This window comes from Budorcas taxicolor, chromosome 9 (assembly GCF_023091745.1).
Source record: "Budorcas taxicolor isolate Tak-1 chromosome 9, Takin1.1, whole genome shotgun sequence".
Taxonomy (NCBI): Eukaryota; Metazoa; Chordata; class Mammalia; order Artiodactyla; family Bovidae; genus Budorcas; species Budorcas taxicolor.
The window spans coordinates 87,049,901-87,121,989 of NC_068918.1; the positions used below are offsets into that span (position 1 = coordinate 87,049,901).

The following is a 72,089-nucleotide window of genomic DNA, read 5'->3' on the forward strand; positions in this document are numbered from 1 at the left end:
TTCCATGGACTGTATAGTACATGGGGTCGCAAAGAGTCGGACACGACTGAGCAATTATCACTTTCACTTAGAGACTAAACAGCAACAACCATGACAGCTGTAGCATTCTACCTAAGAGAATTGGCGGACTGCACGGATAGCTACAAACCAACCGGGACTCAGGGTGAAAATCACTTGCAGCCTCACCTACCGGACAAAGAGGAAGAAATCATCAAACTAGACCAACCTGGAATTGGAATTAAGTCTGGGAAGAGCCCCCAGGACTCTTCAATCCAACAGAAGTAGGAGTCCTCATAATCAAGGCCGAGAGGCAGGAATGGAAACCTGGAGGCCAGTCCTTGCCCAAAACTTCAGCCACACGCTGGCAACTTACATGCATTAATTACCTACCTATGCTGTGAATTTGACATTGAGCATCTCATCCTCCCCACGTGAAGAAAGGTTATCGGGGTCCCCATTTTGGAGATGAGGAAGCAGAGCCTCAGAGAGCAGCCTGTGGTGACTTCACTCACAGGAGATGAAATCCAGATGAGGCCAAGGCACCCTGACTGTAGAACTCAGTGCTTTTATTCCACTTTTTCCAGTTTTACTGAAGCATAGTTGACAAATAAATTGGATATATTTAAGATGTCTAACAAGGATGTTTGGCAGAAAACAACAAAATTCTGTAGAGCAATTATCCTTCAATTAAAAAAAAAATTTTTTTTTAAAGATGTCCAACATGATTATATATATGTGTGTATGTGTGTGTGTGTGTGTGTACACACATACACACTGTGAAATGATTACTCCAATCAAGTTACAATCCATCACCTCACATAGTTACCAGTTTAAAAGTTACAGCTTCATATATTGGCTCCCTTAAGGAAGTCCCATGGATGAGACAAAAGAAATAGAATTAGATGGGGCAAACTCAGCGCCCTGCCATACAGACACCAGGTAGACTCCGAGGGTACAGGTACAGGATGGCAGTCACCCAGTTCCTCTCAGTGCCTGCGGCTGGTTGTCTTTAGCTGTTTGTAGTCCAATTCATTTCATTTCTTCTTTGGCCCTTGAATTACCCATCTCCTTTACTCTTCTCAGTCAAGCAAATCTTTGACAAATCCAAAGCTACTTTCGACGGGTCCTTGCCCTTCAGAGTGTGGAAGTGTGTGATCCTTCCACTCCTTCACGTGAACAGACCCTCCGCCCCCCCAGAATTCTCCCTCACTTGATCCAGGACCCTCCTTCTGTGAGCTCCAACCACATGGATTGACTTCATGAAGATGGTCAAGGTCCAAATACCCCTAAAACTTATTATGAAAAACTGTCGTTCAGCTTGATCTTCAGTTGGTGTTTGTTCAGAGAAAACAGCAAGAGTCATCTGTGTCTTCTTTGAAGGAATATGCTGCTGCTGCTACTGCTGCTAAGTTGCTTCAGTGTCCGACTCCGTGCGACCCCACAGACGGCAGCCCACCAGGCTCCTCTGTCCCTGGGATTCTCCAGGCAAGAACACTGGAGTGGGTTGTCATTTCCTTCTCCAATGCATGAAAGTGAAAAGTGAAAGTGAAGCTGCTCAGCCGTGTCCGACTCTTCAAAACCCCAAGGACCTCAGCCTACCAAGCTCCTCCGCCCATGGGATTTTCCAGGCAAGAGTACTGGAGTGGGTTGCCATTCCCTTCTCCGTTGAAGGAGTATGAACCATCACCAAAGCCCATTTGAGGCCTTGAGTATAGTCAGAGCTAAGGAATCTTTGTGTGCCCAGCTGAGGACTAGGGTAACACCTCTGCCTACTGTTGGATCACCAGATTCCCACTTTTGCTCCTATTGTCAACTTTCCAAGTTTGCATAAATAATCTTTATTATTCTACTTACTGTAAACTCCTTCAGAAAAGATGTCTGTTTTCCATAGTGCCTCATACACATCTCTGCCAATAGTATAAAATGAATAAATTTAATAAAATACATTAGCAAACTGTCAGTACAGTCAGATTTGAGGAATAGTAATTTTACAAAATTACATTTGTAACAAAGGTACACAGTCCAACTTCAACTAACAACTGCAGTTGAGTTTTCAGTTCAGTCACTCAGTTGTGTCTGACTCTTTGCGACCCCATGAATCGCAGCACGCCAGGCCTCCCTGTCCATCACCAACTCCCAGAGTTCACTCAGACTCACGTCCATCGAGCCGGTGATGCCATCCAGCCATCTCATCCTGGGTCATCCCCTTCTCCTCCCGCCCCCAATCCCTCCCAGCATCAGAGTTTTTTCCAATGAGTCAACTCTTCGCATGAGGTAGCCAAAGTGCTGGAGTTTCAGCTTCAGCATCATTCCCTCCAAAGAAATCCCAGGGTTGATCTCCTTCAAAATGGACTGGTTGGATCTCCTTGCAGTCCAAGGGACTCTCAAGAGTCTTCTCCAGCACCACAGTTCAAAAGCATCAATTCTTCGGCACCCAGCTTTCTTCACAGTCCAACTCTCACATCCATACATGACCACTGGAAAAACCATAGCCTTGACTAGACAGACCTTTGTTGGCAAAGTAATGTCTCTGCTTTTCAATATGCTGTCTAGGTTGGTCATAACTTTTCTTCCAAGGAGTAAGAGTTTTTTAATTTCATGGCTGCAGTCACCATCTGCAGTGATTTTGGAGCCCCCCCCAAAATAAAGTCTGACATTGGTTCCACTGTTTCCCCATCTATTTCCCATGAAGTGATGGGACCAGATGCCATGATCTTCATTTTCTGAATGTTGAGCTTTAAGCCAACTTTTTCACTCTCCTCTTTCACTTTCATCAAGAGGCTTTTTAGTTCCTCTTCACTTTCTGCCATAAGGGTGGTGTCATCTGCATATCTGAGGTTATTGATATTTCTCCTGACAATCTTGATTCTAACTTGTGCTTCTTCCAGCCCAGCATTTCTCATGATGTACTCTGCATAGAAGTTAAATAAGCAGGGTGACAATATACAGCCTTGACATACTCCTTTTCCTATTTGGAACCAGTCTGTTGTTCCATGTCCAGTTCTAACTGTTGCTTCCTGACCTGCATATAGGTTTCTCAAGAGGCAGATCAGGTGGTCTGGTATTCCCATCTCTTTCAGAATTTTCCACAGTTTATTGTGATCCACACAGTCAAAGGCTTTGGCATAGTCAATAAAGCAGAAATAGATGTTTACCATGGCACTAAAACAGACCTCAGTTTCCCCATTTGCTAGTTGTTGTGCCCTTTGTGTTGATGAGCCTCCAGCCTCTGCGGCTAACTTGCTGCAGTCATGTCTGACTCTGTGCGACCCCATAGACTCTAACCCACCAGGCTCCTCTGTCCATGGGATTCTCCAGGCAAGAATACTGGAGTAGGCTGCCATTTCCTTCTCGGGGAGATCCTCCCCACCCAGGGGTCGAACCCAGGTCTCTTGTGTCTACCTGCATTGACAGACAGATTCTCCCTAGGAAGCCCAATCTCTAGCCAGAAGATATTTAGAACATTCCTCAAAAAATGTTTGATTAATTTTAAGAACTTGAGCTAAGTCAGTACTGGAACCTGATTATACACATCAGTCTCCACAGAGATTGAGAGGTACCTCCCAGGGGCCATTAGCCTCTCCTTCACAAGAAGAACCCCAGTTTTCAGTTGGGACCATTGGTTCTCCAGCCTTTCCAGCAGCTAAAGGTAGGCATGTGACTAAGCTTCAGCCAATGACGGATGATCAGAAATATATGCCGCTCCTGAAAAGTGCCTTTGGAGGGAAGGAGCTGGCCCCTCTCCCTCCTCCTTCCTGCCATCTGGAAAGAAAAGCTGGTGGCTGGACCTGATGATACAGAATCAAGACTTCATCTTGGAAATGAAATTCACACATAGGAAAACAATATCGAAGGCAGACTGAGTGCTAAGGCCAGGGGACCGCCCACCAGCTCCAACCCTGCCCACGACTGCCCACCTCTAGACTTCTGCATGCTGCTGCTGCTAAGTCACTTCAGTCGTGTCCGACTCTGTGACCCCACAGATGGCAGCCCACCAGGCTCCCCCGTCCCTGGGATTCTCCAGGCAAGAACACTGGAGTGGGTTGCCAATTCCTTCTCCAAGGCATGAAAGTGAGAAGTGAAAGTGAAGTCGCTCAGTCGTGTCCGACTCTTAGCGACCACATGGACTGCAGCCTACCAGGCTCCTCCGTCCATGGGATTTTCCAGGCAAGAGTGCTGGACTGGGGTGCCATCACCTTCTCTGTCTTCTGCATGAGACAGAGAAAAAACATTTAACTTCTCCTGGAGAGAGGGCTTCTCCGTTGCTCCCAGGCAAATCTAATTCAAGCCAGACTCAACCTGACATAGCAAGCCCTCCAGCCTTGCAGGTGTGTTTTTTAAGTTGGTGAAAATGCAGTGATGCAGATTATTCTTAATGAGTCCAGCAGTTAAAAGAGAATTCAGGTTCACAGGGTCTAGCCCCAGGTAGCAGTTTCTAGCACGCTTTACAATGTACAGCATAAACTGACTGGGTTCGGTCCTGAACTCTCTCCCATATCAAAACTCCCCTCCCCTTTAGGAGAAGCTCACATTCCTTTTGATCTGGGTGAAATTCCTACAGCTGCCCTCCAGCCCTGCCCATTTTCCAAGTGGGGCAATGAGGGAGGCCCTGAAAACAACCTGTCAATCATAGTTTCTGTATGAGACCAGCTCCGTTCCCAGAGCCTTCCCAGGGAATTGCCCCTGCCTGTCCTGCTTTCTGAAACATCATGACCCTCATAAATGAAGTTGCCTGGAGGAGGAAAGGGGCGTCCCAGTTGGTGCTGGTGGTAAAGAACCCACCTCCCAATGCAGGGGCTTAAAGAGACACGGGTTCAATCCCCGGGTCAGGAAGATCTCCTGGAAAAGGGAATGGCAACCTGCTCCAGTATTCTTGCCTGGGGAGTCCCATGGACAGAGGAGCCTGGCAGGCTACCATCCATAGGGTCATAAACAGTCAGATACAACTGAAGCAACTCAGCATACATATCATGCAAGCATGAAGGGAGGAAAATCAGCATTTTGTAACCAAATTTCCAACAGTCACAAGGCCCAGATTAATCCTTTGCTGAGATTATTGAGAGGGGAAAGCTGAATGTGAATCCCTGATATTCACAGGGTATCCAGGTTTATGCCCTTCAGAATACACACTTGGGGCTCCCTGGAGTCAAACATTTCTGTCTGAAACACATCGGGGCCCATTTATTAGCTGCAGCATAGCTCCTAATTTCTTCTTTATAAACAGAGGATCAGAACTCCACTCAGCATGATTCCCACCTTTATCAAGCCACTCAGGCACTCGCCAGCCAGTTTCTGAGTCACATGGTGCCCTTCAGGTTACTAAACCACTGTCTGATGATTTATAGACAAATATTTTTAGAATACTGTGTAGCTGTTACGGGGCTTTTAAACTCTCTGCAGACCCTGAGCCTCTTCCCAGAAACAAGAAAACTCGATATCAGTTAGACAAGCTTTTCTCCTAAACAATGCCCACCTTGAATCTCTGCACCCTTCAAAACCTCCTAAGCATCTGCCCTTCTCCTCTCTCCAAGTGTTTAGGGCCCATGGACCCAGGATTTACATTTTCTTCTCCCTCCTCCTAAAGTTCCCACCCAGGGCCTGACACCTGAAAGGATGGGCTGGCTTGGATGGGGCTGGGGGTTCTCATCCCTCCTTTGCTGGAATGACCCCTCCCTTTTCTAGTCTCTCCAGCTGCCTTCTGCTCTATTTTCCTCCTTTACAGAGAAACTCTCATCCTTTTCCTCCCCTCCCTGCATTAGGAACTGGCTTCTCTTCAGCCCCGCTCCCTGGGGCTTCCATGTCATTTTTCTCAGGCAGGTCTCTGATTGCAGATCCAGGAGCCGCCTGCTCTTCCCGCCTCCCCCTCCTCTGAGCATTACTGGGACGTCTTTCTAGAAGATGTGGTTATATGCCGCAGACTGTGTCGAGGAAATAGGAAGATCTCACTTTTATTGAACATTTACTATCTGCACATAGTATATATATTTTTTGCCCCTAGTATGTTTTCTCATTTAATACTCACAGTGAATCAAGGTGGTTTGTCTCTATATTCCCATTTTTTAGATAAGAAAAACCAAAGCTTTGAATGGATAGAAAACTTTTCCAGGGTCATAGCATGTGCTAAATTCTGCACTCAAATCCAAGGTTGTATGACTTTACAGCCCATCTTGGTGCAGAGGTTAAAGCGTCTGCCTGCAATGTGGGAGACCTGGGTTCGATCCCTGGGTCGGGAAGATCCCCTGGAGAAGGAAATGGCAACCCACTCCAGTATTCTTGCCTGGAGAATCCCATGGACGGAGGAGCTTGGTGGGCTACAGTCCACGGGTCGCAAAGAGTCGGACACGACTGAGCGGCTTCACTTTCACTTTCACTTCACTTTCAAAAATGAATAAATAAATAAAGGGACTTCCCGGGTGGTCCAGTGGTGAAGACTCCGTGCTCCCAAGGATGGGGCACAAGTTCTATCCCTAGTTGGGGAACTAAGATACTGCAAGCCACGTAGCCTGTCCAGATTATTACATTAGCATGGACTAAGAATTAATTAATTAAAATGGGACATCTCTGACAAATATATTAGAAATTATTATTATTTACCAGTTACCTGAAAATGCAATTCAATTATTTTACTCTGAATCCTGGAATTAAGGCAGTAAGAAAACACCTTGTCTAATTTGGATAAAAATAGTTGGATTTTTGAATTTTTTTTTTTAATTTGAAGTCCCTTAAGATAGTAGCATGCCAATTTCAGGACCAAGCTAGGAAAGAAGCACTTAAATTCTAATTTCATTTTAAAAGAATTAAGAGTTTTATTAAGGTCAAAAATAGAGCTTAAAACACAGAGTCCAAAGTTTAACTATCCTGAATTTAGGCAGGAACAATACAACCAAAAAAGAGAATTTACGTAATAATCTGGACAATTTGGGGAAATATTTTGTAAATGTAATATATAAAATAAAGTTTGGTCACGGAAAGTCCCCACTTCACATTTATGATGCCAGCAGCAACTCAGCTACATCCATTTAAACTCATGCTTTAGTTTCTAGAATTGCCAACTTCTTTTAATGCCAATACTTCAGAGAAAAGAAAGGAATATTTGCTTTTGAGTATATGCCTGCTTTGTTTCAAGGGAAGGAAAGAAGGAGGGTTAGCCTAGGTGAACATCTCTGAGATTCTTATTACATATGTGGAAAATGGGCTGAAATCGTCAAGAAACTGACTTCTGTAAGACTGGGCGGTCTCCAGGCAGGAGTGATTGTGGATTTATTCTCAGCAGTTGAAGTCACTGGTTTATCCTTTTTATTAAATTTTTCATCTTCAGCTTTCAGTGCTGTTGCCAAGTTCCATGAGAAGATGCTTAAAGACATGTTACTGGGAGCAAAGGGCCCCTCTGCTGTATGAAAGTAATCTCCCTGGTCCCCCCCTCCTATCCCCCAAGGCCTTCAACAGACACATAAAATACATAAATTCCATTTCCGTATGTGGCCTGGAATGCTAGTTGTCATCACGCTATTGTGTCTGCTGTAAATATTTGTGTTCTAGGAAGGCAGCTGATTAGAGCTCTGCAGGAGGGATGAAGGACCCACGGCCTTTACTCTCTTCCCATTTGTATCATTGCTTCCATTTCCTTCTCTTCTGAGAAGCTGTAGGTCTGCTCCCCTGTAACAGGGAAAATTCAGGTCCCGCCCTAAGACCCAGAAATGGGAATCAGCTGGGTAGCACCTAGAGCTCAGACTTCACCTCCTCACCATTTGGGGCTGCAGCCCACCCACATCCCACAGGAGGGAGGCAGAGAAGGAAGGTTAGGGAGATCTTTATTGGGAGTGGGTGGGGCCAGAGTACCATTAGTCTTAAGGCTCCAAAAACTTAATTATGCCCAGCCTTCCTGCCTGCCAGGCTCCAAAATACTGTTGGCTGTTTCACAGCACAGGGCCTTTGTCCCACATGTTCTCAAGTCAATAAAGATCAGCTCTGTCCTGGAGTATTTTAAACATACAGAAAAGCAGAAAGAACGATGTAACCAACACCTGTTCCCATCACCCAGATTCTTAAAGCACTGAGAGCACAGAGATATCCAGGCCGGTGGACATTCCAGACCAGCTTTACCAGTCGACGCCACCCCTGATCCACCGCCCTGTGTTGGGACCCCCAGGGGTTTGCATCTCATGTATCAGCTAAGATGTGTAAACAGCACATCTAATTCCCTGAGCTGATGAAAGGTGCTGTGTAATCACAGTACGTGCTCCACCAACAGAGCTCACATCTGCCTTCGCACCCAGAATATACCTGCAGCATCCCGGGCTGGAGGCCCTGAGGAAGGACCACCTATGCATAGGTACATCATAAATTGTGCTGAGTTCACTAGTCACAATTATCCTAATTTGAAGCTGAAAGAACTCCCAGGGCACATCCAATGAAACTCTTATTTTACAGATGGCAAAAAAATTGATTCTCCTTTTTCCATACATACAGATGACCAACAGGCACATGAAAATAGGTTCAACATCACTAACTATTAACATTAGTGTTAGTTGCTCAGTTGTATCGACTTTATGATCCCATGGACAGTAGCACACCAGGCTCCTCTGTTCGTGGGATTCTCCAGGCAAGAATACTGAAGTGGATTGCCATTCCCTTCTCCAGGGCATCTTCTCAACCCAGGGATTGAACCCGGGTCTCCTGCATTGTGGGCAGATTCTTTACCATCTGAGCCACCTAATTAATAGAAAAATGCAAATCAAAATCACAGCAAGATATTACCTCACACCTGTCAGAATGGCTATCATCAAAAAGACAAAGAAAATAACAAATGTGGTCAAGGATGTGGAGAAAAGGGAACCCTTGTGCACTGTTGATAAGAATGTAAATTGGTGCAGCCACTACGGAAAACAGTACGGGATTCCTCAAAAAAATTGAGAATGGAACTACTATACAATCCAGCTATCCCACTTCTGCATTTTATCCAAAGATATGAAAACGGTAATCCAAAAAGATACACGCACCCTTATCTATGTTTATCGCAGCCCTGCTTACAACAGCCGAGATACTGGAGCAACCTAAGCAAACTAGGTGCCTATCAACAAATGAATGGAAGAAGAGAAGTATATTATGCAAAGGAATACTACTTAGCCATAGGAAAGGTGAAATCTTGCCATTTGGACAACATGGTTGGACCTTGAAGGTATTATGCTAAAGGAAATAAGCAGTGTCCCCAAGGTCACACTGGATGGAATCTGGGCTAGAAACTCTGGCACCACTCAGTCTAATGCTTTTTCCATCATCACACCATATTGCTTTCGTGAAGAGTAAAGTGGAATCCATGCGCTCTCGCTTTGACCATCAACGAGGAGAATGCAGGGAGCAAAGGTGGTGTTGGATGCATCGCCTCCTTTTGCAACATTGGCTTCATTTGGGGCAGGTTTCATCCCAACTTCCCAGCACCTTCTGCGGCTCCCCATCTGGGCTCACCTCACTGAGCCCTTTAGCAACACCCCAGTCCCGTTCCCTCTGCCCTTCGCTGTGCCAGGCCACTCGGAGCAAGGAGTGATCCCAACAGACACTACACAGCTGGGTAACTGCCCACTGGTGGCCCTCAGCTCACAGTGCCCCACAGACTCCCTGACCCTGAACCTCTTTCTGCTGTCATTGACAGGGAGCAGTGCACTGAGCCTTCTCCGATTCTCTTTCCCTCCACTATCAGAAAATCCAAGTGCAATATCCAAAATGCAAAAACACGAGGAGAGAAATAATATACAGGAAGAGAAAAGGAAGAGACGTGGATCCACCAACTAAAAAAAATATATATAACAAACCTAACACTGGAAAATAAAGAACGGGCTATAATTCTGTCTTCTCATGAACATATTTCCAAGTGACTAAATCTCCCAAGTATTTGGATGAAGCAGTGAAATCAATCTGGAGACACCAAGAAAGCTTACATGCCCACACTTTCACGTCAGGGAGAAAGAGGCGTCTGAACTTCTAGTCACCTGGGGTTTGGATACAAAACACAAATCCAGACCCTGGTCCCCAGCTGCCTCCCTGACAGGTCCTGGCTCTGCTCTCATCTACACAATGTCACCTCAGGACAGTGACAGGGTCTGACTCCACACAGCCTGGATGACAGCAAGGAGCCCTGAGTCCGGGCCCAGAAAGAGGCCTGCACACGGCACTCAGAGCTCCTCCATCACCGCCCCGGAGCTCCGAGAGATCTGATCTCCTGCCATCTCCAAGTCTGGCCTTAGGTCATGGGTTTCAGATGGAATCAAGGGTTAGAGTCAGTCAGGTCAGTCGCTCAGTCTTGTCCGACTCTTGGCAACCCCATGAACCACAGCACTCCAGGCCTCCCTGTCCATCATCAACTCCTGGAGTCCACCCAAACCCATGTCCCTTGAGTTGGTGATGCCATCCAACCATCTCATCCTCTGTCATGCCCTTCTCCTCCTGCCCTCAATCTTTCGCAGTATCAGGGTCTTTTCAAATGAGTCAACTCTTCGCATCAGGTGGCCAAAGTATTGGAGTTTCAGCTTCAAAAGCAATCCTACCAATGAACACCCAGGACTGATCTCCTTTAGGATGGACAGGTTGGATCTCCTTTCAGTCCAAGGAAGTCTCAAGAGTCTTCTCCAACACCGCAGTGCAGAAGCATCAATTCTTTGGCACTCAGCTTTGTTTATAGTCCAACTCTCACATCCATACATGACCACTGGAAAAACCAGAGCCTTGACTAGACGGACCTTTGTTGACAAAGTTAGAGTAGCAGAATGCAAATATCCCTTTTACTTTAAAGCCCTAAGACCCTATGAATCCAGGGTTACTTTTCTGCAGGGCTGGGGATCCTGACATTCCCAGAGGCATTTCCCCAAGTTGGGCCCTGTGGGCCCTAGAGAAGCCCTCCTTGATCTGAAGAACCCCTCTTTCTTCTCCTCACCTTGGTTCCCAAGTCCTGGCAGTCGGGCAAGAGAGGAGAAAACATGCATGTGTTTGTGAGGAAACCTCATGAAACTGACCACCACTGACTAGGGCAGACTGGGAACCAGGCTGCGGACCACCCTCTCTGCATGCCATGGACACAGACACACAGCAGCTTCATCACCACCTCACAATACACTCCAGAGAGGCAGGCTTAGATCTTATGCTGCCTCCAGAACCGTCCAAGCTTGTGCATCCAGGCAAGTTACTTAACCTCTTCAAGACTCAATGTCCACCTCTAAAACAAGGAGGATAGCTTAACTTCACTCACAGGGAAAGGAAATCAGTCCTGACTATTCACTGGAGGGACTGATGCTGAAGCTCCAATACTTTGGCCACCTGATGTGAAGAGCTGACCCTTTGGAAAAGATCCTGATGCTGGGTGAGACTGCAGACAGAAGAAGAGGATGACAGAGGGTGAGATGCTTGGTTGGCATCACCAAATCAGTGAACATGAACTTGGGCAAACTCCGGGAGGCAGTGAAGAACAGGGAAGCCTGGCGTGTTGCAGCCCATGGGGTCGCAAAGAGCTGGACACAACTGAGCAACTAAAAACAACAACAAAATGAGGAAATACACAGAAGTGTCGTAGCACAGCGGCTGGTGCATAGTAAAGAAACAATATCATCCACCAGCAGGTCTCACAGGAGCTGAGAACTAAATAATCTTGGAAATATTATTAGATGGGTCCACCCATCTAATACAGGAGAAAACGGGCCTAGAAAGAGAAATTACTCTCCCAAGTTCATGCCTCTTGTTGGCACAGAGTACTGATCGGAATTTGTGTCCACTGGGCCACATCTGTGTGCTCCTGACCCCTCACCACCTGAAGACTGTTCTCTGTCTCAGCTTAGCCCTTTTCCTAATAACCACAAGCTGTCTTTAATATTTGCTTGGTGTTTTCTCTGTTAAGCTGAAAATACCACCTTCTCAAGTGCCATTCGGCCTGATTCCCTTCTCAGAGAGGCCCTTGGACTCAGGAAAGTCATGACATTTCATCCAGTATCTCCGTAAACTTGGCATCAGGCATCCATCCTCCTTTTCCCTTCCTGCTTTTCTATTTTGAGCCCTTTGGATACTCACAGTCTCAACTGCAACCAAGTTTGGAAATCCAAACGCTTCTAATGGCTCACGTCAAAGCTCTCTTCTCACCTTCTGTCATGAACCTCAGCCTCCCGACTGACCTCTCATGTGTCCTTGAGGGTCGAGGGCTGGGTCTATACATCATCTCGGGTACAGAAGCTACCGCTGGGCCATGTCATCTGGCCCTAGGGACAGGGACACAACTCCCACGGCAAACATTTTGCAGCTGCGCTGAAGAAATGTGGCTTCTGCTCTGCAAGTGAACTTCAGAAATGGGTTTTCTTACTAAGATTCTCACCAGCTACCCTGACACTGTTTGTCATAAGACACTTGTTCAGTATCCATTGATCCGAAGTCAACTAAATTCAAAGCTGACTCACTGGGTGACAAACATACTTAGAGGCAGTGCCACAATTTATGAAATAGAAATTCTACTTTCAAAATCATTTCAACTCAACACATATTTATGGGGCACCCTGTGTGCAGGGCTCAAAACAGGCATTTTTATGTACTTTATTTGTTTAATCCTCATACTCCCCAACTCGTAGGTTTTCTTCTGTTTCAGTGAGTATTTCGTGAAGGCAAAAGTGAACAGTAGTACAGCCCAGGGCCAGAGGCAAGAAATTATATATACATCCTTGTCGTCAATTCAGTATAGTATTCATACATTTCTCAGGGCTTCCCTGGTGGTTCAGATGATAAAGACTCTGCTTGCATTTCTCTACTTATGTGTTCTATGAAAAACATGCTTCATTAGTGGAATTAATAGCCATATTGTTTTACATTAAAAGGATCGATTAAAGTGGTTTTATTCTGAGCAGAAAAATTTGTGATAAGCCCTTAGTTACTATTTTATTATTATTTAGTTACTGTTGCATTATCTTTTGGGAAGCCAGATGGGTGATAGAAACTCAGAGAGCTCCTGTGCTTCATGAGGATTTTCAGATTTTAGCAGTTTGCTCGGTGTGACCAAGATTACAGGAGGGCCCAGGAGCGGGTATTACTGGAGTGACTGTTAACATGACTGAAAGCAGGACACACGTGAATCCCTCCACCCCTCGAGGGGGTCTGTGTGGAGGCCGACTGTGACCCTGGGGTGTCGATCTCACGTGGCGACACCAAATTGTGAAATCCTAGATAGACCCGGTATGGGTAGACAGCTGCTGCCAATTAAAACCAGCCCAAAGAAATGATCATTCTTATTACTGGGTAATTTATAGCATTCTCTCTGATCTTCTGCCCTGGGAACCATGTGCTTTAAGACATCTTGCGCAGGGATGAGAACACCCAGCTACAATAAAGCCTTATTTAGGTTACTGTTTATTGAGATGACTAGAGGCCTCCCACCAGCCCGAGTTGGTAGATTTCAGCAGGATTTTGTCACTGCTGGAAAGCTGGCTCTCAGGCCTTCCCATGTAAATAGAGAGGTATTTCTGTACCATCCGGTGGTGGATTAGCCCCTTGGTAAATTGTCGACATTCAGTCGAACTCTTGGGGATTCAGAATCCATCGCTGGCTCCTCCCCCCTCCACCCAACAACATCCTCGTTTATTATTCATCTCTTTTATTGAGCTTGTGCATCCACATACTGCTTATGCTAATTTTTGATATTAAGCTAAATAAAGCATCAACAGAAGGCAAATATCCTGGTCCAGATGGACCAAAAGAAAGAAAATCATTTCTGTCTTTTGCAGAGATTATTCCACTGCTTCCTGCCAACAGTGCTGTGGTGGAAATCTGCCTGAGAATAAGCATGTATGTTTCAACTTAGCTGGGATGTTACTTTCCACATGTGGACGCAGCAGGGCCCGTGGCCTTTGGAGGAGGTGTCCAGGAGTGCATCCTCCTCGGTGGCTGCTGAAGGCAGAGGAAGGCAGTATGTCCTGACTCTGTGCACATCTGGCAACCTCTTGCTTCCCAGTGGGTTCTTCTGCATATTCGCCAGCAGGAGAAAATGGCAAAATTTTTCTCACTGTGGATTGTAGCTTCAATTCCCTGATCTCTAATCTGCCGCTTAGAGTGTAGTCAGGGAGAGCTGACTCCACTTAGGTGATCAACTCTGTGATTCTTTTGATGCCTTAACCTCAGACCGCAGATAACCCTTATTTCCTGGCCCTGGAGGTCAAGCCTTTGACTGTGTGGATCACAATAAACTGTGGAAAATTCTGAAAGAGATGGGAATACCAGACCACCTAACCTGCCTCTTGAGAAATCTGTATGCAGGTCAGGAAGCAACAGTGAGAACTGGACATGGAACAACAGACTGATTCCAAATAGGAAAAGGAGTACGGCAAGGCTGTATATTGTCACCATGCTTATTTAACTTGTATGCAGAGTACATCATGAGAAACGCTGGACTGGAAGAAACACAAGCTGGAATCAAGATTGCCGGGAGAAATATCAATAACCTGAGATATGCAGATGACACCACCCTTATGGCAGAAAGTGAAGAGGAGCTAAAAAGCCTCTTGATGAAAGTGAAAGAGGAGAGCGAAAAAGTTGGCTTAAAGCTCAACATTCAGAAAACGAAGATCATGGCATCCAGTCTCATCACTTCATGGGAAATAGATGGGGAAACAGTAGAAACAGTGTCAGACTTTATTTTGGGGGAGGCTCCAAAATCACTGCAGATGGTGATTGCAGCCATGAAATTAAAAGACGCTTACTCCTTCGAAGAAAAGTTATGACCAACTTAGACAGTATGTTCAAAAGCAGAGACATTACTTTGTTGACTAAGGTCCGACTAGTCAAGGCTATGGTTTTTCCTGTGGTCATGTATGTGTGAGAGTTGCACTGTGAAGAAGGCTGAGTGCCAAAGAATTGATGCTTTTGAACTGTGGTGTTGGAGAAGACTCTTGGGAGTCCCTTGGACTGCAAGGAGATCCAACCAGTCCACTCTGAAGGAGATCAGCCCTGGGATTTCTTTGAAGGGAATGATGCTAAAGCTGAAACTCCAGTACTTTGGCCACTTCATGCAAAGAGTTGACTCATTGGAAAAGACCCTGATGCTGGGAGGGATTGGGGGCAGGAGGAGAAGGGGATGACCGAGGATGAGATGGCTGGGTGGCATCACGGACTCGATGGACGTGAGTCTGAGTGAACTTCGGTAGTTGGTCATGGACAGGGAGGCCTGGCGTGCTGCGATTCATGGGGTCGCAAAGAGTCGGACACAACTGAGTGACTGAACTGAACTGGAGGTCCTGTCTAAGCTGTAGGTCAGTATCTTAAGGTCTGGTGGCCTGGCATCAAGGTCTGAGTCAGCTTGAAGCAACCACCATCTCCCATACAGGCCTGGGCTAGTCCAGCAGCCCAGACAGCGCATGTGGGCAACCAGCACACTGTCTGCTCCCTGCCCCCCAATAGAGGGAGACCTCTCAACTATCCTTCCTTCTTGCAGCTCCTATTCAAATCATCCAGTAGATAAGGCACATGACAATTGACTGAGTTCTTTATTAATCACAACTTCAGTGCTGTTGTAGATCACTCATTCACTTTGATCAGACTCTGATAATCCCAAATCTCTCAGCTACACATTTATAAATTATTGGGAAAGAATTTTTTTTTTTTTTTGGCCATGCTGCATAACATGCAGAATCATAGTTCCCAACTAGGGATCAAATCTATGGGCCCTGCAGGGGAAGCACAGAGTCCTAACCACTGGACTGCCAGAGAAGTCCCAGGAAGGTATTTTGAGAAAGCACTTATTTGCCTTAAATGTATTTCAATTAATAAGAGGTAAGGGGAATCAGGAATACTAGAGGTGGGATGTAAGCTGGGATTTTAAAGAGGATGAAAAGTGCAGACCTTATGAGAAGGTAATATCTGAGCAAAGATCGCATTTCACTGTACAAGGTATTGCAAGATAACCAAGGTGAATCAGACACAGCATCTGAGCCCAAGTAGTTTGTCTCTAGTGAAAGAAAATTTTCAAGACACACACCAAACTGAAGTCATAAAAGACAGAAGAAAAGGTGTACGTAAATAGCAGCGAAAGAAAGAATATTTTAATTCTAATGAGATATGTGTAAGTAAATAGCTTTTATCCTGGAATGAAGACAGGGAGAAAAAGGTAATTACCTGGTCTAGTAGCTTGACGAGGAAGGAAGAGGTGAGCATGTGTGAAGCTTGGAGGAGATGGGAGGAGGGTCAGTGGGTGGTGATGAAACATACAGCGTGGTGACTGTAACGAATGTGTGTGCATGCCTGCGTGCTCAGTGGTGTCTGACTGTGAATCCACGGATTGCAGCCCACCAGGGTCCTCTGTCCACGGCATTCTCCAGGCAAGGATACTAGAGTGGGTTGCCATTTCCTTCTCCAGGGGATCTTCCCAATTAGGGATTGAACTTGTGTCTCCTACATCCTCCTGCATTGGCAAGCGGATTCTTTACCACTAAGCGACCTGGGAAGCCCTAATTAATTATTACTTAATAACAATTAATAATACTGTGTTGCATATCTGAAAGTTGCTAACGGAACAGGGTGTAAAAGTTCTCATCACAAGAAAAAAGTTCTGTAACTTTGTATGGTGATAGATATTATCTAGACTTATCATGGTGATCATTTCACAATATACACCAATATTGAATCATTATGTTGTATGTCAATTATATCTTGAGAAAATAAAATAATCATAATCATAAAACAGTCGATGGCGAGAAAGCAACTAGAAGGTATGACAGATGTTTGTCTTTCAGGCAAGAATGGTCTAACCATGTTTCTTACATGAAACACTAGGGATTCCCCCAGATAATACTTTTAAGGTGATTCATTTATGTGTGGGATGGACATGTGCAGATTGCTATATTCAGGGTGGATAACCAACAAGGTTCTACTGTGTAACACAGGGAACTCTGTTCAATGTTATGTGGCAGCCTGGATGGGAGGGGAGTTTGGGAGAGATTTGATACATGCATATGTATGGCTGAGTCTCTTTGCTGTCCATCTGAAACTATCATGATATTGTTAATCAGCTACACTCCAATATAAAATTAAAAGTTCAATTTAAAATATTTAAAAAAAAACAAACAAACTCTTCTCTGTATTTGGGCAAAGGAACCACATTAGCCAGTATGTCATTGCCAATGACCATCAAAGGGTTCTGTCCAGGCTGTGTGGTGAGGCAAGCAAGGTCAGAGAAGGAACTGTGAACTGTGAGGTTTAGGGTCATCTGACGGCCGGGTAAAGAGAGTAAGGATGAGGAGCAGTCGCCGTGGGAGGGGAGGAGGGAGAATACAGGAAAGAAGAAGGGTCAGAGAGAATGCAGGAAAGGAAAGCCCAAGCTGACCTCGAGCGCAGACCCTGATGCTAAGGGCTCCAGTGTGAATGGGAGAGCTGACCTGGACCCCAGGTGAAGGTCATCTGGGACTGGGAGGCTGCCTTGCTGTGGGTCTGTTTTTCCTTCTCCAACCCATCCTTCTAGAAATCTCCAGAGTACTCTTTCCAATAGCAAAATCTGAACTGAACTGCATGCTTGAGAAAGGCCACTGATTCCAACTGATGAACACTTGCACATCCTCGAGCCTCTGCTCAGGTGTTACCTTCCTTGAGAAGCCTGCCTGGGCTCTCAGGTGGAGTCTGCCATCTGCTCCTCCACAGTCTCCCAGCACTGCTCATAAGTGTCATTAGCACATATTGCTGTGTGTTGCAGAGTCAACATACTCAATTCTCTAAAACCGAAGATCTTAAGGGCGAGAGTCAGACTTCTTTATATCTGTGCCCCAGGCCTACACAAAGACTGGCATGCTATTTGTGCTCAACTAATGAAGCTTTAAGGGTAGGGGTTTTTAACAGGTGTGAATGGTTGGACCTCTTGGGAAATTTTTTCAAAATGCAGAGACCTTGGCCCTTCCCAGGGCTAATGGATCCAATCTCTGGGGCTGCATTTGGGTGACTGTGTTTTGGAGAAGCTTCTTCGGATGAGTCAGATGCTGTTCATGATGAAAAGCCTCTGCTCCAGAGATGCGGCTCCAAATTCTATGCACGCTACTGACATCACTCGTGGGGTCTGGAAGCAGGAAGCCCCTGTGAAGAACCAAGGTTTCAGAGCCAGAAGGGTCTGGATTCAATCTGTAGTCTCAGCCTGTGAATCCATCACCAGCCAACCGTGGGAACTTGGGCAAATTCCTATACCTCTCTGAGCCTTGACTCAGAGGTCGCAAAAATTAAATGAGACCATAATACAGAGTAGACACTCAAGCTGGTGCTGATTTTGTCTGTAACAAGTCAAAGTTTCAGGCATGCTCTTTCCACTCACTCCTGTCTATCAGAATAATGATGATCTTTTGTATATTTTCAAAACTTATTCTTCTCACAAAATGTTCTTGCCTTTGACATCATTCAAACCTTTTAGTGACTCTGAGAATAGGGGCAGAAAATGTCTTGTCTAGTCATTTTATACGTGAGGGAATGTCATTTCCCTGGAAATGTAAAGATTAGCTGTGAGCACAGCCAAGTGTCCAGTTGGGAACAGACACCATCCTGCTCTTCTCACTGGGGCCACCAGCTCATCAGCACACACCTGCCCTCTCCCCCAGGTAGTTGCAGGCATGCTGGGAGCTGGAGAGAAGCCCCATGTTGACAGCCATGAGTAAGTCATAATCTGCCCAGGATAAGAGGAAAGCAGCCTGTCAGAAGTGAGACTTTCACCTAGAAAGAGAAAACTCCAGGCAAAGAGAATGTCACGCACTACTGTGGAGAGCAAGAGAAAGAGACTGGTGTGTGTGAAGGATAAATTCATGGCTGATTCTGATGAGTAAGAGAATGTGCTAGAAGGGGCATCCTGGCCTGATCACGAAGAACCCTGAATGACATTCACTCTTTGTTTCCTTGGCAATGCAGAGCCACTGAAGATTTTAGCAGGAAAATTGATAGCCTCAACTTTCTGACCCTGGCTTTCTGAATGGATTAAAATCATAATAATAACAGAAGCTAAACTCACACTAGGCACTGCCCTAAGGGCTTTACAAAAGTTAACTCAGTTAATCCTCGTACCCACCTTTTGGACAGGTCTTATCATTTATTTTCCTCATTTTATAGACGAGGAAACTGGGATGAAGGGATGTTAAAGAACTTACCACCGTCACTCAGCTGGTAAGTGGCAGAGCTCAGGTTTGCTAGTGGTCTGGCTTAAAGGGTGATGCTTCTAATTACCCCAAGAGTGGTACCTCACAAGAAACCTAAAAGCAGACAAAGCAATTAAGAGATGGTAGCGGTTTAGGAGAATGAAAAGGGAGAGAAAGAAGACTTGGTTATGGATAAATCAACGTAGACTTCTAAACACTATTATTTAGTATATGCGGAAACATACTGGCCAGAAAATTGAAAGACAATTTTTTCACTAAGCATTTTTATAAGGAGAAGGATGGTTGGTAAGAATGATTTGTTTTCACCTCCATCCTTGTTTTGCAAGTAAGGAAATGTTCACAGGTGTTCTAAGGATGCTCCTTCTATCTGTCAAGCCTATTCTTTGCTCTGATGGGACTGATATCTCACACTTCGTATAGAGGATAAGTCGTGGCTCAAACAGAATGATCACAGGAAGGACAGCATCCGGTCTGTGCTTGCGCTCAGCCTCCTTCATCTTCTGAAGCCACGCCTTCTAAGAAGATGGTGGTGGTGGTTTAGTCATGACCAACTCTTGCAACGCCATGGTCTGTAGCCCGCCAGGATCCTCTGTCCATGGAATTTCCCAGTCAAGAATACCAGAGTGGGCTTCCATTTCCTTCTCCAGGGGATCTTCCTGACCCAAGGATCGAACCCGTATCTCCTACATTACAGGCAGGTTCTTTACTGCTGAGCTACCAGGGATTTCAGGCTTTCATTGTGGCTCAGTTGGTAAAGAATCTGCCTGCAGTGTGGAAGACCTGGGTTCGATCCCTTGGTTGGGAAGATTCCCTGGAGAAGGGAAAGTATCCTGGCCTGGAGAATTCCGTGGACTGTATAGTCCATGGAATGGTTAGATGGCATCACTGACTCAATGGACATGAGTTTGGGTAAACTCCAGGAGTTGGTGATGGACAGGGAGGCCTGGCATGCTGCTGGTTCGTGGGGTTGCAAAGAATCGGACATGACTGAGTGACTGAGCTGAACTGAAGAGACTTTCACTTCACTAGCAGGGATTTCCCTTTTAAAATATACTTGGCAATAAAAGATAGAAGGATATAAAGATTGGGAGGGTTAAGGAGAGGGATCAAGAGTAAAAACAGAACTGAAATACTTCAGCTCTTTTTGAAAATGACCAGAAATCTCAAAGCATAAAACACTTTCAAAGTTGCAACTGAAATGGAGAGAAAAGAACAGTGTGAAATGAAAGTGGGCCCAAAGCATTGCCTCAGCTGTCCCGGTGTCCTCCCGAAACGGCACTGAAAGTCAACATCTGTATGCTTCAGAGGCGTCCCTGCTGACCTCATGCCCTTTCACTGAGCTCATCTTGGTTGGCTTCATGGACAGGCAAATCGTGTTTCATGTGCGGCTTTTAATATCTGTCCTTCTTTTCTGGCTTCTCTTTGCAGAACCTCCAGAATGATGTCAACTCCACACTTTCCTGAAAGACTGTTTCCAAGGAGCTCCCATTTTGCCATTCTGAGCAGTTAACAGTAGCCTCTTCAGAAGCCATCTCTTTGGTGGGTTTTGCCATACCCTGTTCCTTACAAACAGACGTGATGGACACTAGCTGGCTGCTCTCCCAGCTGAGTGTCATTCCCTCCTGGGCATCCAGCTACTCCATTTCCCAGCATTAGGGGCACCCATGTGCCTGGGTTCTAGGCAAAGAAGGTGGCCAGAATGATGGACACTATTTTCATTCTGGCCCCTGAAACCCTCCCACATGCCATGTGAGCTCTGCTTCAGTCCTGTTGAGTTTGACATGCCAGTGAGACATCCAGAGCTGTGCGTTTAGAGAAACTTCTGAACTCGAGATGCAATCACTGGTACAGATGTGATTGTCCAGAGGCTGGAGAATGAGGACAGATCCGTGAAGACCACCTGCCCTTCACAAGGAAGGCTACCTGAAGAAGCTGGCAATGCATTCTGACAAGGAAATAGAAAAAGAAAAGCAGGGTGAACTTTTTCATGAACATGGAGGAAGGAGAGTGTTCCCAGGAGGCCGTAACCAATAGAGACAACAGTCACTGCAAGTTCAATAAAAAGAGGAAAGAATAAGGGTCTGTCAGATTTGCCAGTGCCAAGGTCTTTGACAGCATTTGCCAACATCTGGTGGGGATGGGGAGCGGGATTTGCTGGTGCAGGACTGTGTCTTCAAGAATGTGAGGACTGAAGGAGGACTTGATGTTTACGAGGGAAAGGAAGATGGAAGGAAACAGCACCAAGATAGAAGGAATATATTAACAACATGAAGAAAAGCATTTTAATGGGAAGACAAAGTAAATGAGAAAATTAATCTTTGTAATCATCCCAATTTTGTGTATATGGGGGGAGGGTAGATAAAGAGAGTGAGAAGGAACACACGTACCAAAAAATTCAAAATATAATACACAAAAATGATAAAGGTCGTTATCCTCTAATAGTAAGTGGATTTGGGGGTTTTATTTTCCTTCTTCAGACTTTTCTGGATTTTCCAAGTTTTTGACGGTGACTACTGTATTACACTGGTATCAGTAACAGGTTTTCGTTTTGAGACTCAAGCATGATTAAAAGCTAAGACCTAAGAGAAAGTGGGAACAATGAGAAGCGGGGAGAAGTGTGTAAAATACAATTCTGAGGTGGAGTGGGGAGGGAAGCAGCAACTCAGCTTAGTGGAGAACATTCTCCTCTGACACTTTATTTTCTCAAGGCTGCGACTGAGGAAGAAGCCACAGGCATGGGCTGAAGAGTTCAGAACCAGGAATTGACAAGAACATGGAAACTCGTGGTCAACACTCCACCACACACCTACCCACCCCCGAGAACCAGTGCCCTCCTGCAGCAGCTTCCTGTCGAGATTGTCCTCCATTGTCTCCAGGACTGACTTCTTGGGGCAAAAAGAGAGCTGTCTTCCTTCCTTCCTTCTACCCAAAATTAGTTTTCCTGTTCATCCTATGTGGCCTTCCTCCAAGCTGACAACATTACCTAGCAGCCCATGAATTAACTCACCGTGTGAAGCTGACAGTGAATAACAAATATCCCTTAACATTCCTTCCTACTGGTGAGAAGTTGCATTTTAATAGAAGACCTTTAGAGCTGTGTTTTAATCAAGAGATGGACATTTCCACCTCTGTGGTGCTTGAGAGGGCCTTTTTATTTTTTCAGTAGAAGGGGAATAGTGGTTTCAATTTTCTCTACATTCACCATCGAGATAAAGGTATACCTTGCTTCCATTAAAGGACAACAATGCTGATAGATGGGTTTTAAATCCTCTTCTGTTACAGAACACTTTAATGGAAAGACTAATAGTTGCATAAGAAAATATTGTATACATCACATGTGTCCTTCCAGGACCAGGATAAAATAAAGATCTTTTAAGAAAAACAAAAACTGAGAGAGTTTGCTAGCAGCAAACCCTTACTAAAGGAAATCCTTAAGCATTTATTTCAGGAAAAAAGGATATTATCCCAGATGGAAAGAATGAGATACAGAAAGAAAAACAAAGAAAGGGGGAAATATGTGGGTAAATATGGAAAAACATTGATACATAAAATAAGAAGAATAAGCTAATAATAATAATAATGTTCTTAGGGAGCAATTTAAAAATAGAAATAAAATACACAGTAATAATACCACAGTGTTAGAAGGAACAACTGAAATTGAAGTATTTTAAGGACATCATGTTACTTGGAAAGAGGGTTTACTGTTGATAATGTAACAATTTGATAAACTATGTATATTAAATTTCTATAATAGCCACAAAAATAATTGAATGCATAACTCTTAAACCACCATAGGAAAAAATAAAATGAGAAAAACTGAACAATCAATCCAAAATAAGATAAGAAAGGAGAGAGAATGGAACATAGAAATGGTGGAACAAGGAGAAACTACAATTATTTTAATTAAAAATACTAAAATTACAACAATGTATTGCTGCTGTTTAGTCGCTCAGTTGTGTCCAACTCTTGTGACCCCCATGGACTGCAGCAAGCCAGGCTTCCCTGTCTTTCATTATCTCCTGGAGTTTGCTCACATTCATGTCCGTTGAGTCCATGATGCCATCCATCCATCTCACCCTCCCTTTCTCCTCCTGTCCTTAATCTTTCCCAGAATCAGGGTCTTTTCCAATGAGTTGGCTGTTGGCATCAGGTGGCCAAAGAATTGGGGCTTCAGCTTCAGCACCAGTCCTTCCAATGAATATTCAGGGACAAGTTCCTTTAGGACGGACTGGTTTGATCTCCTTGCAGTCCATGGGACTCCCAAGAGTCTTCTCCAGCACACAATTCAGAAGCATAAATTTTTCGATGCTCAGCCTTCTTTATGGTCCAACTCGCACATCCATACCTGACTACTGGAAAAACCATAGCTTTGACTAGATGGTCCTTTGTTGGCAAAATGATGTCTCTGCTTTTTAACACACTGTCTAAGTTGGTCATTACTTCTCTTCCAAGGAGCAAGCATCCTTTAAGAGTCCAGAAGACTGGACACTTTCAGTCAGTTTTCCTTTAAATACCAAAGAAGGGCAATGACAAAGAATGTTCAAACTACTGCACAATTGCACTTATTTCACTTGCTAGCAAGGTAATTGGAGAAGGCAATGACACCCCACTCCAGTACTCTTGCCTGGAAAATCCCATGGATGGAGGAGCCTGGAAGGATGTAGTCCATAGGGTTGCTGAGGGTCGGACACAACTGAGCGACTTCACTTTCACTTTTCACTTTCATGCATTGGAGAAGGAAATGGCAACCCACTTCAGTGTTCTTGCCTGGAGAATCCCAGGGACAGGGGAGCTTGGTGGGCTGCCATCTCTGGGGTCACACAGAGTCGGACACAACTGAAGTGACTTACCAGGAGCAAGGTAATGCTCAAAATCCATCAAATTAGGCTTCAACAGGATGTGAACCGAGAGCTTCCAGATGAACAAGCTGGGTTTAGAAAAGGCAGAGAAACCAGAGATCAAATTGCCAACATCCATTGGATTATAGAAAAAGCAAGTGAATTTCAGAAAAAACATCTTCTACTTCATTAACTTCCAAAAGGCCTTTGACTGTGTGGATCACAACAAACTGGAAAATTCTTCAAGAGATGGGAATACCAGACCACCTGACCTGCCTCCTGAGATACCTATATGCAGGTCAAGAAACAACAGTTAGAACCAGACACGGATCAGCAAACTGATTCAAAATTAAGTAAATACATCAAGCCTGTGTATTGTCACCCTGCTTATTTAACTTCTATGCAAAGTACATGTGAAATGCTGGGGTGGATGACACGCAAGCTGGAATCAAGATTGCCAGGAGAAATATCAATAACGTCAGATATATGGATGACATCACTTTAATGGCAGAAAGTGAAGAGAAACTAAAAAGCCTCCTGATGAAGGTGAGAGGAGAGTGAAAAAGCTGGCTTAAAACTCAACATTCAGAAAACGAAGATCATGGCATCCAGTCCCATCACTTCATGGAAAATAGATGAGGAAACAATGGAAACAGTGACAGACTTTATTTTCTTGGACTCCAAAATCACTGCGAATGGTGATTGCAGCCATGAAATTAAAAGACCTTTGCTCCTTGGAAGAAAAGCTATGACAGAATAATATAATAAACACAAAATGTCAGTAATTATAATAAATGAAAACAGATTAATTTCTCCAGTTAAAGACAATAATTAACAAACGATTTTTAACAGAAACACATTAAAAACAATTGGATACAAAAGCATTAAAAGGAAAGGGTAAAAATATATATGTGGATGAATACTAGTCAAAGGAAAACCATTGTGGTTATAGAAATTTTAGGGAAAAAAGTGGACTTTAAAGCAAAAGGCATTGCTATAGGTATGGAGAGTCACTACTTAATGATAAAAGATTCAGTTTGGTAGTAAATTAAAGTAATTCTAAACTATTATGCACCTAATCACAAGGCCTCAAAATAAAGCCTCAAAATAAATCAAGCAAAAACTGACAGATGATATAAAATCAATAATTTCACCACCATTGCGGGCTTCCCAGGTGGCACTAGTGGTAAAGAGCCTGCCTGCCAATGCAGGAGAGGTAAGAGATGTGGGTTGAGTCCCCGGGTGGGGAAGATGCCCTGGAGGAGGGCATGGCAACCCACTCCAGTATTCTTGCCTGGAGAATCCCAAGGACAGAGGAGCCTGGCGGGCTGCAGTCCATAGCATCACAGAGTTGGACACAACTGAAGTGACTTAGCACTCAGCACACCACCATTGCAATAGATTTTCAAATAAAACCCGCAGAAATTATGAGTCTAAGCATTCAAAAAAATCACCAGAGACATAGAAGATTTGAAAATAAAAGAATTAAAAAGTTTGACCTAATAAACAGATAGAATATTATACCTAAGAGCTACTCAGAGTATTTGTAAAAACTGACTATACAAAGTGCCATTACACACGTTTCAACACATTTGAAAGAGTTGGCATCATCCAGAACACATTTTATTACAATGCTGTCAATAGATATTATAAAATATAGCAAGGAGCCACTAAAACTGCCATATATTTGAAATTAAGAATCACTTTTAAGTAATTTACAGATCAAAAATAATCCAAATGAAAATTGAAAAAAAATTTAACCGAATGCTAATGAAAATACTATGTATCAAAGCTTTCAAGATGCAGCTAAAGCAGAACTTAAATGGAAATTCATGGCTTTAAAAATTTAGATTAGTGACGAAGAAAAGCCAAAAATAATTGCTACAAGCATACATCTACAGAACCTAGAAAAAGAATTGCAAAATAAGTTCCATTTCAGTAGACAGAAGAAAACAAAGGTAAGAAGGAAATTTTATGATACTAAAAAGAAACATAAAAGAGAACAAAGTAAGTCCTTTGGAAAGACTAAAAAATAGCAAACAATTGATAAAGAAAAAAGAGAAATAACAAATACAATTAAGACAAAGCTTCAAGTATTGCCGATGTTAAGAATCAACACAATATTAAGAAAAATGTTTAGGAAAAATTTTGTGCAAAAAAATTTACAACATAACTGAAAGAGCCAAACTCCTAGAAAAATACAACTTACCAAAACTGAGTTAAGAAAAAATGAAAAGCCTTAATAGTCTAACAAGCATTAATGAAATTGAATCAATAGATCTTTCAGAGAACACACTTTTGCACAAACTATCCTAGGATTCAGAAAAGAAAGGAACACCTCCCAAGTCATTCAGTGAGGTCAGTATAACACATAGATGAAAGAGCGAGGGAGACAGAAAGAGAGAGAGAAGATAAAAAATGTAGTGTGTGATTAAGAATAAGGTGTCTGTCACACACAGAGAACAAGCTGGTGGTTGCCAGTAGAGACGGGGAGGGAAAGGGGCAACCTAGGGGTAGGGGACTAAGAGGTACCAAGTACTAGGTATAAAATAAACTATAAGGGAGACCTCCCTGGGGGTTCAGTGGTTAAGACTCCATGCTCTGAATGCGGGAGGCCCAGGTTCAATCCCTGGTCAGGGAACTAGATTCTGCAACTAAGACTTGATGAGGCCAAATAAATATCTTTAAAAAAATAAACAAAATAAGCTACAAGGATATGTTGTACCACACAAAGCATATAGCCAATATTTTATAATAACTATAAATGATTTATAATCTTTAAAACTTGGGACTCACTATATTGTACACCTGTAACTTATATAATACTGTATACCAACTATACTTCAAAGAAAGAGAGAGAGAAAGTTCAGGAATAGAGAGCCTTTATAAACTGTGCTTACTGAACAAACCAAAGAAGTATTTGAAAGTGTTGCTGTCTGTATAGTCTTCCCTCAGCGGGGATTTCAGCAAGAGTGACTCTGACAATTTCAGACTCTCAAAGAGGTGTAAATCTATGCAATTCCAAGGAGGGACTAGAAAGTGGGAGGGTCCTCTATTATCCACAAGCTGACCACTAAGAAACTGGTTCTCTTCTACATATGGCCCTTGACTCTTGAGTGCCACATTTGGGACACAGTCATTTTTTTTTTAAACAAGTTTCAGAATGTATGCCTTCTCTCATGCCAAGACCATGCCTTTCTGGGGTCCCTCCATCTTCCCAGGATGCTATCAGGACCTTAAAGATCTCTGCTGGCTTATATTCCAAGGTAATGTCTACTCCTGTTTCTCCAAAATTAATGACTTCTTTGTTCAACCCCTTTCCTCTCTCTTGTTCTTGTTGCAGTAGATATTTACAGCCTGCTACATCCAGCCTCTTAATCAATCCTACCAAAAATGCAAGTTGCCTTAACTTCAAGAGCAAAGAGCATTTAATTTTTTACATCCCTGGTGGCTCAGATGGTAGAGTCCGCCTGCAGTGCAGGAGACCCAGGTTCGATCCCTGGGTTGGGAAGTTTCCCTGGAGAAGGGCATGCCAACCCACTCCAGTATTTTTGTCTGGGAAATCCCATGGACAGAGGAACTACAGTCCACGGGGTCACATGAGGCTGTAGAGTTGGACGTGACTGAGCAACTAACACACAGGGAGGAGAAGAGAAATATTTGTGCTCCATCCTTCTAAGGCATCAAGGATGAAGAGAAAAATAAAACGGTTTCATTTCCTACTGACCCAGTCTGAATATTCACTTGCTGTCACACTTTGATGACAAATATGTACTGGAATCAGCAGCATGGGAGCCACAGGGCAGCTATGCCCTTCTGCTGTTTGTGATGGGCGACTGGGGAGGGTGTGCTGGCTGAATGCTTGAGGTGGGAACACCTCCATCCTGTTGCTGTGAAGGAAGACAAGTGGACAAAGGATGTATTCCACCAAAACCACACTAAACGGAGTTTTGTAAACTTTTTTCCACTTAAAATGCATTGCTGACATTCTCTCATCTTTAAAGAATCTTCAACATTACTAAAAGTAATGGTGGCTTGAACATCTGTACATGTACATAACCTAGTTTTGATACAGCACTCCCTTGCTGTTAGGTGTTTGCATTGTGTCTCATTTCTGGTTATTGTATGTTATGCTTCAGTGACCGTCCTTGTAGAGAAATATGGCTTGCACCCTTGATATTCCATCTGGATGCATTCCTAGAAGTTAAAGTGCTGGGCCAAAGGACGTAAGCCTTTTCTTAAAAAAAAAAAAAAAAAAATGAAAACCATGATCAAAATGCCCTCCCAAAGTCTTGTGCCAATTTACATTCCCACAGTCACTAGAGCATGTTAGACTGAAATCCTCAAAGGGGGAATGTCTTTGAGCTCACAAACTCCAACCTCAGTCTAACAAGATTTTCCTTGCAAGCATCTCTTAGTTGGCTTTTACCACGGCCTTGCATGCTTTCAAATGCCAATCGCTTCTTCTTTTTCAGATTGAAATACTCTGGATAAACAACGTCTGGTGGCTTAGTGGTGAAGAATCAGCCTGCCAGTGCAAGAGACACAGGGGACTTAGGTTTGATCCCTGGGTCAGGAAGATCCCTTGGAGGAGGGACTTGCAATCCACTCCAGTATTCTTGCCTGGAGAATCCCATGGACAGAGGAGCCTGATGCACTGCAGTCCATGGGGTTGCAGAGTCAGACACAACTGACCAACTGATCGTGCACAAACAACTTCTCAATGTGATAAATGGTAGTAAGCTGATATTTAGTATGCATTTTCATTCATATGAATAATAAAAGCTAAGCTGTAGGCATCAAACACTTCATACCAGGCCTTTATGTGTGGATATACAAATCAATAATTCAGTCAAGTAGGTGAGGCTGTTTTTTGCAGAGGAGGCATCTGAGAAGACACAAACTATAAAATCTGACCACACATACACACACACACACACCAAGATTTTTGTATTCTAACTCATAGTAAACCACTCAACATACCTGACAGTCAAAGCTCCTTCTGTGCTCCACATAAGTCGATCTCTTCCCGAGCGTGGGCTGTGATCTCCTACTGCCAACTGACCTCCCTCCTCTAGGTGCCCATCCCCAACCATTGCCTTGGCCGCAGGTCACTGGCCCCTCACAGTGGTGATGCACTGGAGACTGCGCTGTGCAGAGTCGGGGTGGAGGTCGCTCACTGCCCTTAGCCTGAGATCATGTCCTCGTCCGTGTCATCTTGGTGTTGGCAGCTGTGAATTTTTTTCATTCAACTGGAGCTTTTCCTCTTTCTTGGTTATTGTTCAGTTGCTCAGTCATGTCCGACTCTTTGTGACCCCATGGACTGCAGCACGCCGGGCTCCCCTGTCCGTCACTGTCTCCCAGAGCTTGTTCAAAATCATGTCCATTGAGTCGGTGATGCCATCCAACCATCTCATCCTCTGTCACCCCTTCTCCTCCTGCCTTCAATCTTTCCCAGCATCAGGATCTTTTCCAATGAGTAAGCTCTTTGCATCAGGTGGCCAAAGTATTGGAGCTCCAGCTTCAGCATCAGTCCATCAGTTTCTTGGTCAGATAAGTGATTTTCTACTGTGTCCTGGAGACTGGGTGTCACTGAGGGCATGAGGTCCTGGAAACGCCTGCAGGCACTGAGCAGTGCCCATGCCACACTCCCCATGGAAGACACGTTCAGATGTCACTGATTCACCACTGCTCTCATGGGGACAGATCTAGTCATCTTCTCATGAGATTTTCAAAACTGAACGATCACACAATAAGGATAATTTGTTCTTTCCCTCCAATGGGCATCAATCATCATAAGGGGAAGAAAAAAAAAAAAACCCTGAAAAACTAACTTTAAATTCTCCCAAGATTCTCAAGTTTGAAACACATTTCTCAAAGGAGGGAAAGCCTCCTGTTTCTTGTTTCCATACCTCCAACCCATAAAGCAGGGAAAAGACAAGAGTCTGCCAGGCCTTTTGCAAAGAGCTATTTATTATGACAAAGCCCGTTGTCACTGTCATGAGGATGAAGTCATCTCGGCCTGAGCATGTTAGGCGCCTGGTTTAGAAAGCCGTGTCATTCCTTGAGCTATGGAATATTGTTTTGGCAAAAAGCAACTGACTGTATGCTCTCACCCTTAGGAAACCATCCAATGCCTCCCCTCGTCCAGCTCATCATAAGCACGCCTTCCCCTTAGACTCACTCCCCTTGCCCTGGACATGCTGTGCAGAAACACTTTCTGCTGGGAGGGGAGGGGTGCTTCCTGATGGAATAGAAAGGTGTCAAGGTGATTGGCCCCTGGTGAAGAAGCCCCTGTCTCTGCAGCAAGAAGCTGTAGGGTCTACAGCCCCAGCTGGCATCCTCAGAAGAGCTGTTGGTGAAAGGGATGAACAGAGGGTGTTCTCAGTGGGGACTAGGACCCCAAAGCCTTCCCCAAGCAGAAGGGCCTATCTGTGCCCTGCCAGCTCATACTTTTTCAGCTGATTCTACTTTAGAGCAACCTTGCCAGAGAAAATGGAAAAACACATCTTAGAGATAAATCAACACCAGTTCCAAGTTCCTGTTTCAGTTGTTTTGCTTCGCGGTCTGCCCTTGCTCGAGATTATATTGCAATGACCTACCACTGTTCTCCTGGGTCCAAGGATGAGATCTGCCCCAGAGAGTTAACTTTTCACCTGGGTGGTCTGTCGTAAAGCAGGTCCCCTTTCAGAGAACCATAGAATTTTAGAGCTGGAAGGAATCTTCCAGATAATTACTCCAATACATTGCTTCTACTGAGGAAACAAGAGACCCAGAGAGGTTATATTCACTAGCACACATTTACACAGCAATCTAGTTGCAGAGACAGGAATGGTGCAGGGTCTCCAGAAACTGCAGGATCCCCTTTCTACCTCAACATGGTAGACCCCTAGACTCTCTACAATTTTCCAATTTGATTCCAAATGTTTTCATTTTAAATGGAAATACCGACTTCCCTGGTGGCTCAGACAGTAAAGCGTCTGTCTACAATGTGGGTAGACCTAGGTTCGATCCCTGGGTCAGGAAGTTCCCTGGAGAAGGAAAAGGCAACCCACTCCAGTATTCTTGCCTAGAAAATTCCATGGACGGAGGAGCCTGGTGTCCATGGGTTCGCAAAGAGTCGGACACGACTGAGTGACTTTACTTTACTTTCACTTACTTTAAAAATAGCTCAAACCTCTGGGCACCTTTCTAAATTTCTCTACTTCTTTGGAGCAAATGATAGACTGCTTTAGAATTTACGCCACCAAAATCTGAAGCATGCCCATCCTAACCTTATTCAGTGGAACCAAAGGATCTCAGACTTTCAGATATTTGGCAGTGATTTCGAGTCAATTTCTGGTTTGTTTAGCATCGTAAGCAAACATTTCATGCCTGTCATCTCCTTTGATGTATTTGGAGCCTGAGATTTGCAGTCATAAACCTTCACTCAGCATGTCATCCTCATAACAGGCATCAATCTCACCATCATGGCAAAAATAAGATTGGTGTGTTGGATGTACTGATGACATTCTAGGCCAATTTCAAAGCCAAGAAAGCAGTTACTAGATAAGGCATATGTTCAGCCTAATGAAGAACATTCTCAAATAACACACTAGATCTTGTATGTTTTCAATAAAGCAATAATTGGTTCATATCTGTACACAGAAAGATAGCTTTCATGTTTCTTTAAAAATGTGTTCTTTAGACTAAAAGGCAATTGCTCACTGGAGAAACTCTTTCACTGAATATATATTGTGGGTACGCTACCTGTCCAAGACTTGCTATCCAAGACATTGGTATCTGTAGCAGGATAAAGGATGGCCCCCAAGAGATGTGTCCACCCAGAATGTATGAATTTCACATTATTTGGTAAAAGGGTCCTTGCAGATATGATTAAATTAAGGATCTCAAGCTGAAGAGGTGATCACTGATGACCTGGATGGACCCTTATTCCAGTGAAGTTTCCTTATGAGAAGAGAAGGGAGACACAGATATGAGGGAGAAGACTCACACTTGAGGGAGAAGACACACACGTGAGGGAGAAGACACACACGTGAGGGAGAAGACTCACACGTGAGGGAGAAGATTCACACGTGAGGGAGAAGACACACACGTGAGGGAGAAGACTCACACGTGAGGGAGAAGACTCATACGTGAGGGAGAAGACACACACATGAGGGAGAAGACACACACATGAGGGAGAAGACATAGATTATAGGGAGAAGACTCACACGTGAGGGAGAAGACTCACACATGAGCGAGAAGACACACACGTGAGGGAGAAGACACACACGTGAGGGAGAAGACACACACGTGAGGGAGAAGACTCACACATGAGGGAGAAGACACACACGTGAGGGAGAAGACTCACACGTGAGGGAGAAGACACACACGTGAGGGAGAAGACACACACGTGAGGGAGAAGACTCACACGTGAGGGAGAAGACACACACGTGAGGGAGAAGACACACACGTGAGGGAGAAGACTCACACGTGAGGGAGAAGACACACACGTGAGGGAGAAGACACACACGTGAGGGAGAAGACACACACGTGAGGGAGAAGACACACACGTGAGGGAGAAGACTCACACGTGAGGGAGAAGACACACACGTGAGGGAGAAGACACACACGTGAGGGAGAAGACTCACACGTGAGGGAGAAGACACACACGTGAGGGAGAAGACACACACGTGAGGGAGAAGACTCACACGTGAGGGAGAAGACACACACGTGAGGGAGAAGACACACACGTGAGGGAGAAGACACACACGTGAGGGAGAAGACACACACGTGAGGGAGAAGACTCACACGTGAGGGAGAAGACTCACACGTGAGGGAGAAGACACACACGTGAGGGAGAAGACTCACACGTGAGGGAGAAGACTCACACGTGAGGGAGAAGACACACACGTGAGGGAGAAGACTCACACGTGAGGGAGAAGACACACACGTGAGGGAGAAGACACACACGTGAGGGAGAAGACACACACGTGAGGGAGAAGACACACACGTGAGGGAGAAGACTCACACGTGAGGGAGAAGACACACACGTGAGGGAGAAGACTCACACGTGAGGGAGAAGACTCACACGTGAGGGAGAAGACACACACGTGAGGGAGAAGACTCACACGTGAGGGAGAAGACTCACACGTGAGGGAGAAGACACACACGTGAGGGAGAAGACTCACACGTGAGGGAGAAGACTCACACGTGAGGGAGAAGACACACACGTGAGGGAGAAGACACACACGTGAGGGAGAAGACTCACACGTGAGGGAGAAGACACACACGTGAGGGAGAAGACACACACGTGAGGGAGAAGACTCACACGTGAGGGAGAAGACACACACGTGAGGGAGAAGACTCACACGTGAGGGAGAAGACACACACGTGAGGGAGAAGACACACACGTGAGGGAGAAGACTCACACGTGAGGGAGAAGATTCACACGTGAGGGAGAAGACACACACGTGAGGGAGAAGACTCACACGTGAGGGAGAAGACTCACACGTGAGGGAGAAGACACACACATGAGGGAGAAGACATAGATTATAGGGAGAAGACTCACACGTGAGGGAGAAGACTCACACATGAGCGAGAAGACACACACGTGAGGGAGAAGACACACACGTGAGGGAGAAGACACACACGTGAGGGAGAAGACTCACACGTGAGGGAGAAGACACACACGTGAGGGAGAAGACACACACGTGAGGGAGAAGACTCACACGTGAGGGAGAAGACACACACGTGAGGGAGAAGACACACACGTGAGGGAGAAGACACACACGTGAGGGAGAAGACACACACGTGAGGGAGAAGACTCACACGTGAGGGAGAAGATTCACACGTGAGGGAGAAGACACACACGTGAGGGAGAAGACTCACACGTGAGGGAGAAGACTCACACGTGAGGGAGAAGACACACACATGAGGGAGAAGACATAGATTATAGGGAGAAGACTCACACGTGAGGGAGAAGACTCACACATGAGCGAGAAGACACACACGTGAGGGAGAAGACACACACGTGAGGGAGAAGACACACACGTGAGGGAGAAGACATAGATTATAGGGAGAAGACTCACACGTGAGGGAGAAGACTCACACGTAAGGGAGAAGACTCACACATGAGCGAGAAGACACACATGTGAGGGAGAAGACTCACACGTGAGGGAGAAGACACACACATGAGGGAGAAGACTCACACATGAGGGAGAAGACACACACATGAGGGAGAAGACACACACGTGAGGGAGAAGACACAGAAGAGAAACTTGTGTGAAGATGATGGCAGAGACTGTTCTCATTCTGCCACACTGAAGAAATGCTTGAAACCACCAGAAGCTAAGGGTGAGGAAGAAATCCTCCCAGAAGTCAACAGGAATGTGACCCTGCAGCTATTTTGATTTTCACCCAATTATACAGATTTCAGACTCCAGGCCTCCAGAACTGTGAGAGAGTAAATTCCCTTGGTTTGTGGCCACATCACTGCAATCTGTTTCCAGGGTCACCTCATCTTTTCTGTGTGGATGTCTAATCTTTCTCTGTCTTATGAGTAGACTTATGATGGCATTTAAGACTTTCCCGGATAATCCATGACAACAACTTCATCTCAAGATTCTTGAAGTAATCAGACTTGCAAACACCCTTTTTCCATTTACAGGTTCCGAGATTAGGACCTAATATCTATGGGGGGGGGGGGATTAATCAGTCTACCATAGCCCCCAAATCTCATTGACTTAACACAGCAGAGACCAACATGAACAAGTACCCTTCTCCATCTTGTGGTATGCCAACTGGGACACTTGATGGCCAAGGTCAGAGCAGCAAGGAAAGAAGAGGGAGAAGAAAACACTCTAGGCTTTTAATTACCTTTGGCTGAAACTGACTTATGTTAATTCTGCTCACAGTCCATTGGCCAGAACTAGCCATAAGGACCCAACTTAACTGTAAGGAATACTGATGAAATGGAGCGGGATCTTAGGACCCTTCCCCACCCTCACCCCACCACATCCTCACCCCGTCTTTTGTCTGTGGGAAAACTTTAGCCAAAGAATAAGTTTAATCAGAGAAATGAGAAAATGCAGGAACAAAAGAAAATAGTCCAACAAGAATAAATAATAATAGTTCTAATCATTAAGCAAAGCCAAGGACCTTTAGTTCTTCCTCAAATGCTGTAGATAATATTCTGAGCCATATCCTATGAGCTGTCTTGTAGATACTGAAACTCCCACCAGGTGGAAGAAGTTAACTGCATAAGTCCAGACTGTAGCCATGACATAAACTGCCACAATTTGGGAGAACTGGCCTCAAGGAAATGGGAACAAATCAATCCTGGAACTGAAGATTATGGACTTAAAATAATCAAGATGACGCTGGTCAGACCACCAATGATGAATTTCAAGATGACCATCAGAGCTGACTGTGCTGTTTCTGCACATAGCCCCCTCCCTCTGCTTATAAAAATTCTTGCCTCCTGATTGTCAGGGAGAGGAGGAGCTGGCCTTTGGACGGGAGTCTGTCCTCCCCCAACACAGGTTGCTGGCATCCAAAATAAAGCAAACTTTCCTTTCCACCAAACTTGCCCCTTTATTGGCTTTTGAACAGCGAGAAGTCAGACCCCACTTGTGGTTATATTGACATATGTAAGGGGGCAAATAAATATTTGATGAACACTAACTGTCTCTGCAACATGCTGAGACCAGAAAATCACGCAGACTTTTGCTGTGGGAGACAACTACTGCTTCTGTCGCCCAACATGGTTCCCCGCGCCCCCAACTGCAGCAGAACTGCTCCTCTTCACGCCGCGCGGAGCCAGTTTCAAAGGTGGCCACGTTACTCAATCTGTCCAACTGAAGTCTTAGTGTGGAATTTTCCACTTCAGTGTTGGAAATTGCACCAAAGTTAGCGCAATGCAATTTGCACACTAAAGACACAGGTGCCGGTCTAGTTGCTCAGTCATGTCCGACTCTTTTGCAATCCCATGGACTGTAGCCCACAAGGCTCCTTGGTTCATGGGATTTCCCAGGCAAGAATACTGGAGTGGGTTACCATGTCCTTCTCCAGGGGATCTTCCAGAATCAGAGATCAAACCCATGTCTCCTGCATTGGCAGGCAGATTTTTTTTTTACCACTAGCGCCACCTGGGAAGCCCCAGTTACCCAGAGTTAGGTCGAATTTCACAGGTTAAGGGCACCGTCCCCTCCAGCCCACCCTCACTGCAGGCACCAGCCCAGGCCACCCACACTTCTGACCCACTGCTGCAAATGCAGGGGTTCCCACGAGCTCCTTGGGTTTGATAATTCACTAGGACAACTCACTGAACTCAGGAAAACACTATCCAGATTTATTATAGCAAAAGGATACCAAACAAGAACAGCCAAATGAAGAGACATATGGGGCACCATGTGGGAAGGTTCCAAATGCGAAGCTTTTGTGTCCTCAGGATGAGTCACTCTTCTGGGACATTGATATACTCATCAGAGTTGTTTTTACTGGGGTTTCACTCTATAGCTATGTGATGGGGCCACTGGCCATGAGATTGAACTCAATCTCCACTCTCTTTCACCCATGGAAAGTGGGGCTGATATTACTTGGTTCATAGCCCCAACCGTCTAATTACATGGTTGGCCCGTCTGACCTGGCCAGCCCCATCCTAAAACTATCTGGGGGCCAACAATGAGTCACCTCATATAAACTCAGGTGTGGTCCAAGAACCCACAGATGAATTACAAAGGCACTCCTATCACTCGGGAAATTCCAAGGGTTTTGAGGTTTTCTTTCAGGAACCAGGGACGGAGGCCAGCCAAATTCATCAGACAACAGCTGAGATGATGAAAGTCTGTAGCTACTGGCTACCAGGTCACCTGCCCTCCACTCATTCCCTCTGCCCACCCCCATCACCTACCACAGAGAGGAAAATCCTGGTAATGAGAGAGAATAAAATCAACACAAAGAGAAGATGAGATGAGATGAGACATGGAGAGTGAGAGCAAGCTCTGACTACACAGGCTGATTTCTTCAATGCAGCCCTGTCTCTCCCAGTTACAGGAGTCAATAAATCTCAACTCTCATTTAAGCTGCATGAAATTAAATCCCTGTCACTTGAAATCCAAAAAAAAAAAAAAAATGAATAGCCTTCCCTTCAGGAGCATACTATTTGAATGAAGGGTGACATATACAAATGAAAAACGACATGACAATTTTCAGGCAACAATTTAAGAATAATCATACATTCATTCCATTCATTCATGATTAAGTGCTGCAGGAGAAAGAACTATTCTTCTCAAGGAAGATCCAAAAGCTATGACATTCACTTTTATTCTAGTTCTCACTTTATTCAACAACGTGCCGCTGCTTGGAATGACAGGACAAAGGTACTGTGGAACATATCTAAAAGCAGGAGGAACACAAGGAAGAGCTGGACCTTATTTTATGCATCAGGGTGTTCACCATCATCCCCATGGGAGTGGAGGCCATTAGGAGTACAGCAGAGTCATCAAATTCTGAAAATACATATTGCCTTTAAAACCAAAAACAAGTTTTAATTTGCAATCTCTTTTTAAAAGTATTAATGTATATCTTTCAAAGTAGGTTAAAAAGCTTATTTCAATGAAAGAAAGGTGGAGAGCAACAATAGTAAGTCATACAAGTAGCAACATGCTTCTCTTCGCAAAACAGTGAGAATCACTACTTTATACAATAGGTGTGTTTCTGAGAATCACTCTGTGACTCCTTGATTTGGGTCCTATTTTACCATCAATTACCATGATTATTTCAGATCAATGGGCTGCTCCATTCAATCAGACAATCAGCGGTGTGTCATCTCCCTGCCAGGTCCTGATGGGTCAGTAGGTTAAGCAAAGTAAGTGCTGAACAGGCATCACTCCTCCAGAAAGTATGTTTCATGATACCAGCAGAATCCTAAGTCCACGGTTGGTGTCAAAAGTAGAGACTGCTTGGCAGAGCCCCACTTCGACAAAGTCTCATCAGAGTCACCCTAAAAGTATCCTTCCATGAGGGTGAAGCTGTCGGCTTCAGTGTGACTTGCACAGTTCTCCAAGGAAGGCTCCACCTCCAGCATCAGACCATAGAGTTTTGACAGGGAGCTTTGGTCCTAAGGATGTTCTTGAATCTGAGGAAGATGGCCAGGATCGGAAAACCCTAGCGGGCAGGTGAGATGGTGACTATTGACAGCTGATAGGCTCAGAGGCTGGCAAAATTATCTGTTGAATGAATCCCTTTGACTGCATGGATCACAACAAATTGTGGAAAATTCTTCAAGAGATGGGAATACCAGACCACCTTGCCTGCCTCCTGAGAAATCTGTATGCAGGTCAAGAAGCAATAGGTAAAACTGGACATGGGACAACAAACTGGTTCCAAATTGGGAAGGGAGTATGTCAAGGCTGTATGTTGTCACCCTGCTTATTTAACTTATATGCAGAGTACCTCATGAGAAATGTTCTGCTGGGTGAATCACAAGCTGGAATCAAGATTGCCAGGAGAAATATCAATAACCTCAGATATGCAGATGGCACCCACTCTAACAGCAGAAAGTGAAGAGGAGCTAAAGAGCCTCTTGATGGGGGTAAAAGAGGACAGTGAAAAGCTGGCTTAAAACTCAGCATTCAAAAAACTAAGATTATGGCATCTGATCCCATCACTTCATGGCAAATAGATGGGGAAAAAGTGGAAACAGTACAGATTTTTATTTTCTTGGACTCTAAAATCACTGTGGATGGTGACTACAAGCACAAAATTTAAAAAAACTCTGGTTCTTTGGAAGAAAAGCTATGAAAAACCTAGACAGCATATAAAAAAGCAGAGACATCACTTTGCTGACAAAGGTCTGTATAGTCAAAGCTATAGTTTTTCTAGCAGTCAGGTATGGATGTGAGGGTTGGACCAGAAAGAAGGCTGAGCACCAAAGAATTGATGCCTTCCTACTGTGGTACTGGAGAAGACTCTTGAGAGTTTCCTAGACAGCAAGGAGATCAAACCAGTCAATCCTAAAGGAAATCAACCCTGACTATTCATTGGAAGGACTGATGCTGAAGCTGAAGTTCCAATGCTTTGGTCACCTGATGCGAAGTGCTGACTCACTGAAAAATACCCTGATGCTGGGAAAGATTGAAGGCAGGAGGAGAAGGGGGTGACAGAGGATGAGATGGTTGGATGGCATCACCAGCTCAATGAACATGAGTCTGCAAAAACTTGGGGAGATAGTGAAGGACAGGGAAGCCTGGTGTGCTGCAGTCCATGGGGTCACAAAGAGTCAAACACAACTTAGTGACTCAGCAAACAAAGCAAACAAAACACACCGTGACATCTTTGTAGGAAAGGATCTTTTTGCTAAAATGACATCACCTCCAGGGGCCTATAATTTTGGTAAATTCTGATTCCTAGGAATAATATATCTCATATCTACTGAACTTTCCACGATGACCAAGAGTTTTCAACACTGTAGTTTAGGAAACTGGAACTTCAGAACATGTACCAACAGCATTTTGGCTTGAATGCCAGCCAAGGACTCTCTCCCCAAAGGTGGGATCAGTCAAGACTTGAGAAATCAGGATATTAACTACCATTTATTTGTGCTCACTATGTGCTATATCAGGCTTCCCTGGTAGCTCAGATGGTAAAGCATCTGCCTGCAATGCAGGAGACCCAGGTTCGATCCCTGGGTTGGGAAGATGTGCTATACCAAATTGTATCAACGTCATCTTATCAAATCTCACAATGACTTTACATGGTAAATATTGTTATCCCCATTTTAGAGATGATGAAACTGAGGCTCGGAGATGTCATCTGCTGCTAAGCAGTGGAACTAGGACGTGATTGCTTGTTCAGCTCCAAAACCCACACTCCAAACACCTGCTCCCTCAGCTGCAAGTTGCCAGCATTGTCAAGGAGAGTATCCCACTCTTCACCTACAGCCTGATCAAACTTGCCTCCCTGTCCTCTGAGACCAGGTGCAAATTCTTCAGTCTGATCAAGACGCCAGAGGATTACACCATCATTGTCGATGAGGAGAGCTTCCTGGAACTGCCCTCCTCAAAACACCTGGGTGTGGCCGATGCCACCTGGCTGGCCCTCAGCGCGGTGTCTGGCAGCGGCAGCTTCTCCAGTTTCCAGCCCATCGGCATGACCGAGATCGTCAAGTCAGTCATCGTCCCACTGGCCAATCAGAACATCTGTGTCCACGCTGTCCACCTACCAGATGGACTTCATCCTGGTGTGTGAGTAGGACCTGCCCTTCATCACCCACACCTTGTCATCAGAGTTAACCACCCTGCACGTCATCAATAGCGAGACGCTGGCAGCTGAGAACCTCAGCATCATGCACTGCTTCAAGAAGGCCGAGGCCGTCCAGAGGCCCATCATTCACCCACTGCCCAGCCCGAGAAACAGGCTCTGTGTCACCAGCCTGGACTCTGACATACCACCCACTGTTGCCACACTCCTTATGGACGTCACGTTCTACTCCAGTGGACTGAAGGACCGCCTGGTGTCCTCCAGCAGTAACTGTGGCCCCACCCGCTTCTCCTTCTCCCTGATCGAGGGCTACATCTCCCTGGTGATGGACGAGCAGACCCAGCAGAGGTTTCCTAGTAATTTGTTGTTTACGAGCGCATCTGGGGGGCTCTGGAAGATGGTGAGGATTGGAGGTCAGGCCCTGGGATTTGATAAGTGCATCGAAGTGGCACGGATCTCCGAGCCTTTGGCCACTGCAGACATCCCAACCTACTACAGCAGCACCTTCAAGTTCCTCCACACACTGGTGCCAGAAGAAAACATCAGCGCCCTGAAAGTCAGGCAAGCAGAAAAATAAGAACGGCCTCTTCCGTTCCTCCCCATCCGTGCCCCCAGGCCTGAGCCCACCCTGCCCTAAAGACTCCTGCAGTGTTTCTCAAAAGACTAGAAAATTGGCCCCGCGGCCCCCAAAGGATGGGTCTCTAGGAGACACCCTCAGTGGCTGGGACCCAAGCCAAGGCTTCCCCGTGCCCTCCTGCCTTCCTGGAGTCCCCAGATCCTCCAGTGAGACCCCCAACCTCTTCCCCTACCCCAGAAAATGATGTCTGGGGCCCAGAGAGTTGTAAGCCCAGCCACCTTCTCATCCGGCCTCACTCAGGGCTGGGGTGGGTAGGGGCGGGGTGGGGGCGGGGAGGTGTTGGCAGATGCCAAAGGAAGCTGGGGTACTGATTCTCCTGTCATCTTGGGGGCTGGCTGAGCAGGGCAGAGTTCATGGAGCCCAGGAAGGCCCTTGTGAGGACAGGGGCTCTGGATCCTATGTTTGCTGGTGTCTGGTTCCATCAGCTCTGGGCTGGTTCCCGCAGACTGCAGGCCAGTGGATGGTGGTGTGCTGGTGAGGCTCCCAGGGAGCCCCCAGTGGGGGCGGAGGGAGCTGATCTGGGCAGGGACCCTAGACACCCAGAACCTTGCCTGCCAACCACAGGGCCCGTGCCCCAACTCCCAGCAAGACTGCCAAGGGGGTCCTCTCCAACCCTCTCCACCACAAGCGCTCATCCTCAGGGCAGCAAGGTTCCCTAGAGACCCAATAGCCTGGAACACAAGCTCCTATGCCCTCTCCTTTCCCTGGACCCTCCTGGGGCTGGCAGAGCCTCGGTTCTCCCCAGGTGGGGGCATCCCCAGCATTCTGGGCTGGGGTTTCCTTAGCTCACCCCCTCCTCCCCAGCAATTGACTAGACTGGCCCAGGGCTCCCCCACTGTCCTGCCCTCCCTGACCCACTTGTGGGGGAACATGGAAGGCCTCCGCCCCCCAACTCACCTGCCTGCCCACCCCTCAGTCCAAGGACCGTGGCGTTCATGAGTACTTAACCACGGAAGCAGCTTGTCTGAGCCTGAATAGAGAAAACCGTGCCTTGGTGTAGTTTCCCACTTAATGTATTTGCACCCAGGCTGCGGCTGGCAGTGGGTTCAGGGGACGGGACCTGCTGAGCCTGTTGGGGCCCAAAGTGTAACATCACTTGGTTGACATCTGTGGCTCCAGGGACAACCATGAGAACTGGAGCTGCTTCCAGGGCTTTCCCTTCAGAGCAGAAAGCTGGAAGCAGAGGTCAGTTACGATCCAGGGGTCCCCGGGGCACCCCACACAGGGCTGGCAAGCAGAGTTGTTCTGAGCATCAGAGGAAGGGCCACGAGGAGGTGGACAGGCGGATGGCAAGAGAGCCCCCACCCAGAGAATGGGGGGACCCCCGTGTCTCCTCTCCAGTGGGTGGTGTTTTCTGAGTGAGCAGGACTGGCAGAGTCCTCCTCAGTGACTAGACATCTGCTGACAGTGCTGTCCCTGAGAAGCTGGGAGGAGAAGGCCCATTCTCTTGAGCGAGTGAAAGCCCAACTCACCTCCTCTCCAGGCCGCATGGGACCCTCTGAGTCCCGGAAACCCACCCGGTCAGGGAGCTGTGTCTGAATCCTTACAGATATTCAGAGCCCAACCACTGATTCGGAACCCATGTGGCTGGATTTTTTTTTTTTTTTTGGTTGTTTTTTTTTAAGTGAAGTCATTTTGCACAAAAGTCCAGAACACCCAAAACATGTCCATTGTTTGCTGGTTCTGAAACCGGGGTGACTGCATGGGCAGGGCAGCCCTTCAGGTCCTGAGCCCCCTTTCTGTCCTTGGAAGGCCTTAATTTTTCCATGGTGTGCCCTCCAGTGACCCCGAGTCACTCCTCCACCTCTCCTCCCCACAGAGCAAGTGTGTGGGCCCCTGACCCCCAGAAACAGGTCTCCCCAGACAGTATACGGACTAGGACATATATTGTACACACATATAGATACCTGTGTTTTATGTTGATATATACTGTAAATAGCATATATACTTGAGCACTATATATGTTAATATATATTTAAAAAAGCAATAAACACCTGCTCCCATGCAACCTACACTACCAATTGCCCTCTAACTGCCATTACCCACCTCTTTCATAGCTGCATAACCCCAATTGTGTATTAATCTTATACGAGCCAGCACCACTTCTCAAGATTCAAGTAAAGTATCATTGGTCTCTGAAAGAAATCAACATGAGCCACAAACACAAGCCTCATGCATCATTTCATGTTTTCTAGTAGGCACCCTGAAAAAAAGTAGCATAAGAGAAAAATCAATTTTTATAATCTGTCTTAATTAGCCCAATATACTTAAAATATTATCATTCAATATGTAATCAGTTTAAAAATTATAAATGAAAACTTATAAGGACACTAAAAGTGTGGGAGACACCCAAGAGTTGAGGGCAGAAGAAATGAAAGAATGGAGTTGCAATTTACTGAGGCAGGACAACTAGAGGAAGGGCAGATTTGGGGCAAAGAAGAAATCAAGAACTCAGTTTTGATGCGTTGTTTGAGATGCCAATCAGACATTGCATGGTCAAGCTCGATTTGTGGATTTACAAGGTGGATTTATGAGTCTGGAGTTTGGTGGAGAGGTCCAAGTTGGAGGTCTAACACGGGGAATCATTAGCACATGAATGAATTTTAAAGCAATGAGATGGGATGAGTTCATCAAGAAAGAGAACAAATAGAGAAGAAAGGTTTGAGGACTGGCCTCAGGGTATTTGAACATTCGAAGTCCAAAAAACCAGGAAGAATCCCAAAAGGAGACTGAGGGGCAGTGTCAGTGTTATAGGAGGTGAACAGAGGAGCCAAGAAAAAAAAGGGCTGATCAACTACATCAAATGCCGCTGATGGGTCAGGAAAAGAAAGTCACCCACTGGGTCTGTCAGCACATCAGGAACTCTGCTAAGAGGAGCTCCCGTGGAGGAGAGGGCGGTAAAGCCCACTCATGCTCCACGTCAGGGAAATGGAACTCAGAACCACAGGGAGATAGCACGTCACACCTGTCAGACTGGCAGCTCTCAGAAAGTCAAGAAATGACAAATGTTGGTGAGGATGCGGATAAAAGGGAATCCTTGTGCACAGCTGGTGGGGAGGGGGTGAGGCCACCATGGAGAGCAAAATGGGGATTTCTCAAAAAATTAGAAAGAGAGCTTCCATACGATCCAGCAATTACACGCCTGGGTATTTATCCAAAGAAAACAAGAACCTAACTCAAAAAGATACATGTGCCCTCATGTTCATTGCAGCATTATTTACAACAGCCAAGACATTGAAACAATATGTGTCCATAAATAGATGAATGGATTTGAAAATGTGGCATACATTTAAAATGTGGATTTTTAAATATACCAATGTGAGATTTGGACCATAAAGAAAGCTGCGTGCCGAAGAATTGATGCTTTTGAACTGTGGAGAAGACTCTTGAGAGTCCCTTGGACTTCAAGGAGATCCAACCAGTCCATTCTGAAGGAGATCAGTCCTGAATATTCATTGGAAGGACGGATGCTGAGATGAAGCTCCAGTACTTTGGCCACCTGATGTGAAGAGCCAACTCACTGGAAAAGACCCTGATGCTGGGAAAGATTGAAGGCAGGAGAAGGCGACAGAGGATGAGATGGTTGGATAGCATCATCAACTCAAAGGACATGAATCTGAGCCAACTCCAAGAGATAGTGAAGGACAGGGGAGCCTGGTATGCTGCAGTCCATGGAGTCTCAAAGAGCCAGACACGACTTAGTGACTGAATAACAACAATACAATGGAATATTAGCCATAAAAGAAGAAGGAAATCTTTCTATATGCAACAAAATGGATGGGCCTTGAGGGTGTTATGCTAAGGGAAATGTCAGACAGAGAAAGACAAATAGCAGATGATTTCACATATGTACAGAATCAAAAACAAAACAAACAGCAAATTCCCATTGGCTGTCTATTTTACATACTGTACTGTAAATTTCCATGTTACTCTCTCCATGCTGTATGACTCGGGAAACTCAAACAAGGGCTCTGTGACAATCTAGAAGGGTGGGATGGGGAGGAAGATGGGAGGGGGTTTGGGAGGGAGGGGACATGGGTGTACCTATGGCTGATTCTTGTTGATGTATGACAGAAAACCACAAAATACTGCAAAGCTATTATCCTTTAATTAAAAACAAAAAGGAAAAGCCCAAACTTGTAAATAAAAGATTGGAGGTTTTCAGAGGCAAGAGGTGAGGGGTGGGTAAAATGGGTGGAGAGAATCAAAGTGTACAAACTTCCAGTTATAAAATAAATGTCATGGGAGTGTACTGTCCAGCATGGTGACTATACTTAATAATACTCTGCTGTATATTTGAGACTTGCTAGTACATCTTAGGGCTTCCCTGGTGGCTGCCTGCAATGCAGGAGACCCGGGCTCAATCCCTGAGTTGGGAAGATCCTCTGGAGAAGGAAACGGCAACCCACTCCAGTACTCTTGCCTGGAAAATCCCATAGATGGAGGAGCCTGGGAAGCTGCAGTCCATGGGGTTGCAAAGAGTCGGACACGACTGAGCGACTTCACTTTAGTTCATCTTAACAGTTCTCATCACTATGGCTGATTCATGTTGTATATGGCAGAAACCAACACAACACTATAAAGCAATTATCTTTCAATTAAAAATAGATAAGTTACTTTTTAAAAGTTCTCATCACAAGAAAAGTATTTGTAACTATGTGTGGCGATGGATGTGAACTAGATTTATTGTGGTGATCACTTATCAATACATAAAACTATCAAATCACGTTGTACTAACATGACTAACACAATGTTACATGTCAGTCACAGCTCAGCATTTTTTAAAACCTGACTGGAGAAGATTCAAAAGAAAATTGAAGGAACAGAAGAAGAGTTAGTGAGTAGGGAAACCATTTGAAGCAGTTTTGCTGTAAAAAAAGAGAGAGAAACAGTTATTTTAGTGTAGAAGTTTCGGGGTTGTTGTATGTGCTTCCTTGTGTGAGTATCATTCAGTGGAGTGGAAATATGATTTTGAAGAAAGAGAAAGATGAAATTGACACAAGGGAAATTCTTAGGTAGACAGGATGGGAGGGGCAGCGGTCCACAGTTTGAGAAAGTGAGATGAAGACAGGAATACGGAAGCGCACCCAGGATCCCCTGTTATGTAAAGCTATACATGTCCGACGCAATGGACGTGAGTTTGGGAGTTGGTGATGGACAGGGAAGCCTGGCATGCTGCAGTCCATGGGGTTGCAAAGAGTTGGACACGGCTGAGCAACTGAACCGAACTGATACATTTTAACGTTTGTTGTTGTTGTCCAGTCGCTAATTGGGACCCCATGGACTGCAGCACACCAGGATTCCCCATCCTTCACTATTTCTGAGTTTGCTCAAATTCATGTCCATTGAGTCAGTGATGCCAGCCAATCATTTCATCCTCTGTCATCCCCTTCTCCTCCCGCCTTCAATCTTTCCCTGAATCAGGGTCTTTTCCAATGAGTCCATTCTTCACATCAGGTGGCCAGAGTATTGGAGCTTCAGCTTCAGCATTAATCCTTCCAATGAATATTCAGAGTTGATTTTCTTTAGGATTGAGTAGTTTGATGTCTTTGATGTCCAAGGAACTCTCAAGAGTCTTCTCCAGCACCACAATTCAAAGGCATCAACTAAGTCATGTTATTTGATTTTTCAGCTGTCTATAGGCAAAACAACATCCTAGTAGAAACATTTTACCAGGAGACCCCAAAGGGGTTTACCAAGTGACTTATATGATTGGTAAAGACATGGGCTTTGAAAGCCAATAGACCAACAGGCAAAGCAGAGATTCGGGACCTTCAGAACAATGAGGCTCTCAGCTGCCCTACTACTACCACTACTAAGTCGCTTCAGTCGTGTCCGACTCTATGCGACCCCATAGACAGCAGCCCACCAGGCTCCTCCATCCATGGAATTTCCCAGGCAAGAGTACTGGAGTGGGGTGCCATTGCCTTCTCCCTCAGCTGCCCTGGAAGCCACAAATTGAACTCAGAATAAGAGGGTTTCCAATACTTTAAGAATGTAATAATTTAACTCTGCTATCTATTTGTCCTACACTGATGACTTTCTCAATAAAAACCAAGAGCTGGACCTCTCCCAGAAAGCACATTCATCCTATTCTGAGGTCATTCCCCTGGAGTAAGGAGCTCCTTTGGAAATGGATGTGTTTTTTGGCAGGAGACAGCAGGAAAGAGTCCCACATTCTATTCAGTAGACATCCCCTGACTCCTACCTAAGCTCAGCTGAGTTTCCAGGAGGTGGGAAATGGAAGTCAGTTTTAAGGACAGAGAAATGAAATGCCATAAGGGGAAGTTAAGGGCTCTGCACTCACGATTCCAACGTGGGGGTGGGATTTTCCCCACACCACAAAGTGATGCTCTGTGACACCAACTGGGTCCTACAAATCAGCTCCATTCTGACACCATCTATCCGCAGAGAGCATCAGGTTCTGCAGGTAAAGAGCTCAGACCCCAAGCACAAGTCCAGGTTGTTACCTGTGCTTCTGCTTGGCTACAAGTTGGAGGTTCAAACAATCCCCTCCAACTCAAAAACAAACACTGCAGCAGTTTCCCGTGGCTCATAGAAAGTGAAACTCCAAGCACAGCCTCCTGGCTCCTTCCTACACTGTAGCCCCACCCCCTCCCCAGCCATGGTGCCTCAGCCCCTCTGTCCTCTTTCTGTCCTTCACACACACCATGTGCCCTTCCCTTCGTCTGACACACTTCTCCCTCCATCCTGCCTCATTTTCTCTGCTTGAGCCTCATTTCCACTCAGAACCTTCGTAACATCCCTGAGCGGGTTACATCCCCATCCTGTGTTCTCATTAAGCGGTGTGTGTCTCTTTGCTGCAGACACTGTTTTGGGTCCTGTTGGGCTGACATGATCAATATCCAAGAAGGCGTTATACTCCCACCACCAGGCATAGAAGAGGTAATTGGTCAGGATGGGCTGAATACATGATATAAAGATGAAACGCACATCAGAGTAGTTCTCTGCTGTCTACAGAGTGCTTCTGCACAGAGTAACATGTCACCTTACAACTTCACTTTGAAGGCAATGTTAGCACCACCTTTCTGTAGAAGACAAAGCTTCGTTTTCTTAGATTTAGTTCTGTTTTACTCTCCTGTGATTTTGTAAAATGCTATTTCATTATTCCTGCTCTAATCTTTACTATTTCTGTTCTTGTCTTTTTTGATTTTGCTCAGTTGCTCTTTTCCTTCTTAAACTGGAACTCAGCTCACTGATTTAATAAACTTTTTTGTATACATTTAAAGCCAGAAGTTGCACTCAACATATTGCCTTAGCTATAATACATTCCACAGTTTTGGGTAGTGTTTTTGGTGTTAGTTCAAAATATTTAAATTCCCCCATTAAGATATTTTCTTTGCTCTAGGAATCATTTAGAAATCATATTTGATTTGACTTTTAAAATGCTTATATCACAAAAACTTTAGGGGATATCTTTTTAGCTGTTTCTCTAAAAAAATTGCTGTAGTCTGGTCAGACTTTTTATTATTGATTCTTTGGTTTTATTGTGATTTCCCTTATGGTCAAGTATGTAACCAATTATTGTAAATGTCACATGAGTTGCTTGAAGCCTCAGTGTTACACAGGGTGGCCCACTTGGATGGGGGACTCTAGGACTTAGTGTGCCTGATATCTCTCTTGAGAAACAGGTTTATAAAAGTTTTTGCTTTTTGCTTCCTTTCTTTTTTAAGTTTATTTTATTGAAGTATAGTTGATTTGCAATGTTGTGTTAATTTCTACTTTTTCTACAGCAAAGTGATTCAGTTATACATATCTATGTATATGTTCTTTTTCATTTTCTTTTCCATTATGGCTTCAGTCGCAGGATACTAGATATAGTTCCCCATGTTGTACAGTTGGACCTTGTTGTTTATCGACTCTCCCCAGCCTCCCAATCTTTCCCTCCCCCGACCCTGGCAACCACCAGTTGGTTCTCTGTGTCTGTGAGTCTCTTTCTGTTTCATAGGTGAGCTCATCTGTGCTGTATTTTAGATTCCACATATACGTGATATGGTCTTTGTCTTTCTCTTTTCAACTTACTTAGTGTGAAAATCTATAGGTCCATCCATGTTGCTTGCGCTTCCTTTCTAATCACTGTAATAGAATGGAATGTGTTTCTGCTGATATTAGTACATTTTTTGAGTCATTTGTGCCATCCACCGTGTTAATCTCCTGCTTTATGAACATAATCTTAGTTAACTCTTACCGCATCCTGAGAGGATATCTTTTATTAATGCAGCCATTTTACAGACAAGCATACATGGCACTCAGAGGTCAAACTTCCTAAGGCAACTCCACAGTAGAGCTGGTTTTCACCTCGGTTTACACGACTCCCACGGCTGCACATTTAAGGACAACATGCTGGACCAAGGGAGTGAGCTGCCACATCTTGCTGGGGAATTAGGTAATCCCCGCCTCTCCAACTAAATGAATCTGAGCCCTTCTAGGCCATGGACAACTCAGAGAAAAGACACATGTGATTCCAGCAGGGTCTGTTTTCCTCTGCTTGGTTTTAAAACAGCAAACTATCTTCTCTTAATCCTGTTCAGTTCAGTTCAGTTCAGTCCCTCAGTCGTGTCTGACTCTTTGCGACCCCATGAATCGCAGCATGCCAGGCCTCCCTGTCCATCACCAACTCCCGGAGTTCACTCAGACTCACATCCATCGAGTCAGTGATGCCATCCAGCCATCTCATCCTCTGTCAGCCCCTTCTTCTCTGCCCCCAATCCCTCCCAGCATCAGAGTCTTTTCCAATGAGTCAACTCTTCGCATGAGGTGGCCAAAGTACTGGAGTTTCAGCTTCAGCATCATTCCCTCCAAAGAAATCCCAGGGTTGATCTCCTTCAGAATGGACTGGTTGGATCTCCTTGCAGTCCAAGGGACTCTCAAGAGTCTTCTCCAACACCACAGTTCAAAAGCATCAATTCTTCGGCGCTCAGCCTTCTTTACAGTCCAACTCTCACATCCATACATGACTACTGGAAAAAACATAGCCTTGACTAGACGGACCTTGGTCGGCAAAGCAATGTCTCTGCTTTTGACTATGCTATCTAGGTTGGTCATAACTTTTCTTCCAAGGAGTAAGCGTCTTTTAATTTCATGGCTGCAGTCACCATCTGCAGTGATTTTGGAGCCCCCAAAAATAAAGTCTGACACTGTTTCCACTGTTTCCCCATCTATTTCCCATGAAGTGATGGGACCAGATGCCATGATCTTCATTTTCTGAATGTTGAGCTTTAAGCCAACTTTTTCACTCTCCTCTTTCACTTTCATCAAGAGGCTTTTTAGCTCCTCTTCACTTTCTGCCATAAGGCTGGTGTCATCTGCATATCTGAGCTGATTGATATTTCTCCCGGCAATCTTGATTCCAGCTTGTGTTTCTTCCAGTCCAGCATTTCTCATGATGTACTCTGCATAGAAGTTAAATAAGCAGGGTGACAATATATAGCCTTGACGTACTCCTTTTCCTATTTGGAACCAGTCTGTTGTTCCATGTCCAGTTCTCACTGTTGCTTCCTGACCTGCACACAGATTTCTCAAGAGACAGGTTAGGTGGTCTGGTATTCCCATCTCTTTCAGAATTTTTCACAGTTTATTGTGATCCACACAGTCAAAGGCTTTGGCACAGTCAATAAAGCAGAAATAGATGTTTTGCTGGAACTCTCTTGCTTTTTCCATGATCCAGCGGATGTTGGCAATTTGATCTCTGGTTCCTCTGCCTTATCTAAAACCAGCTTGAACATCAGGGAGTTCATGGTTCACGTATTGCTGAAGCCTGGCTTGGAGAATTTTGAGCATTACTTAAATTCAGACATAAATTGAAGAAAGTAGGGAAAACCGCTAGACCATTCAGGTATAACATAAATCAAATCTCTTATGATTATACAGTGGAAGTCAGAAATAGATTTAAGGGACTAGATCTGATAGATAGAGTGCCTGATGAACTATGGAATGAGGTTCGTGACATTGTACAGGAGACAGGGATCAAGATCATCCCCATGGAAAAGAAATGCAAAAAAGCAAAATGGCTGCCTGGGGAGGCCTTACAAATAGCTGTGAAAAGAAGAGAAGTGAAAACCAAAGGAGAAAACTGAAACTCTGAATGCAGAGTTCCAAAAAATAGCAAGAAGAGATAAGAAAGACTTCTTCAGCGATCAATGCAAAGAAATAGAGGAAAACAACAGAATGGGAAAGACTAGAGATCTCTTCAAGAAAATTAGAGATACCAGGGGAACATTTCATACAATGATGGGCTTGATAAAGGACAGAAATGGTATGGACCTAACAGAAGCAGAAGATATTAAGAAGAGGTGGCAAGAATACATGGAAGAACTGTACAAAAAAGATCTTCACGACCCAGATAATCATGATGGTGTGATCACTCACCTAGAGCCAGACATCTTGGAATGTGAAGTCAAGTGGGCCTTAGAAAGCATCACTGCGAACAAAGCTAGTGGAGGTGATGGAATTCCAGTTGAGCTATTTCAAATCCTGAAAGATGATGCTGTGAAAGTGCTGCACTCAATATGCCAGCAAATTTGGAAAACTCAGCAGTGGCCACAGGACTAGAAAAAGTCAGTTTTCATTCCAATCCCAAAGAAAGGCAATGCCAAAGAATGCTCAAACTACCTAATCCTGTTAGTTGGGGTTAAATCGAGTTTCAATTACACATTAAAATCAGAAGCGGTGTGGGTGCTGGGATGAGAAAAGCGGGGCAGGAGCCCTTTAGAGCTCCAGTCTGATGGCCCCTCACTGCACCCAGCGACTCCCTTCACCTTCCAAGCAAGGGGACTCTCCCCAACGTGGGCCACAAGAGCAGGAACCAGCATCTTCTCTGTTTTAAAATATATCCAAGCCAGGGGGCCTACAGTGAGATATAGATATAATAACGCTAGAAGACTGAAACAGGAAGCATACGAAAAGAGAAAAGTCAGTATACCAAGAACTTGGCTCCACCATTTATCAACTGCGTGTCCTTGAGCAAGTCTTAACCTCTCTGGGCCTTCAAGTTCCTCACATGTAAGATGGAGATAGCAATGGTATCCACTTCACAGGATGTTATGGTGATTAAGTGAGTAAATATACACGGAACGCTGAAGGCAGCATCTGGCTCATCACAATGGCTATATAAATGCTAGCTACTATTATGTTGGTTTCCCAACAGAAGAGACACTAGAGCAAAGAATAAATTTATATCTAAACTAGGCATTTTGGAAGCTCTTTCCCAAGGGAAAAACTGCCAGGCATCAAGATGGAAACTTGAATAATACTTGTGTTTTCAGTGAGCTTCTGATGGGCCAAACGAGATGCTGAAAGTTTGTGTTCTGAAGCTGATACTTTTCCTGTATTTGAATAATTCTTGACATAAACTTGGAATCCTATGTGAGCATACAAAACTATTTTTAGTCATTAATTCACAGAGACTTAATGTGGTCATGTGGAAGTGAACGCCATTTTTTTTTTCGAAATAATTTTCCTGCCACAATTTAAGCTAGAAACTGGCCAGTTGGAGGGCACTCATACTTTCCTCATAGCTCAGTTGGTAAAGAATCTGCCTGCAATTCAGGAGACCCAGCTTCAATTCCTGGGTCGGGAAGATCCACTGGAGAAGGGAAAGGCTGCAGTATTCCAGCCTGGAGAATTCCATGGACTATGGGTTGCAAACAGCTGGACACAATTGAGTGACTTTCACTTTCAGGTAGTTAGTGGTTAATCAACGAGATTTAATTTGGCACCTTCCCTAGAGCAGACCCACCCAACTTTGGAGATAACTGGAATGCAATCTTCTATACATTTTTAATCTTTCTGACTCTGTTTCTCTCCTTCTATATAAATGAAGGGCCACTGACATGGTAAAATGATATTACACAGGAAAATCCCATGGACAGAAGAGCCTGGTGGGCTATAGTCCATGGGATCGCAAAGAGTCAGGCATGACTTAGTGACTAAAGAACAACAATTAAGATTCCTGGCTCTAAGCAGGCACTTGAGAGCTAGGTTTCCATCTCTTCCCTTTCTTCACAGGTCGTGACCTCTGCTTTGAGGGGCTCACCATCCTCAACCCTGTGGTCAGGGCGAAAGCTTAGGGGGCTGCAGGGCTTGACTGAGCTCAGACCCCTACTGAGGCCTGGGTAGAGTGACAGCCTGTCAAGCGGGTTTGTGGGACCCGGGAGTGCCTAAATCGATGGTGGATTCAACAAGGGGGAGGTGGGCTGAGCCCTTCTCAGGAGGGTTTGCCTGGTTGGGGGTGGGAGACGGGCAGGGAGCCGGGGTCTGAGGCAGCTCAGAGAAGTTCTGAAATCGCCCCTCCCTTGGTTTCGTTACTGTTGTTTCTAATTAGTTCCATGAATCTGTCAGGGTCGCTGAGGTTACTTTGAAAGGAAGCATGGAGAAGTGGGTGGCTTTCCTCTCCCATTGTCGGGTGACTAATAAAGCCGTCTTGTTTTGTTTTCTGGCCTGAGACTCTGTGAACATTTTAAGAAAGAATAGAGACCTTTTTAGAGAATGCAAAGCCTCTGTTCTGGAACTCCCCGGAGGAAGGCACTTCCACAGCTCTCTACCCAGCCCCGCCAAGGGAGAAAACAAGAACACTGCTGGACTCAAACGTCCATGTTCGATGGAAGCGCCGACGTGCTGACGTCATTCGTGCGTTTTAAAGCCTGACGTGCAAACTCCTCCGAAAATGAAGCTAACAGCCCACGTGTTCACTTTGGTCATTGGACGAAAACAGAAAAGGAGCATCTTCTGTTGAAATGAAGCCCTGTGAGCCCCAGGTGCCTCACCGGATGGAAGATCCCTCAGCCGGAGCTGTGGTGACTCAAGAAACCCAGGAAACCACCAAAGTTGGGAGGAAAATTCAACAAACCTGAAGGTGAAGAGCAGCCCCACGAAAGAGCTTCATGGTATCAGTATATTAACTGAGACCCTCTAATAAGCAAACACTAAAATGTGAAGTTCTAAAATGATAAATCCATAAATGCTAAGTAATGCTGCTGTCTACCTTAAATGTTTCAGGTAAAATTTCTTTTGAAAATAAAAGTAAGAATATCTGAAAACAACAACAACAACAACTAGCAGCCCCAATACCTTAGCGCCCGCCTGGGAGGACCTCTCAAAAGCTGAGCAGGACTGAGGCAGCATTGCCCGAATCCCCAGAATTTTTCTTAACCTCCTGGTAGGGGTACAGAACGTAATTTGTGGGTCTGGAAAGATATACACGCTCATGCCGCAGTGAGAATTTCATATAATCATTCATAGATAGAGGAATCAGTTGTCCAGTCGCTCAGTTATGCCCAACTCTTTGTGACCCCATGGACTGCAGCATGTCACGCTTCCCTGTCCTTAACCTTGTGATTGTCAAAGACAGACTTCAAATTAAATGAATCCACTGCTGTAAAAACCACTGTCTTCTGGCTGAAAAATTGCTTTCTTCATTGTCAATTTCTAGTTCATCATTACTTTTTCTCTACTTGGTCATTTGAAATCACTGGATTTAGAAGTTTGACTTTGACCAAACAACAATGTCTTTAAAAAGTATGGCCTTAATTGTTCCCTTACTTTCAAAAATGCCATCACACACTGAGAGTGTCATTCATTCACCAAATATGTGTGCATGCATCTATCACATTTTGCAGGAGACTGTATTAAGAAGAGTCATGTTAACAAATCACAAGCACCTGAAAAGTTCAATAAGAAGGCCAAACAATGAACACAGGATGAACAATCAGAAATCTATGTTTAATTCGTAAATAACACTCAGAAAGACACAGCCTGAGTTCAGCACCGAGAACCTGCAAGGTTGTCCAGAGTGGGCCAGGAGTCTTGTGAGAGAGATCAATCTGGATTTAGACCTTTAAAAATAAGGAAAAGTTTGAAAATCTTAGAGGCTAAGAGAAGACATTTCAGAACAGAAAAATTATGTGAATAAAAGCTTGAAATCTGAAAAATGTTGAAAAAGTTTCTTAATGGAAAGTTCCATAGCCTGATACCAGAACCAACCAGCGATGGAATTAATGGGAAGAATATACCCTTACCTCATCTCCTCTGCTGCTTCGCTGCTGCCCTGGGTCCTGGCACACAGGGTCAGTGATGTAATTTGCCAAAGTCAATGCAAAATGAAAATGCACAGCCCGACGGGGTGGGGAAGCGAAACTCCCCTTCCCTTGGGCCCATCACACCAACACACAAGGAATGGATGACCCCAAGGAACTGCAACCTCTGCACAGGATGTGCTGGGCCCCTGGACCAGGAGCAGGTGAGAGGCCCCTGCCAAAGCCAGATAACAGTCAGCCTAAGACAGGACAACCACCATCTTGCTCTGCCCCAGATGCCGTGGGGCCTGCACTTGACTCTGACCCTTCTGGGCCCACAGGCAGGCCCTGACAGGAGTGGAAATGGAGCCTGGGCCTCCCCACCAGTGCCCCTGGGCAGAAGGCAGCAGGGGTCCTAGCAGGCGTTGTGGGGAAGGCGGAAGTGGAAGATCAAGGGAAGGGGGAAGACCAAGTCCTCAGGGAGCTGGGTAACTGAAAGACGTTGCAATGCAGTCAGCAAATGTGAAGGGTCAAGTTATACTGTGAATAACATATATTCTGGTTCTGCTTATTCCCCTGCACCCCGGAGACAGTGACTCTCCCAGCCTGGCTGACCCCATCTTGTCACTCTTTGGAAAAACTGTCTACCATTAAGAGATGATGGACAGAATCAAACCAATTCATCAAGTGATTCAATGTGCAAAATCCAAAATAATAACTTTGAACCTCAGCTCTCCCTGTTATAGCTTATGTGACTATTTTTTGTCCCCTCTTTTTATTTAGTCTACTAGGACAAAAGACCAACTATCATATTTGCCACAGAAAGTCCTTAAGATGAATGAGCATCAATCTTTTTGAGCTACTGCTGTCATATCCTTCCATTATTGACGCATTGCTTACTTTTTAGATCATTTCACATCTTCCAAGAGAAATTTTGTTAATTTTTACCACACTTAGGAAAAATCTGGGTGATTCCAGCTAAAGATTTGTCAATTTTGTTTATCTTTTCAAAGAACCAGCTCTTGATTTCATTTTGTCTGTTTAGTTCTCTGTTTCATTTATTTCCGGTGTAACCTTTGTTGTTCCCTTCCGGCGACTAACTTTGGACTTTGTTCTTCTTTTTCTAGTCTCTTGAGGTACAACGTTAGGTTGCTATTGGAGATTTTTCTTTTTTCCTGAGGAATTTCCTCTTTCTTTTATTTTTTAAATTTACTTTATTGAAGTATAGTTGATTTACAATGTTGTGCTAATCTCTGCTGTACTGCAAAGTGATTCAGTTATACATATATATATACCTTCTCTTTTATAATCTTTTACTTTGTGGTTTATCACAGGATATTGAATCAAGTTCCCTGTGGTATACAGTAGGACCTTGTTGTGTATCCATCCTGTATATAATAGTTTGCATCTGCTAACCCCCAAACTCCCAATCCAACCCTCCTCCTTCCCCATCCCCTTGGCAACCACAAGTCTAATTAACTTCCCTCTTAGAACTGCTTTTGCTGTATTCCACAATAGGATTCTAGAAGTTGACTCTTCATTTCAGTTCTCCAAAGAGAATCAAAGGCCTGATAGCTTCCTGAAAGTGGGACAGAGCTTAAACACAAACAGAGAAGTCCTGACTCACAGGTCTGGGGTCAGCTGACATAGTTCCAGGAGGAGCAGCTGGAAACACACCTGAAGTCCCCCAGAAGCTGGTCCCTTGTGAAAGGCTCTGATGGGTGAAGGTCCCTGGGGGACGTCACAGAACGCCATTCACCCATGAAAACTACAACTCGAGATTCCACCGCAGAAATAAGACCTACCGTGGCATGCTGATTTTGCCCTCATGTGTTGCGAAGGCCTGACCTTGCCTGTGTGTGCTCAGTCGCTTCAGTCGTGTCTGACTCTTTGTGACCCTATGGACTGTAGCCCTTCTCTGTCCATGGAATTCTCCAGGCAAGAATCCTGGAGTGGATTTCTATGCCCTTCTCCAGGGGATCTTCCCAACCCAGGGATGGAACCCAGGTATCCTGCATCTCCTGCATTGCAGGTGGATTCTTTACCGCTGAGCCACTGGGAAAGTCCCGACTGATCTTAAAAATATGTAAAATAGACATATTGGCCATCAGATGCATTATACTCCTAAACGAACCAGATATTTTTCAGTCAATTTTCTGATTAATCAGGCTGTTTGTCCTTCAGTCTTACACAAAGTTTTTCTAAAGGCAATTTGAAATCAAACAGCATTTTCTGTGATATTTTCCCCCTACTTTTTATTTTTAACATTTTCAAGCTTGGAATAAGATGACAGAATGCCGCAATGACTATCCCTACCCCCTCACCTACGTGCACCAGCTGTTACACTTTGTCACGCTGGCTTGGTTCAGCAGTAGTTCACCTTGGAGTCACATGGGATGAGCCTTGAGAAGGGTGAGAAGAGCCTCGAGCAGGCCAAGACGCCCTGGCTGCATGCCAACAGGTGGTTTCTCAGTCATCAGGCATGTTGAGACCCTCTCAGTCTCTCTTGGCTAAGGCTTGACTGCTCTTTCTAGATTAAGAAACAAGAGAGATTAACTGAGGAAAAGTGTGCATTGCACTTACGCAAATGCACTTAAGGGAATGTCGATAAATTCAGTAAATACAGGGACTTCCCTGGCAGTCCAGTGGTTAAGAATCTGCCTTCCAATGCAGGAAACATGGGTTCAGTCCTTGGGCAGGGAACTAAGATCTCACATGCCAAGGGGCAACCAAGCCCACGTGCCACAACTAGAGAAAGCCAGCGTACGCACCGCAGTGAAGACCCAGCACAGCCAAAAAGAAAACATTCAATAAATAGAAAAAGAAAGAAAGTGAAGTTGCTCAGTTGTGTTCTACTCTTGGTGACCCATGGACTGTAGCCTACCAGGCTCCTCCATCCATGGGATTCTCCAAGCAAGAATACTGGAGTGGGTTGCCATTTCCTTCTCCAGGGGCTCTTCCCGACCCAGGGATCGAATCCTGGTCTCCCACATTGCAGGCAGACGCTTTACCCTCTGAGCCACCAGGGAAGCCCAATAAATAGAAAGTGTTTTTTTATTTACTGGAAATCAAATTTCAAGCAAAACACGTCTTACATTTGCATATATCAGACATCCACTCACCAAATGTATATGAAGCTCCTAGCCATGCCCTGCACTTTTCTGGACTCGAGACATGGCCGCACAGGCAAGCTCAGACCTCATGACCTTCACCATGGAGGGACAGGGACCAATGACGATGTAGAACAGAAATGCCACACCAGGATGCGTGATCTGGAGGAAATGAAACGGGACGGATACTTAGGGCGAAGTTAGTGACTCCAGCTCATCCCTCAGAACCATGGGCCCAGCGAATGGAAAGAGCCAGAAAAACATGTTCCAGATACAAACAGGAATGGACTGGGGGGAGGAGGAGGAGGTGAGCCCAGAAACCATCAGGCCCTGATGCATAAGGTCTCACTGGCCTGGAAAATAACTTGAATTACATTCTAAATTCAGAGGAAAATCAGTAGGTTTTTATGCAGAGAAAGGGCATGATCTGAAAGAAATTGCAAAGATCCCCCTGGTTGTTGTGCAAAAACAGTGGTTGTAGGGTCTGTATTAGTTGCTACAGGATGCTGTAACAAAGTACCACAAACTGGAGGGAGGTGGGGAGGGTTAAAACAGAAATCTATTGTCTCACAGTTCTGGAGGTCAGAAGTGCAAAATCAAGGTGTTGAGAGGTCTTGTTCCCTCCAAAGTCTCTAGAGGAGGAGGCTTCCTTGCCTCTTCCAGCTCCTGGTGGCCCCAGGGGTTCCAGAGACAGACTGGGACCTAGGCCCCTTTGCTGCAGTGTTACAAAGCTTGCACCTGGACACACCGCTCCTTGAAATACAGAATACAAAGAAACCATAAGGGACTAAAAATAACTGTGTGCATGCCCAGTTGGGGCAAATTCTGGACCAAAAGATGCCCAAAAAATCCAGCTGCCCTTTCTGAGGAGCTGGGAGCAAAAACTGGGTGTTGGGAGCAAAAGCAGGGTACACATGCCCCCCTGCACTCAACACCACAAAGGGATGGGCAGACCACCCAGGCCACTCCTCCAGCCCGACCCTAAACACACCCCTGCCCTCACCCTGTATAAGGGACGATATAAAGGAACACGTTTGCCCTCCCCATCCCATGGAGGGAGCAAGTAAATGTGTTACTTGTTTTTGCTTCCTCTTGTAGCCAGCACAGGAGCCCCAATAAAGCCTTGCCTGAATTTTTATTCATTTTTTTTAACATCTAGACAATTTATTAACACAAAACAATAACTTGAGGAATCCAGTTCACAGATAGTGACCACGGTGACCCCCCTTCCCGCGGGTGCTGTCAGAGGGGTTGGGCGTGACATCCTCAATCCGCCCAATCTCCATCCCTGAGCAGGCGAAGGCTCCGAGTGCTGACTGGGCCCCTGGTTCAGGAGTCTTGGTGGTATTTCCTCCTGCGACCTGGAGTTTGATGTGGAGGGCAGTGATGCCCAGCTCCTTGCATTGCTGGGCTACATCCTGGGCAGCCAACATGGCAGCATATGGCAAGGACTCATCTCAATCAGCCCTTCATCCCACCAGTTATACAACAGATGGTTTCCTTGCCAGAAAGATCAGTGACATGGACAAAAGTGTCACTGAAGTGTGCAAAGATGCAGCACACACCAAATACATTTTCTCCTTCAGCCACCTAAAGGCCAAGGCTGATGACCTTCTCTTCCTTCTTTTCTTTCCCCTTGAGAGCTGTTATTTCTGCATGTCTTCTTCACACTCCACCCCCAGAAAGAGAGCTTGCTTGAATTTCTTGTCTGGCCTTTTGTTGTTGTTGTTTAGTCACTAAGTCATGTCTGATTCTTTGAGACCCCGTGGATGGTAGCCCACCAGACTCCTCTGTCCATAAGGATTTCCTAGGCAAGAATACTGGAGTGGGTTGCCATTTCCTTCTCCAGGGGATCTCTCTGGACCAGGGATTGAACCTAGGTCTCCTGCACAGGCAGGTGGGTTCTTTACCACTGAGCCACCACCTCTAGTCAATTTCTACTGACTGGGGAAGGCCAAGAACTCAGTCGGTATCAGGCCTGGGCTCATGGCAGCAGCGTCACAGTCTCTGCCTCCATCCTCACGTGGCCATCTGCCCTGTGTGTGTGTGCCTCCATGTCTCTTCTGCTCACAAGCTCGCCAGCCAGATAGGATTAGGGCTAACGCTAGTGATTTCATTTTCACTTGATTGCAACTGCAAAGATACTATTTCAACATAAGGGCAGATTTCCAGTTCCCAGGGGTTGGGACTTCAATTATCTTTTAGGGGGACACAGTGGACAGGGGCACGGGAAGAAGTGAGGGGCTCTGTGGGGCTCCTGCCATGTCCAGATAGGAGACAGGCAGCTGCAGTGCTTGGACAAGGAATGGGGGATACGAGGGGAGATTTTGTAAATCTACCCACAAGACTTAGGGAGAGTGAGAGCAAGAGGGCCATCGGGAGTGCCTTCTAGAATTTCAGATGACAAAAGTAGGAAGATGGTGTGGCCATTTACGCGATGGGAAAGTTAAGAGAAGGATCGAGTTTGGAGAACAAATCTGTAGCTGTATTTGGAGCATGTTCAACTTGAGATGCCTTTGAGATGCGCCTGCGGCGCTATCAAGGAAACTCTTGAATCTGCACGTCTGGGTCTCGGGGGAGAAGTCAGGACTAGACGTGTGAATTTGGAAATTATTGGCATGGGGATCTTCATTTTAATTTCTTCTTTTTCACGTTTATTTATTTATTTTTGGCTGCACTGGTTCTTCGTTGCTGGGCATAGGTTTCTCCAGTTGCGGCGTTGTGACGCTCGGGGTTTCTCATTCCAGTGGCTTCTCTTGCTGTGGAGCACAAGCTCTAGGGTCAGTAACTGCGGTTCACAGGCTCTAGAGTGCCGGCTCAGTAGTCGTGGTGCAGAGCTTAGTTGCCCGAGCAGGGATGGAACCTGTGTCCCCTGCACTGGCAGGCAGATTCTTAACCGCTGAACCATCAGGGAAGTCCTTAATTTGAATTTCATCATGAGTAGGTCAGTTGAAACTTTGAATGAGAAAGTGATTTTAAAAAAATGATAAAGGCTAGTTTAATCACCAATATGTTGCCAGAGAGTAATTACTTGATGTGAAGAAAAGTGAAAGTGTTAGTCGCTCAGTCGTGCCTGACTCTTTGTGACCCCAATGACTGTAGCCCACCAGGCTCCTCTGTCCATGGGATTCTCTAGGCAAGAATACTGCAGTGAGTAGCCATTCTCTTCTCCAAGGGATCTTCCCAACTCAAGGATCGAATTCAGGTCTCCTGCATTGCAGACGGATTCTTTACCCAATGAGCCACCAGGGAAGCCCAGTTACTTGAAGCTCATAGCTAAACAGAGAACGTTGTGGAGTCACTGGCCGATGGTTTCGTTTACTCAGATATTAGGAAGTGAGGGGACTGTGCGTGGCTGGCTTTGTTACTCTGCGACTTGTGAGCCCTGGAATTTGGTTATTAATCAAGCAGAAGTGAATCCTGTGTGACATGACAAAAATGTTTCCATATTTTGAACAACTGTTCTTAAATCCAAAATAATCCCATAAGAAAGAGCTCCGTTTGTTGATGTTTGACTGCTGACAGCTTCTAAGCCTCATCCTTCCGGCCAACCCCTCCACCACATGGAGCAAAAAAGCCTGAGTGCGCCCTCTTTCGGCCCCGAGGGACAGTCCAACCATGGAAGCTTTTCCCATGCCTGGACCCTCAACTCAGCCCCGCCCCAAGAAGCCCCAGGCCAGTCTCTTCCTTGCTCTCTCAAGACTTGTCTGGACCAGCCTGAGAAGCCTATTGTGCTTTTCCCAAATGCCTGATTATGTGGGCAATAACCTTTCCACACACACCCTCCTGCTGTGAGTGTGGCATCAGCAGTCTTAGGATCCAAACCCGGGGCCAGGTGGGATTCCATCTCACTTGTTCAAAGCGGTTAAAACAAAACCCAGGAATCAGCAGTAAAGTAGTGTTTAGGGAAGAAAAGGACTGTTTACCACTCCAACAGAAAAGACAGGAAGAAGCTGGGAAGGCTGATGAAACAGTGTCCGATAAAACAGCTGGATCCACAGGAGAGGAACCTGCAAGCCCGGGGCCACTCGGTGAGGCCCCAGCACCCCTTCAGAGGGGCATAGAGCCTCACCAGCAGAGAGTAAGAGCAGGCTGATGGTTGAGCCATGTTCCAATACAAATCAGAATCTCAATTTGAAAGAGAAAAGTGGAAGTCGTCCAGTCGTGTCCGACTTTTTGTGACTCTATAATACAGTCTGTGGAATTCTCCAGGCCAGAATACTGGAGTGGGTAGCCTTTCCCTTCTCCAGGGGATCTTCCTAATCCAGGGATCGAACCCAGGTCTCCCACATTGCAGGCAGATTCTTTACCAGCTGAGCCACAAGGGAAGCCCAAGAATACTGGAGTGGGTAGCCTATCCCTTCTCCAGCAGATCTTCCCAACCCAAGAATCGAACTGGGGTCTCCTGCATTACAGATGGATTCTTTAGCAACTGAGAGATCAGGGAAGCCCCTTGAAATAGAAAGGTTAGTAAATTACAGAAATTTGCTTCTTGTGTTTGGGGGCTAGAGGACAGGTGGGGAGGCCCAGGAGATGCAGACAGCACGTGAGGCACAAAAATCACATCCTCCAACTTGCAGGACAAGACGAGTGACTGTGTTACCTGGAAAGCGTACACCTCTGTGGTTTAACTCGTGTTTTCTCTAAACCAGCGGTCTCCAGCTTTTTTGGCACCAGGGATTGGTTTCGTGGAAGACAGTTTTTCCATGGACGGGGATGGGGGGATAGATTTGGGTTTGCCTGCTGCTCACTTCCTGTCATGTGGCCCATTTCCTAATGGGCCACAGATGGGTCTATGACCCTGGGGTTGGGGACCCATGTTCTAAACCACTCACAGTTTCCAGGTTAAGCCTTCTCAGAGCTGGTAATCTCTAAACATGTGTTGTATCTTGTTTCTACACCCTGGTTTTTGTACTCCTTTGTAGGAAATATGTACCAGATTATAGAAAGGCTCAGTCAGGATGGGGCTGTGGTGGGGCGGGGGTGGTGCCTGCTTTCTGATGCAAAGGTCTCCATGGAGAACATGAGAAAACACATCATGTGTGTTGGTGCAAAAAAGGAGGGCAGGGAAGGACAATCAGGGAACTTTGAGTGATGCTGCAGAAAGGATGTGAGAGCCGAGTTCCAGCCCCATTTCTGTAACTGACCTTAGGAAACTCATTTAACATCTCACTTCCTCAATTTCTCCTCCATAAAAGAGCGAGGTTCAAGTGGATGGTCTCTAAGGTCTGAAATCACTACAGTTCCATAATTCATGGTCTCTAAGCCAAAGACGTCAGGCTTAAAAAGTTACAAACGACAGAGATGTGGCCAGATACAATCCCCTTCCAGCATGACTTGTTTGTAGCCTGTGAATCCATCTCAATGAGGTTCCAGGTCTCAGATCCTACCAGATCCCCCCATAAATCCTGGGGGACTGCAACCCTGTTATTTCCAGGGCTGGAGTCGATGGGCGCCAGCCTCTCCCGTCTCTGCCACACACCCCTTTGGAAACCACTCCAGTCACGAGGGGAACGGGAAATAACTCAGGTCTTCCAGCTCCCGTGGACGCTGTACACGGTTTCTCCATGGGAGCTGCCAAGATGCTAAGCTCCTATCCGCAGCTTTAAGTGGCTGCTCTCGAAGAGACCAAGCAAGACGAGGGATGCGGCAAGGCCAGTCCCAAAGCACAGAGTGCCGGAAGCCAAAGCCGACTTAAGCCCACAGAACCTGGACCAGGAAAAGGCTGGTTTCCTCTCTGTTTTGAAGGCACGAGAGACGCTCCCGAGAACCAAGCAGTCAAACTAACCCTGCTTGGAAGGATCTATATTCTAATGCTTTCTACATTATGCTGTTGGCCAGCCAGCCACCTGGCACATCTGTTTTCAGCTACGAAACTGTTCGTGGAAAACACTCTGGCACATGCATCCTGTCCTCAGACCATCTCCTCTCTCCAGGACCCCAGGAAAACCAAGACAAAACCAGGACCCCCGGAAAACCAAGACAAAGGTGGCCCTGGTGAAGATGAGCTGAACCAGGTTCTATTGACTCACGTTAAGACTCTGCAGAAGTCACCACTAATTTACATCTAAGTTGCATCCAGTTATACAGGAAATAAAGTCAGGCTTTGCTTGCTGATGTTACGGCTTTTTCCATGCATGCATGCTAACTTGCTTCGGTTGTGTCCAACTCTGTGGGACCCCATGGACTGACTGCAGCCTGCCAGGCTCCTCTGTCCAAGGATTCTCCAGGCAAGAATACTGAAGTGTGTTGCCATGCCCTCCTTCAGGGGATCTTCCTGATGCAGGGATCGAAACTGTCCCTTACGTCTACCAGCATTGGCAGGAGGGTTCTTTACCATCAGCACCACCTGGGAAGCCATCTTGTGCCAAATCACACGCCACTGTCTTCTTTCTCCGGATGGATATTTGTTGTGGAATCACTCCTCCCTCTTCCCTGCAAATGGAGAGAACTTCCCCCCACCCTGTGTTTAAGCCCTTTGACCCTTTCTTTTGTCTACGAAGGGCTTCATCCATGTGGAGAGGGTGACAGGCCTGAGAAACTGAGGGACATCATGCCTGGCCTAAAGGAAGAGGACTTTCACTTCTAATTACAAAACAAACCCACAGGCAGGAAGGCCAAGGGTCTCCAAACAGAGGAAATAGGCTGCAAGTGTCAGACATTTTTTATCTCTCTCTTAAGCAGCAGGATGAAACAAACTACAAGTGCCAGATTTTTTTCTCTTCGCCATACAAAATTAAAAGGAGGTTTCTCTATGGAAATGTTTTTCTTAAGCTATGTTAATGAAACTATGTATTTGCTTTGGAATTTACCTTTCTTCAAAATGGTTCCACCTAAGACTAACTTTTTTTCTTTTCTCAAACCTTGGGCTGATAATAGCTCAACAAACCAGTATTCCCATCAATTGTTTTACAGCTGGGGGATGACACACGTCATGCCATCCTATCTCAAAAATGCACATTGTGGGAGAGGGGTCTGCTGAAACTCATCAGCCTTGAGGTCTCTCTCATCTGATTAACAGCTTTCTAACAGACATAAAACAGCTTTCTAAAGACTAGCAGGGGGCACCCTCTGTCCCCCTTCTGATGTCTGTGTCAGACGTTTTCTCTGTACCTTTTTATACTTTAGTAAAATTCTGCTGTACAAAAGCTCTTGAGTGGTCAAGATGGGTCCCTGCTCCCAAAGCTAAATCTTCTTCTTCAGAGATCACAAATCCGACACCGTTCACCGTAATCTATCATTTCCCTCATAATTATTCCTGAATTTACATAATTTGATGAACCAGTCAAATACGGGAGGTGCATTCAGTCTCTGGGGGACTAGAATTAAGGGTGAGAGGTGTCCCTCTGGTTTAAGAGGAGCCCATGGTGGGCAGGCCACCTCTGCTGAGAAGTTCCTGTTCCAGAAAAACTGGGTTCCCCACACACTCGAGTGAGGAGAATGCATACAAACTCACACATCACTCAGAAGAACAAGTCCATGATTCGTACATAAATGACAACATCAAGACACTGGACTTCCTGGTCTGGCTGGTAAGACTTTGTCACTCCTAATGCAGAAAACTGGTCCCTGGCCAGGGAACTAGATCCCATATGCCTCAACTGAGAATCTGCATGTTGCAACTAAGGCCTTGCATGGCCTAAATAAGCAAATAAATAAAATATTTTAAAAAATAATAATAACCGTCACTCCTCCTAGTCCTGGGCATTGCCAAGCACTGTGCTGGTCCTTCACCTCTCTGCTCCCAGATCCTTCACCTTGGTCCCTTCTTTGCTACCCTTCCTTCCCCAGCCCTGAGACCCCATCCAAAAAGTCCCTCTGACAGATATCAGTGCATTTCCATTCAAAAGGATGGAGAGTGTGACTGGATAGCCCACATATTTGGACTACAAGTTTTCTAGGAAAATACTGGTCATAGGAAAAATGCATTCATAAAATCACAAGAATAAAAAACAAAAATGGTGAACAATACCATTTAGACATGTGAGTCAGTGATAATGTTAGTGTCTGCAGTCTTCATATCAAAATGTTGAGTAAATAATTGTAAGAACTGTTAGTGTCCCCATTTTGGACTTTCCTGGTGATGCAGTGGATAAGAATCCACCTGCCAATTCAGGAGACATGGGAGTCTCAGGTTTGATCACTGGGTTGGGGAGACCCTCTGGTGAAGGAAATGGCAACCCACTCAGTATTCTTGGAAATCCCACGGACAGAAGAATCTGAGGACTACAGACCACAGAGTCACAAAGAGCTGGACACAACTGAGCGCACACAGGATCCCGTTTCACAGGTGGGCCAATGGAACGCTATTTGTATGGCTCCAGAGATTTGTCAAGTGTTGAGTGTAAAACTATGTTCAAGTCGTCCAGGGGGTAAAACCTAGAGGCCACAACTGGAAACGGTGCCCTGCAGACAGGCCAAGTCACTTATCACACATGACTGTCTAACCCGCACTCCTCAGAAGATGCAGGTTCAGGGTCATCAAGAGGAATTTTTATTATCTGAACCAGAGCCAGAATTCTGTTAGGGAGGGAGATAAGCCTCAGTAGTTGCTCTGAGTAGAAGGTGAAGATCTCGTGGAATATCTGCGTGGAGAAGCCTGGGCCACCAAGGCAGGCACAGTCAGGGGGCGGTGGGGGAACCAGCGATCAGACAAGGAGGCGAGAGAAGGCAGGAGGGGAGGAGAGGAAGCAAGGACGTGAGAGGGGAGAGGCAGAGCCAGAGGCAGTGAGATGGTAACCAGTGGGATGGCCGTGGAGCAGGGCCGTGAGAAACGTCCCTGGCCGGAGGCTAAAAGTGCTCAAGGGTGAAAACATCTGACGCCAAACTCCGGATGATATCGCTTGTAATATGTGCAATCACAACTATAACACAGATGGGACTTGCCTGGTGGTCCAGTGCTTAGGACTTGGTGCTTTCACTGCTGAAGCCCTGGTTCGATTCCTCCTTTTGGGGAATTAAAGGCTCGTAAACCTCGAGGCGCAGCCAATATATAAATAAACAAGCAAATAAACAAATAAAATATGAACACATCTTGAAACAGAAATAGACTTACAGACATAGAGAACAGACTGTGGTTGCCAAGCAGGCAAGGATTGTAGGGGAGGGATGGATTGAGAGTTTGGGGTTGGCATGTGCAAACGGCTATACATAGAATGGAAAAGCAGCAAGGTCCTACTGTAGAGCACAGGAGACCAGATTCGATATGCTGTAATAAACCATAATGGAAACGAATATGAAAAAGAATATATATATGTATGACGGAATCACTCTGCTGTGCATCAGAACCAAACACAGCACGGTAAATCAACTAGACGTCAATAAAAATTTTTTTAATGTCTGACATGACTTTTAGGTTCTGCCCTGTGGTACTAGGGTTAATAGTTAAGTGTTTTAAATGTTTCAAATGTTTCATTTTCTTCCTTCTATCATATCTCATCTCACATTTCAACCTTGACCGGCCCTGCTGCTGCACACCTGACCCTGTCAAACAAGGTAGCTTGATCCTTTCTGGGCATAAAACAGTCTGTTGCACGTTATAACCACCGCTTTCCGAGTCCTTCTTCACCCCGTTTCTCCTCAGCTTCTCCCCAGACTTCATGACCGCGTGTGTGTGCGCCTGTGTGTGTTTAGTGGATGTCAGCGTCTGTTCCGGTTCTCATGGCTGCTGTGCTGACACCTCTCGGACCTCCGGCTTCCACTGCCAGATTCTCAGCGTTTTTAACGTTTCATGTGTATCATGAAATCCAACACCTGACAAAATGCGCTCATTGGCTGGCAGGGGCATTGCCTGCCCCTTCATCAAGTTCTCTCCTCTTGAACGTGGCTAACAAGCCTCCTTGGAAGCCTGACATTGCCTTCAGAATCATTAAAGACCACGCATGAAATATCAGCCTCTGGCAAAACGAACTCCAAATAGTTCCTGATTGCGAAGTATGGTGTAATCGCGCTGCTGGCAAGGGATGAAACTAATCTCATGCAAATAACTAACTGGTCTCAGTGTAACTGCGACCTTGGGCAGCTGAGCCCTGAAGAACACGAGGTGCCTTCTAGCTGGAGCACTTCAGAACTTAGAGGCCGTCCCTGCTGCTGAATCAGAGAGATCTTGTCCTGATGGATTAACCTCCCCCATGTTCCACACTCAAATGTAATCTTAGCTAGAAACCTGAGCCTGGACACCCACGGTCCTGCAAGCCTGGAGTGATAATCTATTGCCAAAAACCTGGTTGGGTTTTTCCAGAAAGAGCCCAACTGCAGATTTAGGGGTGTCTTATCTTCCTCTCATTGCCTCCTAGCCTCTGCCCCATTCCACGCCATCAGATCCTTCCAAAAAGGAGGAAATGAGAGCTCTTACGGTCCACCAGAGCAAACATTCCAATGCCTTTAGCATCTCAGGTCTGCAGAAGACACTCGTGGCTAAGAAAGATGCTGAAAACTGCTGTCCTGGACCAACCCCACCTTCATCAGAACCAGTTAAGAGAAAGGGAAGAAAGGGCACTAATTTTAATGTGTGCAAGCAGTGCTGGGCAGTAGCATAGCATAACTTGTTCATCCGTTATCTCTGTTACAATCAAGAACACAAAGACTCAGAGAGGCTATTGACCATGTGCGTGACCATAGCAGTAGGAAGGCTATGATTTGAACTTCTGCTTCTGACACGGAAACTTGTCCTACTTCCACTAGATCCATAGCTCTGTGGGGTACTTGACTACAAGGCAGATGAAAAAAGAAGCATTTTTTTTTTTTTAAATACACACCTTTATCAGACTGAAGAAGTTTCCTTCTGTTCCTAATTAACTGAGAAGTTTTATTGTAAATGGCTATTGAATTTATCAAATGCTCTCTCTCAGTCTACTGAGATGAAAATACAGTTTGGTTTTGGTTTGGTTTTGTTGGGGAGGGGTTTAAGTTTGTGAATTATATAGATTGATTTTCAAGTTTCATAACAACTTTGCACCCCTGGAATAAATGTATTATTCAATTTAATATATAATTGCTAAAATTGTGTTGAGAATTTTTACAACTCTTCTCATAATAATATTATTTCCTTATAATGCCTTTGTCTGGTTTTATTATTATCTTTATCTTTTTTTTGGGGGGGGGGGCATGCAGGAGCTTAGTTCCTTGACCAGGGATGGAATTCAAACCCCTTGCATTGGAAGTACAGAGTCTTAAGCACTGGATCCTCAGGGAACTTCCTACCATTTATAGAAGGTAGTGTTAACCTCATAATGATTCCCTGGTGGTGAAGATGGTAGAGAATCCCCCTGCAAAGTGGGAGACCTGGGTTCGATCCCTGGGTCAGGAAAACTCCCCAGAGAGGGGAATGGCAACCTACTCCAGTATTCTTGCCTGGAGTATTCCATGGACAGGAGCCTGGTAGAATACAGTCCATAGGGTCACAAAGAATCAGACACGACTAAACAGCTAACACATTCACTTTTCAGCCTCATAGAATGACTTGTGAAGTATTATTTCCTTTTTCTTCAATTGTCTGGAAGACTTCAGGTAGAATTGACATAATTTTTCTGTAAATGTTTGGTATGATTCCTGAGTGAAGCATCTGGGCCTGAAATTTTCTTTGTGAGAAGTTTATAACTACAAATTCAAATTTTTAAATAGACATTGGACAATTTGGGTGATTTGTCTCTTTTTGGGTGGTTTTGATAGCTTGTGTCTTTCAAGGAAAGTATCCGTTTCATCTAAGTTGTCAAATTTATTACAATAAGATTGCTCGAAATTGTCTTCTATTATCCTTTAGTATATGTGGGATCTGTAATGATATCACATCTCTCATTTTTTATATTGGAAATTTCTGTCTGCTCTCTTTGTTTCCTGATTAGTATGACTAAGGTTTACCAATTTTATTGATTTTCTCAAAGAAGCAGTTTTTGGCTTATTAATATTCTCTACTGTTCTTGAAGTTTATTTCAGTAATTTTATACTGTTTCCTTTCTTCTGCTTACTTTAGTTTGCTTTTTTTGTTTGCTTATTTCCTAAGTAGAAAGTAGAATTCATTGATTTTGAGATCTTTCTTCTTTACGAAATATAGCCATTTAGTGCCCTGAATTTCCTAGTAAGTACTGAATTAGCGGCATGTCACAAATTTTTATATATTGCATTTTCATTTTAGTTCAGTGCAAAGCACTTTCTAATTTCTCTTTTGAACACTTCTTTGATCCCAGAGTTCTTTACAAGCGTGTTGTTTAATTGCCAAACATCTAGGAACTTTCCAGAGACCTTCCTGTTACTGACATCTAATATAATTCCATTATGATCAGAGCACATTCACTGTATAACTAGAATTCTCATCAATGTATTCAGATTTTAGGGCCCCATACACAGTCTATCTTAGTGACTGTTCCATGTTCACTTGGAACAAATGTGGACACTGATGCGGGTATGTGGAATGCCAGTCAGGTCAAGCTGGCTAATAGTGTTTGCTCTGGGCCTTCAATCTTTTCATTAAACCATTCTTCTATAATGTCTCATTTGTTATCAGGCCCATCCAGTGTATTTTTCTTCTGAAACATTGCAGTTTTCATCGCTAGAAGCTATACTATAGTTTTTTATAATTTCCATGTCTCTAACTTTCAAACATACATAAAACAGTAATATTAATCTTTAATGTCTTTGTCTGTTAATTCTAAACTGATTGCAGTCAGTTCTGGGTTATTTTCAATTGATTGACTTTTCATTGTGAGTTTTATTTCCCTTCTTCCTAGCATGCTTGGGAATTTGTAATGAGGTGTCACATATTTCCAATTCTAATTCATTAGGCAGTGTCTATTTTTGTATGCCCATAAATTTTCTTTAAATTTGTTCTGGGATGTAATTAGGCTTCTTAGAATCTGCTTGATCCTTTTGGGTCTTGCATTTAAGCCTTATCAAGCCAGACCAAAACAGTGTTTAGTCTAGAATTAATTATTCCCCACTGTTGTGATCAGTGAGCAACCTTGTAATTAGATCCTCAGCGTACTCTATCCAGTTCTCCATGAGTTCTGAGCTTTTTCAGTCTGGCTGGAGGGAACAGGCATTAATCTTGGCCCTGGGTAAACACTGGGTACTGTTGCCTTTACCCACTTCAGACAGCTCTCTTCTGATCTCAGGCATCACCCATCCCTGCCTCAGCCACCTGGGATAAAGGCAGGAGACCCTTCAGGCCCTTCCCAGCCTCCTAAAGCTGGGTACCTGTGGGCCTGGCCAGTTGTATCTGTTGGCCTGGTGGGTCTGGTATCACCCCATAAGGAGACAGAACCTCCCCTGCCACAGTTAGAACATTTGACCTATGACTCTCACCTCCCCGCCCCCCATGCTATTTGCTTCTGGATGCTCACCTTCAGCTGGACAAACCCCTGTCTATTCTCTGTCTGCCCTCACTCTCCCAAGTGATGTGGCAGCAGGCCTAACTGGGCAGTACCCAAGGATGAGGTAGGAGATGGGGTGGGGTCCCTCTTACTTGAAGCTGGCTGGTGATCATGACAGAGGTTCATCTGCAAGCGGAGCCAAGTCTAAATGAGTAACTGGTTCAGATCCAACGTGAGAAAGAAAGGGGAGTGTAGTGAGGTCAGGAGGCTGGTGAAGAAGAGATGGGGGGCTTCCCCGTGGTCCCATGGTTAGGTCCTCCATGCTCTCAAGGAGGTTGAGAGTTTGATCACTGCTCCGGGAAATAAGATCCTGAGAGCCATGCAGCATGGCCAAAAATTTTAAAATGTTATTAAAAAGAGAGAGAGTGGGGAAGGGGAGAATGGGACGAATTGGGAAACTGGGATTGGCATATACACACTCCCATGCATAAAATAGATAGCTAGTGGGAACCTGCTATGACATACATGAAGCTCAGCTCAGTGCTCTGTGATGACCTAGAGGGGCGGGATGGGGTGGGAGGTGGGAGGGAGGTTCAAGAGGGAGGGGACATAGGTATACCTTTGGCTGATTCATGTTGATATATGGCAGAAACCATTAAAATATTGTAAACCAATTGTCCTCCAATTAAAATAAATTAATTAATCAATCAATTAATTAATTAATAAGCACCCCTGTCCAGGTGGCCACAGACTGGTTTCACTTACATAATTGACCTGGTTGGTCCC

The 72,089-nt window shown here is 45.1% G+C and overlaps 1 non-coding gene and 1 pseudogene across 1 annotated transcript; both read left to right on the forward strand.

Moving 5' to 3' along the window:
* Positions 1-35,328: 35,328 nt before the first annotated feature.
* On the forward strand, positions 35,329-40,793 carry LOC128053180 (cytosolic arginine sensor for mTORC1 subunit 2-like; annotated as a pseudogene).
* TRNAC-GCA (transfer RNA cysteine (anticodon GCA)) lies at positions 39,582-39,653 on the forward strand. Its single transcript has one exon. It is a non-coding gene; the product is annotated as a tRNA-Cys (tRNA).
* Positions 40,794-72,089: the final 31,296 nt, after the last annotated feature.